The following is a 72,089-nucleotide window of genomic DNA, read 5'->3' as shown; positions in this document are numbered from 1 at the left end:
TTTCTGTCTCTCTGCTTGTGAAGACACATTGCAGAGTAGCCTATATCTCCAGAGTTTTTAAACATCCCAATCAGAAAATTAAGATGGTAGAAAGGCGAGATGAGTGAGGACGTCTTTTTTTCCTGAATGTCATGAGCCTGTTTAGTGGAGCTTACTCCCCTCCAGTTCTCGTCTGCTCAGGAAGCCACACTATCGTTCCCGCCTTGCCTAAGGAGCCCTCTCCTTTAAATGTGCCCAAATCTTTAAAGTGATTTGGAACATTTTGGTAAGTAGCCGCTTTTCATTATCAGCCTCGGCAGTTCACAGTGGCACATTATCCAAGCACGTCCCCACTCGCAACGTCTCCTCCAACCCCTCCACTAATCTGCTTATCAACCGCTGATAGCATGAGCTTGAACAGGCTCCATTAATAGCAGCTACTCACATAATGGTCTTTTCTAAACAGTCGCACTCAGAAATACGTCATAGCAAATGGAGCATTTGCTGCGTATGCGCCTGTCTTTTGGATCGGAAATGAAATAATCTACAAATGGCATACATTTTAATTTCATAACATTTCTATTAACATTGTTATGCTTGGCCTTACAATTTTATGTGTGATTTTAAATGAATTCAGTGTTGTTATTGTGGGTCAATGTAATAATAAACCTTGCTTGGTCAGTGGGAGGCAAAAGCCAAGAATTCAAAATATCAAAATGAGGCTTATCACTCTTCCTTGTTTGATAAATTGTACTGAACCAGCAAACCAGCATTGTTTGAACATTGCAGCTTAAAATAGAAATACAGTTTTAATAACACACTGTGGTGCAACAACAAAACCATATTATAATTAAGCGACTTTGAGTTTTCTGAAAAGCGTTATTTATACACAATATATTTCATTGTTATTCCACCTGAACACTAGCCTGGAAATCCAGACCCTGATATCTTGAACGATAGAGGGTCTGGCCACGATCAATAGTAATTTACAATTCAAGGGGCAGCTCCTACTCGTGCATTTCAAATGCCACTACACGCAGTTGGATAGAAATACAACCAATCAGAGCGATGCACAAGGTGACGTATTAAGCCCCGTTTGTTTAGCGAACAGCTGTTAAACTGTTAAATTAAACTTTTGCTGTGGTCGGTCGGCAAAACAGAACATTCCACTTACTTGCTAATGAAAGATTTGAGTGTCGTCTTCCAAATCGTAAAGGGTCGAGGCCAAAGCAGTCTCAAACTCACACAACATATCCGCAGCCATCTCTGATGTTTACTATCACGGCTTCGACGTCGCATGCACGTCACTGTCGTCATCCGGTTACGTCCGCCCCCGGAGCACCATACAAAGGGCTCTGGCGCGCCCATATTAGATAGAACCAATTGAAACGTGATTCGGGATTTCTCGACTTTTTGAAAAAGCTTCAATGGAGAGTGTCCAGACCAACAGGTGCAGCAAATTGTATTTGCCAGCGCCTAGTGGCAGGTCTGGGAATGCCAGGCTACCTAAACACTGTTCACCATATGGCAAGCATGACAGCCATGCATCATTTCCACCCATATAGACTGACAGTCTTGTCTTTTTGGAAGATTTATTCAGTGTCTTAATATATAAATGTTATAGAGATGGCATCAGCGGGAGATGCAGTAATTGGTACAGATGTGCTGGAATATTTTGTACTCTTCTCTTTGTCAATACATCCCAGAAAAAAACTCAATAGTCCTCTGTGCCATAGAGCTTTGCTGTTATCCAAAAACAAAGTTTAAAATACATCAATGAGCCAAATATGTGACATGTTTCTCGATTATATGTTAATGTAGTGTATTTTGAGTCAGTCCTAAATCGTTATGCAACCGCATTTTCAGGTGTATTCGTCCACTGCTGAAAATAGTTCCAAATAAATAAAACACTGTGCTCCTTTCTGAGTAAAGTTTGCCAAAACATATAGAGCACTGCTGTTTGAGAACATTACTGAGCTCTTTTTTAATTCATTTTTTTTATTACTAAAACTATGTAGGCCTATTTGTGACATGTTTTGAAAGATTATACGTCATGTCAAGTAGAAACTAAGGGGCATGAGTACCACAGGCAGCTTTGGGAAGTCACAAAGTGTGGACTGTATCGTTGTTGATTTTGGTTTGTTGGATTTGTGAAAGTGTTCTAAGATGTTGAATTTTAGCCATTATGTTAAGTCATTGGGAATCGAGGAAGCCCTTTACTGAAAGAAAAGTTGTTGAAATTCACAGGCATATTTGTAGAATGTATTATGTATGAATCCATAAACAAATTTTAGACATTTTTTAAATTTCTGTCATTCTGATGCATGCTGAAAAGCTGGAAAGCTGTAGCAAATCCTGAGCTTTTTTCTGTTTTTGAAATAAGCACAATACACTTCTAAGGTTTAACACTGGCTCTGTAGTTGGATAGGAGTCATTAAATAGGGATCAACCGGCAACTTTCTCTACACTTGATTTACGATGGCCTATCTCTGTTTGTAGAATTTGCCTACATGATAGTGCTGTCAGATATAACCAAGATAAAGTGTTGGTGCTGTGTCGGGCATATCTGCAGGGATTCTCTCAGTGTAATTACGGCTAAATCTTGTTTCCTTATATACACAGCTGCTGGTTTTATCTTCCACAAATCTCCTCTCTATGGGAACATAACCGAATTTGGGTTTTGATTAGGAACTAATGAGAGATATGAGGAAAGCTAAAACACATGAATCATTGAATCAAGTCTTGGGTGACTGCAATTCCTCTTTTTCATTGTTTGCTATTGTGAAGCATGTACAGTATAAGACGATATATTCTCTGAATATCCAAAGCATTGTATTTCTCAAGGAAATAATGTCAACATAAAGTCTTTGGAGACATCACTCCGGTCAATAGATGGACAATTGGCTTAATTACTAACAGGTTTTTTACAAATTTAGAATTGGGTTTAGTTGTTGGATAATTTGTAATATATTTACTGCATGATTTAGAGATGTGTTCTATTCCAACCATCTTGCCCTGCACAGCGTGTGACCTGATTATTCCTACAGTATGGCTTTGCAGCTGCCACAGTAAGGCCAAGTTATTTTCTGGTTCATGCTAGAAAAAGTAAATAGTGTATGGGAAAAAATGTTGAGATGCAAAGGTAAATATGTAAGTAAAATATAATGAGCGATGAGCCACCATGCTTGTGTAGACCTGTGGGAATCCGACTGACCTAGACTTACCCACTACTTTGCTACTGCTATTTACGTATATGCATAGGCCTACCTTTGAACACCCAGACAAGGCTTCCGCTTCTGCATTAGCCAGGGATTTTAAACTAATCAACGTCAAGATCATTATTTAATGTATGAATATTTAAAAAGCTGAGTCTTCCGTTGAGCTGGTACCCACATCTGTGTGTTATATTCTGAACCACCAGTCTGACATCCACAACTTTACTTTTTCGCTGAATTGTATAAATATTAGAGCAGTCCCTTCACTAACGCTGCACACTGATATTAGACGCAAACGGTATGATGCAGGATCGCACAGTATGAAAATCAATCCTGGGTAGACTAAATAGCTTATTATTTTTCTTATGTTTCACGTATGTCTTTATCTTTAGTTATATCTGTAATCTAGAGTTAACTGAATTGTTTTATCTGGAAAAAGAAGCCAATCCTGAAGAAGACTGAATCACTGACAGGAGTGATAAAGCCAGCAAGTGTTTACCGGCATCAAGCTGTATCAAGAAAAAGAGTGACACTTTCATTAGAGAAACAGGAGGTTGTCTTAAGTGGAGTATCTGTTGAGGGTTCTGTGTGTGTGTGTGTGTGTGTGTGTGTGTGTGTGTGTGTGTGTGTTATTAACATATGACTTATTTATCTCACTTAACTTTCTCAATTGTCCTTTTCCGTGTATACAATACCCAGAGAAGACCATTTGTGAATACATTGTTATTACACTGCCATTTTGATCTCTAAATGTACACGTGGCATTTAAATGTTAAACACCACCACTATAAAACGCAATTAAACCGGAAGCAGAGACCATTACTATATAACACTGACTGATAATGAGGCCACATAAAGGGAAGGATTTCGAAACACAAATATCACATAATGGTTTCAATAGTGGTGCATGCCAAGGTTTACCTTACTTATCAAAATGAGCTGCGACGGGCTACTATAGGTATCTGAATTTTTTTGGGGGGCCTTTTTACTTTATTAGACAGATTTGGGGAGACAAAGATGACATGGGGCAAAAAGGGGAAGACATGCAGATAACTGACCCGTCTCGGATTCAAAACCTCTTAACACTACAACACGAGCATTAATTTAATTAAGTATTGCATTACTCTTCTATTTATTTTTAATAATTACCACGCACCAAAGGACATTGTGTATGGACATGAGAATGTTTTCCGGTGTGGTGTTATTTTAAGCTGCTCTACAGGAGGCCTAAAATCCACGCTAATCATCTAATTACTGTGAGACGCATGTTCCATCAGACAAATAGATAATTAGACCAAATGTAAACAGCCACAGTGTCCATCAATCCACAAGTTTAATTTATAAGGTCAGCTCTGAATTTTTTTTTTCGAAGCTTAATGGGAAGTGATACAGAAAACACATAAATAGTATGTGAGTCGTAAGATGCCTTTTCACAGGACATGCAATTCAATGTCAGATCTCTTAGATAAAACTATTACCATCCATGCTTCCGACTCTTGCTGTTCATCGTACTCCCATCTCATTTCAACTGAAATGGGTACATGCCGAAATAAATGTGTGTGTGCGTTGTGGGCTACTTCCACTTTGTAAATTAAAGGAGACAGGCTTTCACAGCGCTGCCTCAAAAATGTGCATCCCTCCATGGATTCAATTTGAAGGACTTTGGAAAGCGTTTATCCCTAGACGTATTTCTTCACGTTGTCATACTGATAGCGTGCATGGGGTTGACAGAGTTTGACCACATCTTAGGAAGCCCATTTTGTCCATGAAAGAGCTACAAGTTCGACGGCTATATTCATCTGGAGAGGTGTCAGGGCAAGACGGCTAGAGCGTTTTTTTCTTCTTCTCTCCTACACTGTTAACACCTCACTCACGTTTGATTGAATGTGAAGGAAATTGCTCCACTAGCCTCTTGATCATTCAACCACGAGGAAACTGCAACAGGGGGGCAGGAGTAAGTGTGACCCCCTTCTCTAATAATGGGAGTTTGGGTCCGAAGGAAGAATTGGAAATTCTCCAATACTAATTTCAGCCGGTGCATGACCCATGTCTTCTGGGACTTTATTTCATCAAGGGTTTCGAGTCGGGGGCAATTATTCCTGCTGATCTCAGTTCTGCAGCACCGCATTGGGAATTATTTTATTTCCACTGTAAACTGCAAATTGAGCTCACCTGACAGGTCAATAATCCTGGATAGGCAGACACACGGTAACTGCTGATACGTTGCAACAGCCCCCCTAATACTTCACTTGTGCTGTTTCAAAAGATGAAAATATAAGGCAGCTTTAAAATCATAGTGCCATCCTGAATATGTAAGAGAACACAGGAAAAAAGAAACCTACTATATGTTAATTACAAGGCCATCTCAAAAAACTAGAATATATAATGACTCTATTGTTTACGTTGCCATAAAGAATAAACACTCACCGTGTGTACAGTTGATTAAACATACAGGTTTAAATCCTGGTAATTGCTGTCTGTCTATTAGTTTTCAAAGAATACAACAGTTAAGTAACAAAAATGGCATTGAAATTAACAAAAAATATATTGAATGTAGCTTTTATGTTACTGTCACCATCATCCTTATATATCACTTTATATGAATAATGGATAAGGTGATCCCTGTCACATTCATTACACACCAGACTGCCTAGTTTAAATTCCATCGTATGAATAAATAAGCCGAAGGAGAAGAAAAGATCAAACAATGCTTTGTTTATTGGGCAATGCAACAATCATGTTAAAGTGATTTCACACCGTTATGCCTTGGAGCTTATCCAAGCCATTAAAAGAGGGATGAAGCTTTCACATGCACCAACTCCTAAACAAAGCACTTGAGTATCAGAAAATATTCTTGTGTCACATGTCTTTAAAATCTAAAAATAAATATGAATACCCCCCTCTGTGTCTGTCTGGTGTGACTTATCTTGGAACCCTAGCTAATTTTAATACAGATGACTGCAGTTGTCCTTTCTGAAAAGCTTTAGATAAACTGAAAGGCAAACACATCAGCTTCACCAGTGCAGCGTGCGCTTCCTTCCCCCTAATTTCATCTCCCCTCCTGTCAACATGTTCAATGCCGTGCCTATTTTACTGACGTGAGGGTGCCACCTGCTGATCTGAAGCATGTCCCGCATCCATCTCTAGAACAATGGCCGCTATGTTTCAATATGAAAACACGCCCAACCCCTTGTAGGTAAACAAAAGCTCATTATGCTAATGCTCACTGTTTTTCAAAGGCACTTTAATCAGCAGGGGAAGGGAAACTGTGATGTTAGGGGCGTAAGAGTGTGTAATTGCCAGTGTCTGTCATGCAGCCTGTTAATGATGAAAGAGTTGAGGAGATGTTCCAATTTAATAAAATTGGAAAATTGGTACAGCAGACATGGATGTAGGGCTAGCAGCAGCCATGAATACACTCAGGAAAACCTACATAGAAAAGGAAAGCACAGGAAGAAAACTGATTTTAAAGGAAAGGGAAAAAACAAGTTGTTTGTTTTTCAGTGCAGATAGCCTACTGTATTTTTTCACACCACGGGTAGGCGAACAAACAAACAGAAAATCCCAAGGTGCTATGATGATCTTGACAATGATAAAATGGAAGATACTCTTGATGTCTGTATCCTCTTTAACACACACACACACTTTTATGTGAATTTTTAGGATGCCCTTATTTACATGTAGCCTATTGCTCAATACCCCTCCACATATTCCCCACCACGGGGTGTGGAACAGGCAGATAAAATAATGATTCACAGTAAATTATTATTCAATATGTTAGCTAATTGCATCCGGTATAATGCAATTATTGTTTGTATTGGCTATCCTTTTGCTCATGTTTAATAGTGTCTGTAATATAAAATAGTCTTTTGTTTTCACACAGAGAGAATGGATGGTTGCTTGGCAACACAGCAAGTTAACAAACAAAGCGGCTAATAATACTAATAGGCTATAGGCAGTTTTTTTCTATAATTCTTATAATAAAATTCAAGGATTTTTTAGATTGTTTTTCTAACATAAAATACATCCGGGGATATGTTATTGGACATTTGTGAGCAAGTATAGTGATTTTCACTGGCAAATCCATTTAGCATGACAGTCATGAACATGTTAATAGCCTATAAAAGTGCTATCAAAATGCAACCTTCTCCACCACTTGAAAAATAAACATGGTGAATTAGCTTTTGGTGAATTGGCTATTTGCTTGAAAGCAAAACTCACAATGGCTGATCAGCTCAGATCCTCCCATTTTAACGTGACACTCCTCTGCAGATTGTTCCTCCCGGGCTTGTATCAATGTGGGCTTTAGTTTGTGATCTAATGGCTTGCCACTGAAATAGAGAAGGGTCATTAATAATGTTGCAGTCCCATTTGCATTTTTGCTTTGCTGTCATTTTCATATTGCCCCAGGTTATTCGCTCTGTTTATGACACTACAATGAGTCCCCTTCTGTGTTGATATTCCTGGTTGCAGTATTAGAAAGGCATAGGGTGACTCTTCCCACTGCTGCGAACAGTGTAGGTCTATGCCATCAGGGAGAGAGTCAGCTCATCAATGTGCACCATCTCCCTCCATCTGTTTCTTATGAAGTTTCTCATGACATTCACTTTGCGTTTACATCATTTCAGATATGATACAGTAGGTAGCAACATTTCCTTAGGAATGTTACAACTCCTCGGCCTATCATGAAGCCACAAACCAATTTAAATCTGTGTAGGAGGGTGAAGCGGTACATAGGGATATTTGTTTAGCTGCTTTTCAATTTTACAATATAGCTTAGTACAGCTCATATGGAACCAGCTACCATTGACTCTGGTCGTAAGTGAATGTTTGTGGAGTTGCCCAGTTAGGCTACTTCTCAAGAGGTGGGAATACACATGGACGATGTTACATTGTAAAAGCTAGCTATTTAAAATGAATGGGTTTCATGCTATTCGGCTGTGAAATGTTACTGTTTTAAATGCTGGTATAAAATGGCATTTATAATAGCCTACATTAAAAGGTAGGCATATAGCCTACAGTAAAAAAGATTCCTAGGTTGCCTGGCAACCGCATGGTGATGACACAACATGACCTTTAAGCAGAGCCAGTATGTTTCCCCCTGTTTCCTGTCTTTTACATGTAGCTGATGCTGGTGCATTAATGTACATACAATATTAGTGCTCTGATAAATAACACTATTTTCCGAAATGACAAACTATTCCTAATGCTATTATATTGTCTTAATAGCATAGGACTTGACAACGTATTGGAACAAAGGGACACTTTTAAGAACCTCTATCTTTGGCAGGTCTCTTTTTGACATGAATAGGGCAAGACAGATATGTAAACTGGGGTGGCAGTGGAACTGAAAGTGTAAATGTGTGGTGCAATGTACAGGAGATGATGCCCAGGCTCCTCTCATGCACATAATAGCTGTTGAGTGACTTAAGGGGGACGCTAATCCACAGGATTTATCACATGATGGATGGGGGCTGATGTGTTAAGAGACCTGTGAGGGCCCTAGACAGCAGTCATAAATCTTGGTCCATGCATGAAACCACAAACATATTTGCATCTCTCATTTCACCACATGGAATTAGCTTTAAAATGCGATAGAACAGACCAAAGCCCATTCCACGGATCACTTGAGGAGGGTAGAGCCATTTTCAAAACCAATTTCTGCATCTAATTTAAGCAACGACCTGGACTTTGAAGTGCAGCGGTGATATTGAAGCATTACTCACACGGAAATGCACTGTCACATCAGTTTGGCGCTGTCTTGGTCTGCATGTACAGAAAAAAATCATTAATAAATAAAGATCTGGAGTGTGTGTGTGTGTGTGTGTGTGTGTGTGTGCGTGCGTGCGTGCGTGCGTGCGTGCGTGCGTGTGTGTCTATGTGTCTGTGTCTGTGTGAGTGCACCTTTTTGTTGTTGCCGTTTTAATGACCTGCACACAGAATTTTGTAAGAGTGACGTGTCAAAGAAGAGTATCCTGAGATTAATCAAAGATGAAAAAGAATGGGACACCTGTTGAGGTCATTTCTGAGCTCAAAACAGTCGACTGAATTTGGTTGTACAATGTGACATTCTATTTAGCAAACAGTTGGCTGAGATGATTTCAGTAGATGTACAAAATGTTATAATTGCCTTTGGAAACAGACTGGACTATCCTCCCAACATGTGTAATTACCCAAGAAAAATATAGATTATAGATTTGCCCATTTGTGATGCCTTAGTGCATTTCAAAATGTCTTCAGCATGATTAGTATTTTCTTTATTCAAATGTCACTTGGCTGTCTACTTTGTTCACATTGAATATTCTGTAAATAACTTTGATAAATTACCGGTGGGTTTCAAGGTCACGATAAGGCTTGGAGTGATAGAACAGCAGTAGTTTGCATTGTCTTCAGCATTTATTGGGATTTTTCTGGGAAAATAATGTTTTTGAAATCTCTCATTGTGGACTGAATCTATGTCATTGTTACTGTTCTTGATCATATCATTTCGTGTGTGTGTGTGTGTGTGTGTGTGTGTGTTTACCAAGAGTGTAATTGGAGATAATCAATATTTTACATCCTTTGGCCTATTTTCAGACACATCTTTCCCAAACAGGAAACTGAAATGAAATCCATGCTAAACTAAGTAAGAACAAGGCATTTGCTACACAGTATAAGTCTCATATATAGCCTTACATTCACTGTGTAAATTATGAATAACCCACTCGCTGAACATACTGTAGGCCTATACCTGAGCCTGGGGTTCACATTCAGATTAATAGGCAATTTCAAATTTCAATATTATCTCTGGCCTTTGAATGGGCTTGTAATTGACACGGTTGGTGCTCACGTAAAGCTGCGGGTGTAATTTTGCACAGCCCTCTAAATGTACTCATGTATGTAGTGGTTACCCTATATCCGATCTCACTATAACTACACTCCCTGTACACATTTCTATTCCTCACTTCGCGGCTCTCTCATTACTTTATGCTCCAACAGCTTTCCCATTCGCCCGGCCTATATCCATCACTTATCCCTGTGCAAGTGTTGAAGTTGTGTGTTAAATAGCGTGCCAGCAGAACGCGGCACATTCATCTGTCTTTACTGCACCAAAGGCTTCTCTAAAATAAACACCTGGCCCGTAAACTGCGGGATAGTTAATGTTAAACCCCATTTCATTTTTCATGCTGTTGTATAGATGTTAATTACTTTGGTCTTCATGGGGATTCACCTCAGATTTGAGGAACTTCGCAATTATATTAGCTGGTTTTAAAAAGTTTCACAAGCACTTGCTGAAGTTTTTTATTACCTGAGGGTGTAAGGACAGAGAGTGTCCTGGTATGAAAGTGAAGCCCCTGATCGAGAATTGACTGTAGGTTATTTTGGGTTATATCAATAAAACGGACTTGACTCTTTTGTTTATCTTATTTCTGATGCTCCCAAAGTTTGACTGATTATGTAACCGACTCCATAATGTGGGCTGAAATCCATCAGTGTTTGAGATGATGACTCAATCCAAACATGCAAAAAAAACTGGTCAAAATCAGTGTGTTGTATAGGATATAGGACTCTGTTGACCATTGAGCGTTGTAAGTTAACCCATAAGAACCCGGACCCATTTCTACTTATAGGAAAAAAGATGAGGGACACTACACAGAGTAATAAGTGGACCACATAGAAGACATTTCTGATGTTTTCTGATTTTTTTTTGGGGGGGGGGGGATTTAAACCCTACTATTAGAATGTGTTGTCATTAATTTTTGTTTAAATTTATTCAAATGTACTTTGAATTTAGCAAAAGAACATAGCCTATATTAATTCAAAATTATTGAAACAGTAAAATTAATTAATTAGCTTATTACCATTTTTGTTATTGTGACAAATATGTCACACCAGGATTTCCATGACTATTTTGAGGCTAACGGCCCGATGCAGCTTATACGTCACAGCGATATGTTCCTCACTTTTATATCACTATATAAATTTGTTCATAAAATATGGTCAGACTATAGGTTAAATGTATTACAGGAACCCTTATTAAAGCATTATAATTGTTAAATGGGTTTTAACTCACCTTTAAAGGCCTACTTCACCGGTTTGAATATGAAGGTGTATTGAATTCTGATTCTTTTTAACCCTATATTTCTCTTTCTGTGATGTCACGAGAAAGAGAAATATAGGGTTAAAAAAAACACTCTTTCTGCCTTTTCTCAGGCTAGGATGAACCGATTTCAATTTTTTTTGCACATTTATACTACATAGGATCTCAGAATTCAATACACCTTCATATACAAACCGGTGAAGTAGGCCTTTAATAACAAAAAAACAAGCTTTTAAAATGAGCTAATTCCTCCACTGCACTGGTACAATGCAATTTTTGGGAAGTGACTTCCTGTCACAGTCACACTGATTCCAGTTGAAATGACCTGTTGTATTGCTTGAAGGACCATTTTCCCAATTACCACAATTTGTTGTGCTGGTGATGTACAAATCATCCAGTGATTTGTTATATATTGTATCATTTTTGTTTATTCCTCCACTTGTGTACTTTTACAGTGTGTTGTAAATTAACCGTCTCACTCAATTCTGTTTTAATATTATTTTCTATTTATTTAATCATGAGTACATAAGGAGGAAACAATAGAAGGGTTGCACAACAAGGACATAATTAACAACAATAAATGCTCTGCCAAACCAGCCACAGTATCTGCAGTCTGCCAAAGGGAAGGATAAAGCATATGCTAAGTTCCAGTGCCTGAAGTAGTAATCACTAAACAGCATGCACCAAGACCAGCCACATCTGCACCATGCAGTAACACCACTAAGATGTGCCTCTGTATATGATATGAGCATCAATAATAAAAACCACAGCAGATCAAAACCACCACAGGACATACACACATCACAGAAGCATTGTCACACTACAACACATCTGTAGGCTATTCAATACAACAAAACATTATTTATCTTACATTCCTGCAAACTGCACATTGTCTGTTAATTTCACCCTAAAGCTGCATTAACAAATATTTTTATATTAACATTGAAACAATAATATGTTCATGAAAGCTCTCGCTTTAAGAGAGGAACCCAATCAGTTCCAATACAAATCTGCAGGTGTAAAGGAAAGTCTCTTTGCACCTTTTACTTCATGGTTTGGTCTTTGAACGCAGATCAATCTTGGGTCTGTTTCATAGATAGTGTATAATCATATAATAATAATTGTTTCAATACCCATTCTTCTATGCTATTGCTATATGCTATGTGCCAGAAAGAAAGATTTAGGATGACCCAATACATACACGAATGAGCCTCCTAGAGAGAGAACAGCCATTGACTTCTTCGGATATAAGTTCAAGGCGCAATGTTGTGACAATACTATGTCCCAATTGTATGCATACTGTTGCAAACTTAATTATTTTTAGTAGTATGTAGGGAAAAAAGTACTCGATTAGGAACACATGGCTTGTTTCCAGCAACAGATTTCAGCCTTTTCTAGCAATATCTCTGACAAAATTACTGAGTGCACACTACCCACTCAGTACAAAAAGGGAAAATAAATTAATTGACAACTACAGTAGGGGAGAACGGGGTAATCTGAGACACTTTTTACCTTTGCTCCCCTCTTACCCCAGCTGTGGGGTAAACTGAGACAGACCAGAAAAATCAAGGGGGTAAACTGAACCACTTACCTTTTCCACTCTGAAACTACCATAACAACACACATTGTAACAGTTAGAATCCTGACAGCTAGCTCGAAAACCAAATATTACAAAACTAATCGGACTAGTAACAGAATCATGGGGTTTGGTCAATTAAGCAAAACATTTTTCTAAACACTTGAAAGTAACTCTGATCAAATACAACATATAATTTATATTCAATAATTAACATTCAAATGACAGATAGAACCAGTTAGATTAAAACACTGTCTGAGGGTCAGAACACAGGACCCTTAGAGCCAGCTAGTGTCTGGGGGTCAGAGCAAAGGACAATCAGAACCAGAACAGTCTGGTACTCAGAACAGGACTAGACCCAGCTGTCATTTTCCATCTTTTCTTTTTTCTGCATTTGTTTTATTGGGATCATTCATTGAATAAAGACATATTTTTTTTTTTTTTTTTTTTTTTTTTTTGGCATTCTTATGCTTTATTGATAGTGTAGAGACAGAGTTGAAATGGGGCAGAGAGGGGAGTGACATGCAGAGAACGACCGCGGGCTGGAATCGAACCCGGGTCTGCTGCTGGCCGAGGCCCATGGGGGGGACGCCCTACCAACTGAGCTAAGGGCGCCCCCCAAAGACATATTTCTTAGAGTCTATTGATGTTAAAGGTCACTCTCCTGTCCCCCACATACATTCATGTCAAACCATGACCTTGCTGACACCCCTTCAACCATCAACCCCCACCTCCAGCCCACATTGTCTTTTGTCTTTTCAAACTAGTCTCCTTGCTACCTTAAATATAATGAATTGATTAAAAGAGGGCACATCATTTGTCTCACTTTACCCCACTGCCACAATTTGAGAAAAAACTACCTCTCTCAGCAATTCAGGCTAATCTTCAGTTATCATCATCACATGGTTTCATATGTTGGTAGTTCATCAACATCTGTGATAGAAGTGTTTCTACCTGAATCAATTTGATTAGGCATAACAATTGATTAAGTTGACAGCAAGAAAATGTACTTTTACATGCAAAAAAAAAATGTTTGTGAAAAAAACATGCTTACAACATCACTATGAGGTCCTCTCTTTCATGGCCAAGGGGAAATCAGAGGGGCTTGAAAACATATATCTCACATGACCAAAAATGTGTTCTGTGTCCTAGATACAGGGGGTGTCTCACATTACCCGATGTCTCACTTTCCCCATCCTCCCCTATATTTAAAACATTAAGTTATCTGTGTTTTGGTTCCCTGGACTCTGGTCCCTTTCTGAGTTGCAACTGAGCACATGCAAATCAAAGGAAATATTGTAGCCTAGAATGACTGTAACTTTGGAAGATATCCACTTTATTTTTCTGACTCAGACTGTCAAAGCTCAATAATTGCTTAATGATTAACTTTCAAATGCAGTGTGTGCACAGAAGGAGGACTGCGCAATTGTGTCCCCAATCTGACTGGAACTGTTTCAAGAAGGGTTCTCAGCACAAGTAGGCTAGTGACAGTGAGCAACCAATAACACTTTGTTTAGGTGTTCATATGGGCATTTTTTTGTAAACACTAATAAGAGGTTTCAACTATTGAGTTGGGTGCTCTTATACAACAGCATTTGATTGGATGCTTTGATAAATTATTTCTATCATTTTTACCAGTTTGATCGTTCGTGCTTTTATTTTGAAGCAGCTGCGCCTCTGGATGACGTCACCAGGATGGCGGGATGGATCATGGACCTATAAAGAAAGGGATGGATGATTCAAATGACTGTTATTTTCCTCCTTTGAACAGAACTCGCAGAGCAATGGCAAAAGCTTTTGTCAGTTATGCCGTTTTATTTATGATACACAATCAGTCGCTGAGATTGTAAACTGCTGGCTCCCATGACTGCGTCTGACAGGGCTGTTCAGCTTTTTATAACGGCCGGTTGTCTTCTTACAGTCCTTATGGCACTGACTCTGTGTGCAATTTTTTTAGGCCTTTCGGTCGGTTCTGTTCATTCTGGTGAGTACCATAGTGGACTATACAGTCCGCTTGGATGTGTTTCTGCCCTAATTTTTACCTGCCCAGCACACACCATGTCAGAGCCAAGCTCCTAATTTTTCATAGCCTGTTCATGCTTTATTATATTGGGATATTTATTCTAAATAGCCTAATAATAACACCTTTTAAAATAATTATTTCAAGTGGTGGAATAACTTGCTAGCCCCCAATTACTCAAGTAGCGTTCTGTACTTAACACTTTAACGCATAGTATGGCAACAACGTATCTTTATCTCAATTGTAGCCTACTTTAAAGCTGTGTAGACTAATAGGCTAACATTCTGTTTACTGTTTAGTTGTGGAAAGGGCGTTCACTCCGGAGAACAACTAATTGATGACATCAGATCACGAGGAAATCCTTGTCATCCCAGTCATACTTATTAACATAACTGCGTAGTGGGTGAAACATTTAAAAAAGTATGAGTTGGATTTGTTTATTCTTGTTTTCAATTACTCTCTTGTTTCTTATGGTACTTCACGATTGCCCATATACCAGTTACCCCACTTTAAGCATTTTCTTAAAATTATTTAAATTATTTCGAATACTTTTATGAGGCAATTCTACGTAACACATTACATTTTTTTAATCATATTTAATTAATAATAAATGCAATAGAAGGTTAAGCACAAATTCAAATAACTTTACTTGAGTATTTCCATTGTATGCAATTAAAGCATATACAAATACTGTACATCTACAGCAGTAAAATACAGTAAAACACATCAATTCAGCAGAAATATTAATCAAGAAACATTGTATAACAAAGTCAAACACTGGCAGGGAAGATTACTGCATAATGAGTACCTTTACTTTTGTTACCTTATGTACATTTCGCTAATAGTACATTACATTCTAAAGTACGGTTTTGGGAGTACAATCTCGTTTTTACTTTTGCCTTTCATAAAATATTTCTCCCACCCACCACTGATTATGCCTCCTCTTTGCATTTTATAGAAACACAAAGGAATTTGTCAAATGGTTTGTGTGTGTACAGATGGGAACCTGCGCTTTGCCTCGTACTATGGAGACCACATGGTGCTGCAGAAGTCTCCAGAGAGAGCTGTGCTGTGGGGCTACTGCCCTGAGGGGGCTCAGGTCACTGTCTTCTTGTCCGGACCCACTAAACAGAAAAGCCCACCAACGGTCAATGTGACAAAAGGTAAAGTACAGCCGCTTGTTGTCGGGTGAGAGGGTTTTTCGCTGACATCCACAGGGTAATGAATGGAGGCAGAGGTCAAAGTGAGTGATATGGCATTGACCCCACTTTGGTATCAGAGCATTTGCTATGTGACCACTGTTTGTACAGCAAGCATGTGGCCTGGAAAAATAAGCATTTTTTTTTGTATTTATAATTTTTTCATAGTTTTTTTTCAGGTACATGTTTCAGTGATGGAAGATCTAACCATTTTAATTTAGCTTATACATATCAGGATTGATTTTGTCATACTGACCAACCAACCAAATCTAAGTGCATGTCTCAAGTGTCTAAAGGCCAGGACACACCGGTCCGATAATCGGCCATCGGAGAGTCTGGAGGGGGCGGGGACACAAATCTGTTTGGTGTGTTTGGTGACGTCGGCCGTCGTAGATGTTGTCGGACTTCTTTTCAGCCGATGTCCAATCGGCGTCGGGCAGTCTTTCACTTGGAGCAATTTGATTGGTGGAGGGCTATCGAATCAGTGAAGCCCGGAAGTGAGCGGGTAGCACAAACAGCTGAGAACAGTATCGCATCGCTAGCCATTGTTTTAATGTGTTTGTTTGTTACGTTCAGCGAGTACTCACATGCATCAACCCTTCTTGACTTCTCAACACCATGCTCGATACTCTCTGCTAAAAATGGTGCTTTTTATGGTCCATAGATATAATACGTAGTTATATCTATGTTTATGGTCTAGAGAGCTGTCCCATAATTTCCGGCTTCTGTATTTTTTTGGGCCACAATACAGAGTAGCGTCGCCTGCTGTTATGGAGACATTACGTCCCGCGCAAGCGCAGGAGCGTACGGAAAGTCAGTAGTCGGCCCGGTGTGTTCTTGGCACTTTTTTGGCCGCGACGGGCAAACTGGAGCTGCCTGAATCGGCAGACTCCATTTTCGGGCGACGGTCGGTAGTCAGACCGGTGTGTCCTGGCCTTAAAGGATAGAAATCTTCCTTCAATGTGTCTCCACTCCGTATTCCAAAATTAAATCAAACCCTTTGTGCATACATTACAATACAACTTTGTCAGGATTATTTCCTCTTTATGCATGGGGAAAAAAAGAACATCATTTTCAAAAAAAGATTTTTTCAAAAAAAGAAAATATATGTTTAAAGAGGACCTATTATACTACTTTTCTGGTCTTAATTTCTTGTTTTACACTGCTATAGAGCAACCTGACACGAATCACATCACAAAAAACTATGTATATTTTCGGGAAGCTCTTTCTCTTATTTTGGCGATCCAGCATGCACTGTAAACACTTTGCTTTTGACATTTCCGCCCCCTCCCCCCCCTTCCTGAAAACCCAACTTTGTTGTGATTGGTTACCTTCCTTCCGGAACACTTTCAGTGGCGGGAGGTGCGAGCATGGACCTATAAGGGCGCGAGGCAGACGCGGGTAGGAAACGGTAGGAAAGTGGCAGCATTACCATACATGGAAACATCCGCGTGGTGACGACACCAAGTTACATGCGACGTCACGAAGTTACAAAGCGTCAAGCCGCTTTGAACACGTGACTTCTCGACTGGCTAGAATAGTGTCTCGTGCTCTGCACAGACACCCCAGACGGTAAGCAGGGAATACGTCGAAATGCATGTACATCATTATTTGATAATCTAGTATGGTTAAACATGACTATAAATCATCATAACAATGTTTATAGGTCATAAAAGTCAAAAAGTATCATAGGTCCGCTTTAACAAACATTTGGAAAAAATGACATAGCTACATATGTGAAAATTATTTTAAAAAATCACACATATAACAATAATGCTAATAATAAGATGACATCCAAGGTAGGGGCTTATGTGATGTGCAAATTAACCATCAAAACCCATGCTTATACAGGAAAAAACAGCTTTCAAAATATTGTCCACTGTGGGGACTATTATGCAAGGTTAAAATGAGTTGAAAGTCAGGTCAAATTTATTAATATCACAAATCACAGAATTGGCTCAGTGGGGCTTTGCAATCTATAAACTATTTTGTGTTGGGACCCATTGAGAGTTACATAGTTGGAGCTTTCACATTTTCACTACTTGTTCACAGTTCACGTAACTATGTTTTCCAGGGGCGCCCGTGTTGAAGTGGTTAGAGAGACCCGGGTTCAAGTCCGGCCCTGGTCGTTCTCTAGATGTCAGCCCCCTTTCTACCCCATTTCATCTCATCTCTCTCTCCTAATTGTCTAATACAATCAAAGATGCAAAAAAGAATCCTTAAAGTGGACCTATTATACTTTTTGACTTTTATGACCCATAAACGTTGTTATAATGATTTATAGTCATGTTTAACCATACTAGCGTATCAAATAATTACGTACATGCATTAAGACGTATTCCCTGCTGACCGTCTGGGGTGTCTGTGCAGAGCACTAAACACTAGGGCAGCCGGACGAAAAGTCACGTGTTCAAAGCGGTTCAGAATTTCCGGACATTCTTTTCGTCACACAAGCGGATGTTTACATTTATGGTAATGCTGCCACCTTCCTGCTCAAGTCTGCCTCGCGCTACTGAAAGTGTTCCGGAAGGAAGGTAACCAATCACAACGGAGTGGGGTTTGCAGGAGGGGGGGAGGGAGCGGAGAAGCACAAAGCTGAGTGTTGAGAGAGACTGCAGTGCGCGCTAGGGTGAGAGGAAGAGTGTCCCGAAAATCTACATGTTTTTTTGTGATGTGATTCGTGTCAGGTTGCTCTATAGCAGTTTTTAACAAGAAATTAAGACCAGAAAAGTAGTATAATAGGAGATCTTTAGAAAAATAAACTATGAGTGTTTTCCCAGTTATCTGGAGAGTCACCCTTGACCCTGTAGAAGCCGGCGGTCCCTACAATGTGACGGTAGCCGCTCAGAAAAGCACAGCCACTCTGACGGATGTGCTGTTTGGAGATGTTTGGCTGTGTGGAGGACAGAGCAACATGTACTTTAAAATGTCTCAGGTAGGGCAGAGCCTGGTCAACACCTGTCCCAACTTTCTGATGAGCCCTTTAACTAATATCACACACCCTATGTAGGACTAAAATTCAATTTATTTTCTATCTGGTTTGGTGCAATAGAATTTGCTTCGAAAGAACTATGTCACAAAAGATGACCGACGACATCTCTGACTTACAGAGAAACCTAAAATGTCCAACTTTAACTGTAATTAGTCTTTAACATAGTGTGTTAGTTAAAAGTTACTTCCATTAGTGGAACGCAATGTTCTGGGCAAAAATAACCCTTCATTTATGTGTTTATTCATCTTTAACTGTTTATTGAACTCACTCGAATCTGTTCTTGTTTTTTTCATTCATCCTCCAATAGATTTTCAATGCATCTCAGGAGATTGCCCTTGCTGAAAAGTATCCTCATGTGAGGACTTTTATGGCAGCTTTGAACCAGAGTGAGAGTGAGCTGACTGATTTGATTCAAGTGGAGCTTCCCTGGTCTGTGCCCTCAGCAAGTACGCACATATTCTAACTGTCTATTTATTCATAGAATTGTTTGCAGACAACAGGTTTCGGTTTGTGGGTACTGAACTGCAACTTAGCCAGTAGTTAATGATGTGTAATATATACTGTATAAAAACATGCAAAATATCGCCAATGTTCGTAAATCCAAACTACTGTTTTCTTAAGATTACAGCACTGGGCAGTAGGGGTGTGAACGTTTACAAAAATGTCTAACCGTGTACACGACGGAATTTTTTTCGTGTACACGGTTAACCGTGACGTCATTGTCCTCGTGCGCCCGCCGTCCTGTAGGCGAGCGCACACACACACACATACGCGTTCGCCTGTCATGTGCGCCGTCATTATCGCGCTTCATTAATTTCCTGATTAATATAGCCTATCGCTTTCTACATGTCCACGTTTATGCAGGTTGAACAGGTGTTATAAAGTTCGGGCTACTTACGCGCGTAGTTCACGTCAACCGGGTAACTTTAATCTTTAGGTTATTTTTCATCACTCTTCCGTGGCTGAGTCGAGCCCGAGAACGGCGCCTCCCAGTGTGTGTGTGCGTGTGTTTGCGATTATACACACACTCACACACACGCCGAGGGACAGACAGATTGGGCAGACTAGCTTTTATCCTCCCCAAGTAGTTTATTAGTGATGTAAAATCAATAAATGCGTGTCTCCAGAACATATTTAAAAACTTTGAAAAAAAGAACATTTCAAATTTGAAGATTTTTTTTTAAACGGTTTTCGTTTATTGATTTTTCCTAAACGGTTATGATTTACTAAACGGTTACTCATGCACACGTGCACACCCCTACTGGGCAGTATAGCACTGTATAATCACATATCATGAAATAAAAAACACATTCCACCTATATATCCTTCTGCTGGTTGATTGATTAACCGTCAGATGTATTTCCAGTAGATGTGGCCCAGTTCTCTGCAGTGTGCTGGCTCTTTGGGCGTTACATGTATGAGAACCTGAAGTACCCTATAGGACTGGTGGAGTCCTGTTGGGGAGGCACACCCGTGGAAGCCTGGTCATCTTCAAGAGCCCTGCAGAGGTGTGGACTAGAGCAAACTAATGACAGGTAAAGATATGAGAAAACAGTATGGCTGAGCTTTAGTTAAGGTGGTAAAATTACGCTTATGTCATTTAAAGGTTATGTCAGTGATTCTAGAGAAAGCCTGTTGTCGAAAATCAGTGAATATCTCCTCACGATCCACTGTACTGGGAGTGAGCTGGAAAAATAAATCTGGTGTTAATAATACACAGCCTAGGCTCTGTCAACTTTCATTTTCCTTTATTTAACCTCGAAGATCAATTGAGGGGTGACCCTCTTTTACAATGACGTCGAGTTTGTACATATACACAATATACAATGAGAATACATAACAAAGTTTACACACACACACACACACACACAGACAACAACAATTTAAAACATTCAGATCAATTGAATGAGAGACATAATAGCCTAATTAAAACAGTTACAAGTGTAGAGGGGCTGATTCAAAATAATAATTTTAAATTGGTTAACAGTTATGAGTGTATTTATTTTAATTGTATGTTGTAGGCTGTTCCAGGAGTCAGGGGCACTATGGCTAAAAGCGGTTTTACCAAGCTCAGACCGGGCATAGGGGACATATAACATGAGCATGTCAGTTGAGCGGGTTTGATAAAGCCCATCTGAAATAAGCAGCATTTCTGTCAAATATAGTGGTAGCTTTCCAGTCAGAGCTTTATATATAAAAATATGCCAATGTGCATCACGTCTCTCCTTAAGGGAGGACCACCCAACCTTTTCATATAAAACACAATGGTGTGTATCATAAGCATCTCCTGTAATGAATCTCAAAGCAGAGTGAAATACAGAGTCTAGGAGTTTAAGGCATGAACGAGATGCATGCCGATAAACCACATCACCGTAATCAAGGACAGACATAAAAACTGCCTCAATAATCCTTTTCCTACTGAACAACGGGAAGGTGGCTTTATTCCTATAAAAATAGCCAATCTTTTGTCGGAGACGACAGACAAGATTTTTTATGTGAAATGTAAAAGAGAGTTTTTCATCTATCCAGATGCCAAGATATTTATATTCAGTGACTCTTTCAATATGAGATCCATTATTTGTGTGAATAATAAGATCATTAAAATGTGTAATTCTTGCTCTGGAAAAGCACATATATTTTGTTTTTTCTATATTAAGGACAAGCCTGAGATCCACTAGACAGTTCTGCAGGGTGTTAAAAGAGCTCTGTAGGTTCTGAACAGATTGTTGCACTGAATCAGAAATGCAATACAGTACAGTGTCGTCAGCATACAAATGGGCATGGCAGTTTTGTAGTGATGAAACAATGTTATTGATGTAAATTGTGAATAGGACTGGACCTAAAATTGAGCCCTGCGGAACACCATTTGTAACTGTTAAAAACTCAGTTTGGTAGCTTCCCAGCTTAACTGACTGCTGTCTATCAGAGAGATAGTCCCTAAACCAGCTACATGTAGAATAATCAAAACCAATTTCATGCAGCCTCTCTAAAAGCAAATGGTGATCTAAAGTATCAAAAGCTTTTGACAGATCAACAAAAAGTGCTGCACAGTGCATTTTTTTATCGATAGCTGTAACAATGTTGTCTAAGACCAAAGTGACAGCAGATATAGTACTGTGGCCTGCCCTAAAACCAGATTGAAATGGACTCAAAATGGAAGCACTGGATAAAAAGGATTTCAACTGAGTATTAATGACTGATTCTAGAATTTTTGCCAGGCATGGGAGTTTGGAAATTGGCCTGTAATTGTTAAGATCACTTTTGTCACCCCCTTTATGTAATGGAATGACGTGAGCTTTTTTCCAGACTTTAGGAACAATACCAGAAGAGATGGAAAGATTAAAAATATGGGTTATTTGTTTTGATATGATAAGTGCAGAGAGATTTATTGAAAATGGGTCCAAATTGTCCTCTCCCATGTACTTCCTGGGGTTGATGGCAAGAAGCGCATCTACAACAATACTTGTTGGGACTTGAACAAGGCTGAAAAGAGGAGTTTTAGAGACAGGTGGTATGCTATTTTTATTTCTCGTGGTGGTAGGCGTAGAAGGCGTAGATACTCCATTGTGAAAGAGTTTACCAGCAGCTATAAAGTGTTTATTGAAAGCTAAACCAATTTCTTTCTGATCATTTAAAATATGATCATTTATTTTTAACTGACTGGGAACAGTGCTAGAATTGTTTTTGTTATAATTCACAGCCTTCCAAAATAGTGCAGGGTTGGAGTAGCAGTTTGAAATTAGTTCGAGGTAGTAGTCTGATTTAGCTTTCCTAACCATGGATATGCACCTATTTCTGATTTGTCTGAAAGCAGTCCACTTGGAGTTTTCACCAGAGCGTCTAGCTAGGGACCATGCTTTATTTCTCTCTGCAAATATATCGGACAATTCATTTGTGAACCAGGGGTTTGATCTATTTTTTACTCTGTGCTTTTTAAGGGGTGCATGCTTGTTCAAAATGGAGGAGAAAGTATTGGTGAAAAATTCTAAGGCCAATTCCACATCAGATATTTCACTTGTGAGATGAATGTCACTTTGATAGAGTTCATTTAAAAATGCTTGCTCGTTAAAACCTTTAAAATTACGCTTAATGATGATTTTGGGTTGAGATTTTTTAAGATGAATACTTCTGATACAGGCCACCGGGCAGTGATCACTGATTCCAAGCTCAAAGACACCAGCAGAAACTATTTTATTGCTTTGATTTGATAATATTAAATCGATCAAAGTTGATTTTGCTGGGTTTTTTAGATTTGGTCTTGTGGGCTCAGTTATTATTTGTGTAAGATTTAGGTTGCTACATATTTCTTTAAAAGGTTCAGAGGCACCAGAAAGCCAGTCAATGTTAAAATCACCCATCATAATGACCTCTCTATTTACATATGGAGAGATTAAATGTGCTAGCTCACTCAAGGAGCTATTTACTGCTGAAGGGGGCCTGTACACACCAATTACAACAAAACAATCATTGGATGATAAAGACAATTCCAAAGCAATAAATTCAAAGCAGCTTCGAACAGAGACAGCATGTAGTAATGATACAGAATAATGTGATTTAACATAGACAGCCACTCCCCCACCCCGTGTGGTCCTGTCTATTCTGAATAAACTATAATCATTTATTGCCACCATAGAGTCATGTGTACTGCTCTTCAACCATGATTCAGTCAGAACCAAGACATCTGGGTCAGCCTGAGATACTAAGATGTTAACATGGTCTAGTTTATTGTGCTGAAGCAAACTTCTTATGTTTAAGTGAAGAAAACCCAAACCCTTTCTTGTTTTGAGGATGTTTGGTGAGTTTAGCTTTGATATGCTCATGTCCAGGTTATCAACAGCGGGGTGGTCCAACACAATTGACCTATTACACATAATAGGTACATTTTTCAAGTTACTTGTAATCCCAAGTGGTCTGTGGCGTGACCTGTAAAATCTATGAGGAGGGATTAATGATGATCTGACAGACTGACATACAGGGATTGGGTGAGTTTTTATAGTAATGGATGTTCCAGGCCTGGAGGGGGCGCTAGATGCATGGGGACTAGTGGTCATGGAGGCTGTGTCACGTGAGCTAACTACCTCTTGACTGACCAGGTGTGGAGATAGTCAATCATGCTGGACAGAGTTTGCAAGAGGAGTGACGCTAGGAACCGATTTTATTGTTAAGAGCATATTGCTGGCCAGAAGATGTTTCCCTTGTTTGTTTAAATGCAAACCATCGCTGGCAAAGAAAGACGGTCTGTTCCAGAAAACGTTAAAATTGTCGACAAAGGGAATGCCCATGGAGAGACAATACTGTTTGAGCCAAACATGAAGTTGGCGTGCGCGGCTGAATTTGATGTCACCAAATCGAGGGGAAGGCATGGGACCAGAGACGATACATTGTTTCCCAGCGGTCAAGACGGAATCGATTAGGGCTTTAAAATCAGTTTTAAGACTTTCTGACTTTTCTGACTTAAGGTCATTTGAGCCGATATGTGTCACGACCATAGATGCAGCGGGATTACTGTGGATAATGTGTGGTAGCACTGAGTTGATGTGGGATACCTGGGCACCGGGATAGCAGAAGGTCTCCGCCCTCGGCAGGAGAACTTGTCGGACCATGGATGAGCCAATGAGGAGGCACTGGAGCTCCGCTGCTCGGCCCTGCTGCGCTGCAGAGCAACCAGGTGAAGGCCGGGCTGGATCATTAGCCTGCAGTGTTGATGCCCGCGGTCCAGAGCGGCAAAGTTGCGTAGGTTGAGCCGGGCGTCTGGTGGATCCTTCTGATCGTCTGATGATGGCATCCTGCAGCATCCTGCGTCGGTTCTCTCCCGTGTTGGAACGACGAGACGTCTGGGAAACACCGGCCACAGGTGGAGAGGAGACAGCGGCGGCGTAGGAAGCGGCGGCGGGCAGCGAAGTGACAGCGGAGGAAGAGGAGGCGGCGGGTATCGGAACAGCGGAGGGGTAGGACGTGGTGGCGCGTGCCAGGGCAGTGGTGGTATCCCTGTCCACAGGTGAACCGTGGCCAACTGGACGTGGCTGGAACCGGGGAGGAGAGCTAGAGCCATTTGCCATTGATGGAAACTCCTGTAGGCTCATAACTTCGAATCTGTTGCCAAGCTCCAGGCGCTGCGGTGTTGGGGGAGTCCGCGGACGACCACAATGTTTACCCTTGCGGGCTGTTAACCAATTTATCGGTTTAACAGGGGTCGAGCTCAGCGGGAATTGTCCATCCCCTTTGTTGACAGTCGCTGCCAGCTTAGGTTTTGCACCAAGTAGACTCCACTGATCGTTGGGTATGGCTAACACGGGCCCGGGCACAGTGACAGGAGAAGAGGATCCCACAATGGCGGAGCCGGGCCACGGGAGAGTAGGATCATCGCCTGCCATGCAGAGGGAGCCGCAGCCAGAGGATCTTAGGGCGACAAGGTGCTTCATTTGAGTGGAAGCAACAGAGGATAGCTCCATGATGATGTCGTTTTTACCCCTGAGTTCAGCTTGCAGACCAGAGATCCTCTCCTTCAGTCGACCTAAGGTAAGATTGCATTCACACGTTTGTAGCATAGTGGTAGCTGGTGCTAGCTTGCTGTATGGAGCTGCTGCGTTCAGTGCAGGGTTGGTGATATCCCGTGTAGATGGTAGAGCCTTGGCCCAGCCTGGCCTGGTGGGGATGGTGAAGCCTGTGCTGTTGCTCAGGTGAGCGTGCTACTGCTGTTGCTCAGGTGAGCGTGCTACTGCTGTTGCTCAGGTGAGCGTGTGCTGCGTGTGCTGCGTGTGCTGCGTGTGAAACATACACTTGTATGTAAAACAAAGGGTATGTAAACAAAGGGGCCCATCATAGCTAGCAACATACTAGGTTACAGAGCCTAGGCTGTGTGTTAACTAGAGGTGGGCATAGATTATTTTTTTTAATCTAGATTAATCTAGATTAATTTTGGAATTAATCTAGATTAATCTAGATTAAAATGGCTCATTTGAATTCATTCATAATATGTGTGTGCTCCCTAAATAATGACTCAAAGTAAGTCTCTGAGAACGTGTTTCTCAAGCCAGGTGGCGCATCAGACCAGGGGCTCATCTCCTGTGCAGGTGCACACCTAATGCATCAAGTTAACTTGCGTGCAGAAAGAGGATGTAACGGAACTCATGTCCGTTAGCTTTTCAATATAAGACTGTCAAAATAAAAGTCCCGCAAAACAATCGTTATTTTGGGGATTAACTTCTCCGCGTGAGAAATTTGAGTTGTAGGCTAGCGTGTGAGAGTGTGAGCTGGTTGATATGAGTGTGTCTCACGGCCAAAAGGGTGAGACTTGGCAGCTCTGTCAGTTGTCAAACAAAGCGGACGGACGTGGTCTCTATAGCAACGAGATCAGCTGAGCTATCACTGATAAAAAAAAATATTGTTTCCATAATGATTTCCATAGCCTTAAGCCATAGGCTAGCCTACATGTTGTGTAATTCAGTGATTTTCAACCTTTAATGAGTCGAGGCTATGCAGAGCCGGCCCAAGCCTTCAGGGGGCCCTAAGCGAAATATGATTAGGGGGCCCCTCTCCAATGTTAGCGTTGCTGAAACTATAGACCTTTGTTAAATATCATTCACACACTGAGTTTTTTTCGCTAGTGCCTCCACTGTGCAGCTGTGCGCAAATATTAGACATCCGAGATTCAGGCCCTCCTAGAGGGGTCCGGGGGTATGCCCCCCCGGGAGATTTTTTTTAACCTTTTTAAAGTGAAATGCATGAATCTGGTGCACTTTGAGAGGAAAATTAAGAGGCTAAATCTGAGAAATTGTGTGAACAAATAATTTGGAGACACTGGGTCAGATGAATTAGAAGCTATTGAAGAAAGACACATGGATTTTCCATAAAAATATTAATATAAAATAAAATATTATGGAGGGTCCTCTGGGTTGGGCTTGGAGCTCTTTTTCTTTTACGGGACATATTTCTCTGTAATATAATGAATGCATTTAAATGTGAGAGGAACGAAGCAGAAGAACTCTGTTGTCCAGCTACTGTATCTTTTTTTTCCACAGACGAGGCTGAAATAGGCTATAGACTATACACAGTGCATGGGCAACTGAGGGCAGCCCCATTTCCAATAGTTTTTAAATAAACTCAATACACACTGTGCATGGATGTGAACGTGACATGATCAGATAATTTCGGATTACCTCCCAGATGAACTGATTACATTTTTAGGCTATTAATTATCTAGACCAAAACATTTTATTCCTTTTTTTGTATGATTACTACATTTGCATAATATGATGTTGACATCAAACACACAAACCAAAAAAAAAAAAAAAAAGATTTTTTTTTTTTTTGAGGGGGCCCCCCTGGCGGTCGGGGGCCCTAAGCGACCGCTTAGTTCGCTTATGCCTCCGGCCGGCTCTGAGGCTATGCATTGGCTTTGGCGATTTCCCTTGCCTCTTTTTTTTCTCTCCACACAAAGCTCTCCCATTGCACACACGCATGCCCCGGCCGCTTCCGAGAGCACAGACTGTTAGAACTCCTACAGTAAACCAATTCCGCATTGCACAAGGTGCAAACAACCTTGGTCTTGTCGAGGTTTCCATTGGGAAGCTTCTTAAAAATACATTTTCCCTGAAGCAAACCCGGCGGCTTCCTAGCTGCATCCATGTCAGCACGTTACGTTTGATGTGGTAGGCTACACAGGTGCGAAGTCGGACTCGTTCTGACTCGTGCACTACAGTGCAATTCGGCCAGGTATACATCCGCGCTAAAATAAGAGGAACAAGAGATTAACGGCGATATTTTTTTTATCGCCGATAAGAGTCTGGCGTTAACGCAGCACGTTAACGCCGTTATCGGCCCACCACTAGTGTTAACACCTGATTTATTTGCAGTGCACACACAGTAAGGACAGGTAGCGGATTGGGAGGAGATATTCACTGATTTTGACAAAAAAATATTCTGACCACATGCATTCTCCAAAATCGCTGACTCAACCGTTAACCATGTGACACTGTTTTAATGCAAGTGTTATAACTTTTCTTGTGCTCTCAATGGTTCTGTCTTTGTACTAACTAAGAGCAGCACTGTTGCTGCTTTTTTTTTTAACAGTTCCTATCTGATCAGCCCTAAGGACAGAAATTCTGTCTTGTGGAACGCAATGATCCATCCACTGCTCAACATGACTGTCAAAGGAGCCATCTGGTATCAAGGTAGGGGCTGCCTGCACAGCTACATGTCCACAATAGTCACATACATATGCAACCAGAAGGCATTTTTGTCTTTCAGGTGAGGCAAACGTAGACTACCATCAAGAGCAGTACAACTGTTCTTTCCCCGCTATGATCAACGACTGGCGGATGGCCTTTCACCAGGGCTCAGGGGGGGAAACAGCTCTCGACTTCCCCTTTGGGTTTGTCCAGGTATAGTACCTCGGTTTGAATAAACAAAGCATTAAAGGGGCGCCCTTAATTCAGTTGGTAGGGTGTCCCCCCCGGGCCGGGCCCAGCAGCAAACCCGGGTTCGAATTCCGCCCGGGTCAGTTCTCTGCATGTCTTCCCCTCTTCGCCCGGGTCAGTTCTCTGCATGTCTTCCCCTCTTTGCCCCATTTCAACTCTGTCTCTACAAGTCTGTCTAATAAAGCAAAAACGCCAGAAAAATGAAATAACAAGACCTTTAAAATTCAAACAATCAAAATAGTCCAGGTTTTTTAGGGTGAACATTTTTAGAAAACACTACATTAGATAGGTCAAATCAACCATATCATGCTTTTGCATTGACGATCAAATCCCTGATTATTATTTTTTTGTACTTGCAGCTGTCCACCTACAGAAAAGGTTCTACAGACGACGGCTTCCCGAACATCCGCTGGCACCAGACAGCAGACACTGGCTTTGTGCCCAACCACCACATGCAGAAAACCTTTATGGCTGTGGCTGTGGATTTACCAGATGCAACCTCACCCTATGGCACGTAAGGGATCATGTTCATACTCTTTGAAATCTTCTAAGGAACCTCCCACTTTGCTTATGCAGGGATTATTTACATGTCAACTGTAGAGAAAGTCTTCATCACTTGACTTGTGAGAAACCTGGCCGAAGGTAACGGTGTCAATTCACATTAATGAAGTATGTTTAAGATATACCCAGGCATACTAACTGGGGCTATACTCACTCTTTAGTACAACACGTATAACTTAGAGTGAGATAGCGCGTAAAATAAACAGTTTCACCGCTGCCGTGCAACTCTTAGCAAGATTTGATCAAGGATTTTAACACGTCAGAATTCTATGCAAAACTATCTTCAAAGTTGATGTAGAAGGTCAGTGCAATTTTTTAAGTATAACATTTAAAAACAGTTTTAATTGGGCCAAAGAGCTCGGATCACATCTGTTCACATGTTTGTGCTCTGGCTTCCAGTTAGTCTTTGGATAGATTTTAAGATCCTTGTAAACATCTATAAAACCGTTCATAGACTTGCCTTCTGATATGCTGCCAAGACACAGTAAGTCCCTGGCATTAATTCTCATACCTCCAGACTGCCTTACCGCCAGGGGCGGTTCTACAGGGGGGCAAGAGGGGGCAGCGGCCCCCCCACTGAAGAGCCTTGACAGTGCTAGCTAGGAGATCGATAATTTTTGTTTGAATAGCCAAACATAGCCTACTAAAAACTCTCACATATCACAGCAAACGAGCTGCACAAATTAAACCAGGTTACATAATCATATGTTAAAGACATGAATAAATAAGTGAAGGAAAAGAGGAAAAAGAAGAAATAAATGTGAGGGATGAAGAGGAGGTTTTATAGTCAGACAGAGGGACAGAGGCAGGTGGTGATCAGTAGGCAGAGGGTCTGACTGCAGTCCCAGCCTAAACTACTGTAGCCTACTGTTATTCTCCTTCCATATAAATTTCACTAGACTAGAATGATGTCATGTCACTCAAAATAACATGTTTCAATGATGTGTTAAGCTATGTAGGCTTAAGATATAGGCTACAAATGTCTTATTTTATCAGAAATGATGATCAATATAATATATATGGGGGATTCCCGCTACCGTCCTCCCATGCCCCCCTGCCAAGACCTCTTGCCCCCCCTTCACCACCCCATGTAAAATTTTCCAGATCCTCCACTGCTTACCGTACTGCTTTCTGCTGTCTTTTGTCTTTCTTGAAAGTATGACCTGCATTTTTGGAAGTAATTAGAAGGAAAAGCTGCTTTTTTATTACTAAAATGACTTTCAAACTCCCTAGTCAGGCTCACCAAATGCCAAATGGTCCCATACGTGATGTTTGTTCAATTTATTGGTGATGGGTTTTTTTTCGTTCCGTTTCAGGATCCACCCCAGAGACAAGCAGGATGTAGCCTACAGACTGACATTGGGAGCAAGGGCGGTGGCTTATAATGAGAAGGACGTTCCCTTCAAAGGACCTTTCCCCAAGCAAATCCTGGCCACCCAAACTTACATCAACCTTACCTACGACCAAGACGTTTCTGTCACACCATCTAAAGATATCTTTCATGTACGGTGAGATGTGGTGTATGCGAGTTGTGTCCCATATTCACCCACGTGCTTTGTTAACAATGCTATCACAAAATCCCTAAGTGAATGTAAGCTGCAGTTGGTGTTCACACATTTCTTAATTCTAAATAAAGTTCATATCAATGATTTTTCTTCTTAACTAGATCTGTTGCTCTGGGATTCGGGCTCCATGTGGACCTAAGTCTCGCTGGGTTCCAGCTCCCATCATGCACTGGGGTTCCACCACTGTCCGGTTGTATTCCAATTTGTGTCCGCCCACTGAAGAGGTAGCAGCCCTGCGATATGCATGGAGAGACTGGCCCTGTGACTTTAAAGCCTGTCCAATCTACGGCACCAGTGGGATTCTACCTGCACCTCCTTTCATCAGCAACCGCTATCTGGCCAAAGGAAACATTTGGAAAATCTACTGAACCTGAAACTGCAGGGGTTTCTACTGAGTAAGGAAAGTGGATTGAAACCAACTAAGGCTTTTTTTTGGCTTTAATCAATATAATGCCTTTAAGTCTCTTTGAGGATCTGTAGAAGTCAAAGTGATAGAAAAAAACATGCTGTTGCTGTCTTTATATCAAAATGAGCTGTTTGGATTTGTGTAGCTAGATTTACCTCAACAAGACAATCGAAGATGCTGGAGAAATGTCAAGCTGACGACAAAATGACAGACTAGATTGTAACCATACAGAGAGGAAGCCTAAAGTAGCTAAAATGTATTCACTTTTTCAGAAATATACAAGGCACTAATAAAATAATAATGTGCCATAAAATTAGAGGGAGGAACAATTTTTTTTTTTGGCTTTAAGTTTATTTAACTTTTTATCATAGCAGTAAGGGTTTTCCTACAGCATCAATCTGTTTACAAATTCATCTAAATGGAAGATGGTCTTATCTAGGCTAAGGTTGCTATGTGATAGTCTTAGGTTGGAAAGTTTGACAGTCCTTTCTTATTTTTCTTTCTCTTTTAAATATTTTTTGGAAAGCACTTTGAATGACCTCCATGTACCAAAAGTGCCATAATAAACGTGCCTTGCCTCACCCATCAGTCTGCCAGGACTCTTAGCATCACATTATAGATTTTTTCGAGAAATAAAAAATCCGTCTTTAAAGTAAAACACTGAGGTTGATCTTTGTGGCAGATATATATTATTATGTAAAGGTATATACTATTTTGGTTGCTTTGTTTATCATGTGTAGAGTGTCTATGCTGTTTCAACCACTGCCAATAATTGCTGGACTGTATGAAGCATGAGAAATATGTATTTATAATTTTTTTACAAAATAGATTTTGAAGTTTACAACACAAATTAGTATTCATGACTGAATGCTATTTAAACAAATAAATGACAAATCAAGAACCAAGTTTATGATGGTGGAAATGCAATTCAATTATTAATGAATCAAACATGATCTACTGTTGCTTCAACTGGAAAGCAAGTTTGCATCAATGTTTCCTAACTGTACCTTTGAGTACATTATCAACCGTTCAATACCAATGCAACAGTGCGCCATGTAGTATACTAATAACATTTCAAACATTATGTCCACTGGAACTGACTTGATAAATCCAGCACAGAGGTTTATAAACAAACAGTATGAAGAATGCAATTATTATCATCTAGTTTAGTATTTAGGATCAACCATGCTAGCACATATTTCCAGTAGTAGGGTACTGTCTTGCCAGAAGATGACACAGATTAAATAACATAGGATTGAGATACTATATGCGTTTGTTTATCAAATGACTAAACTAGAAAGTCAAAATGAAAAAGAAAAACACTGTAGGTTCTGTACATGAGAATGAATGTTCATATGGATCACAATAATGTATGACCTTCATTCCAGCTTCACCTTGGGAATCAGGAGCTGAAATATGAGGTGGAGGGCTTCATGGTGGGGGAGGTCAGGCGGTGCGGATGAGAGGAGCTAGGAGACTGCGGGGTCTGTCCTGATGGAAAGACAATATGGATGAAGAGAGAGAAAAAAAAGTCACGGTCAATTCTGAGTGATCATCAGGATCGGAGATAACAAAAAACTGCAGTGAAATGTTTCTTTTTTTTTGTCCTAATTTTATTTTGAAACCCTAATACCTACATACTGCGGCTCCTGCGAGGGAGTATATACTTTTATTAAATCACATACAGTAGTGCAGACAGCCAGTGGTTAATTCAACTGTATGTTAAGTCATGTTTTGTCAACCTGGTATGTGTTCCGTCTTGATGTTCTCATCAAAGCATCGGTGTCTCTGGTAGGCCTCGAAGTTGACTGAGGCATCGTCCTCCGATAGGCTGTGAGGAATCTGGCCGTCCCCAGAGCGACACACCTCGAAACGTATCCATCGGTAGCTAAAAAACAAAACGACAATCATTTATTAAGAAACCAATGTTTTCCTTCTAGAAAAGTTTTAAATTATTGAATATCACGGTTAACATGTCATTCCAATGATCATCCTATTATTGTTGTAATTAAATGATCCACCTGGAAAATTCCCCTATAGTCATTGTCTAGGAGGCACTTTACCACAGTTGTCCTGTCAACAGTCCAGCCATTAATACACAAAACAAGTCTGCTTATTTTCCAACCAGATGGTAGGAGTTAAACAGTGGACGCTGTGAAGTGCATGTAGGGTATTGTAGTTGATAATCCATATTCAGAGAGAAGGAAGAACTCACTTGCAACACTTGCGTGCTCCAGGACAACTCTGGATGAGGTTCTGGATGGTGGGGTGTGAGAAGCCGAAGAAGTCAGCTCCTGATGGCACGATAGGCGCCACTGCCTTTGAGCTAAGAGAAGGACGTGTTGAGAGAGTTCATAATTATATTAAAAAGTGAAGGAAAAAATAAAGTTTACTTTAGATGAAAACATTTGTATTGTACAAATAAATGAAAAATATTTTTGTTGTATGCTCATTTATTCCAATTATCCAAATGATCCACCACCAAATCCCAGCATCTGTGGTGAACTTTGGTACCTGACAGATGCGATGGTCTTCAGTAGATTGGCGTGGCACGTCAGGGCAGAGGAGGCCACAATGGCATTCTGAGGGTCTTCTTCAGGCACAATCTCAAACTGGGGACATCATAAGATTGCATATGTCAGTTAATTATTCAAAAAACATTTAATATCCACATTTAAAACTGGTCAAACATAGCACAAAAAAAAAACTAAGTTTACATGGCAGTTCCATTGTGTTCACTGATGTAAATAGACACAAAGTTTGTTAATTTTATTTATTTTTTAATACAAAAACACTTTTGGAGATTTGGTAAAGCTGACTTCACAGACAACCATCTCTGACCCTGTTTCCACCTGGCATTAATATGTGGTTTTTAGGATCCGATCGCGCTAACTACAGGTGGAAACACGCTCAATGCGCATTGAATGCGAATTGAAATTATCCACATTCGGAGGTGGTTTGAGACCACTTATCCACATACCCATTAACAGTGGAAACGCGTATGCGCATCTCATACACATTAGGCCCCGCCCACTCAACTGCGGCGAGTGACTGGGCGGAAACGCGTACTCATTCACGCGACAATTCACGTCATAAAAGCGCACCGTTGCAGGTAAACAGACAACAGAAAACAGAAAACATTGAAGATGGAGTGTATAAGCGGAAATGATGTACGAGCTGATTTCCATACAGCGCGGGGAATTCGAATCCGGATCGCAAACGCGCATAGAAGACGCATTGTTAAGGCCAGGTGTGAACAAGCATATTACATTTACATATAACGATCGGATTCCTCAGAACCACATATTAATGCCAGGTGGAAACAGGGTCTTTGTGTACCTGTGGTCCATTTCCTCTATCCTTGATCTGGCAGGTGTAGAGGCACTGCAGCTCGGGGCTCTTCATGCTGGCAAAGACTCGTGTGCTGCAGAAGCCCACTGGGTAGATGGCACACTCATCGTGGAACAACATTCGGTCTGTGATGATCTGGGAGGAGGGCAGTCCAATGTTTGCATCGGTTAAAAAGCATTCAGTGGATAGTGTCAGCTTTAGGAGGCTTTCACTTTATCCAAATGTTTGACATTGCAAGTCAAGGCAGAGACACACTGACCTCTCCCAGACTGTAGACTGTCAAACCTCCCAGTACAATGGGAAAGACGGGACGACCGGAAGAGTCCAAAGCGATGGGCCGCACCAGCTTCCGAGACCCGTCTGCAAGCTTCCTCTTTTTGGACATCTTCTTTGGGACTGTAGAGGGTAAAATAATGGGCAAACTGTCATATAGAAAGGAAAATGTTAACATTGTCGACATACATCTACTTTAATACGCATCTGCATTAAAGCTAGTCCACAGAACTCACACTCCTCCTTTCCATTTTCCCTGCCTCGTTCTTTCCTTTCCTTCTTGGGTTTCCTAAGAGGTCCGTCTTCACCGGTTGAGGCCACTGAAGCCAGGTTATGCCCCCCCGACAGGCCTGAAGCCCCAGTAGGACCTGGGTTTAAGGCCACAGGCGGTGCAGTCGGATGAGAGCTTGAGCTGGGCGTGGGCAGTAGGTCGCCCTCTGACAAAGTCTGGTACTGCAACAACGACTTCAGTAAAAACCTGGTAATCAAAATGTGAGTGAATTTAATTGAGTCATTGTTTTTTTTTTATCTCAAATTTTCTCAACAATAAAAAATTAATAGAAAAATAAATAAAGTCAATTAAAGAAAAGAAAAGCCCTTGCCCGAAAACACCACTTTATCCACAATAATTTTTTTTAGAAAATTAGGAGAATTATAAGTGTAGCTGAAACATATCCTTTCACCTCCGCTCCTCTTTTGCTCTCAGGAACTTCTCTTCCAAGTGGGCAACTTCGTCACAGAGAGCTGCATTCTCCTGTTATGTAGGCAAAACAGTTTTAAACTTATTATTAAAGTCCTGCATAATTACCAATAATAATTCGAGAAATGTAACCACTCCCTCTTTACAATATCATACCAAATGTGAAAGAAAAACATTTTCTTTTAAGAATTAAACAGTTTATTACTCACAAATATCATGGCACGGGCAGTTTTGCGCAGCCTGAGGTACTTGAGTCTGTACTTTTGGCTCTGGTTTTTCCTTGGCCCCCTCTTGGTCTTGGTCTTGTGCTCTGAGGAGCTGCTGGGGGACGGGAAGGCGGGCGCAGAGGCAGCGGAGCCGGAGCTGGAGAGAGTGTTCTGCTGAGGAGAGCCCAGGAAGGACTGGGACGTGAAGGCTTGAAGGGCCTGCTGCCTCTCCTCGTCGGTCTGTCAGGAAACACAGGGCGCAAGAAAGTAGCATGTAGGAGGGGTTTTTTTTCAGACTAACGTGTGTTGCCGGTGGAATGTTGAATGAAAACACAAGACCGAATTGCAGATGATAAAAAAAAAATAACACTGATATAGCTTGAACTTAAAACTGCTGCATGACAAACAATGGAAGTTGTCGCAAAAACAAAAATGTGCACAAGATCTTCAAAACTAAAGAAATGTAGATAACAAAATTGTTCTACTCTGAATTATATCAGAACTCCTCCCATAACATATTGTTTTTTTTTTTGTTTTTTTTGTGAAATTGTTGCACCGTTTAACTCACCAGCAGGGCAAAGACTCCATTTCTGTTCTCAATCCTCTTGAATCTCCTGCTGCCTTTTTGTGTCTGAAACGTAATATGTGAGACTGAGGCCAATGCATTGGGCTGGAAAAGCCAAATTTTCATTGCCAGAAGCTGGGGATTGCAATTTCGATTCATCCCATGATTTTTAGATAGATACAGCAGCTTCAAGGGTCCTATGAGCCCAAAGCTTCCTTTGGTTCGGATAACAGTGTAGAAATGTCTGCCTCTTTTGGTAAAAAAATTAAATAAGGTCAAAGAAGCAGGATGGGAAAAAACACAGAGAAAGAAAGAAAAAGTAACAGAAACACAGATGATGCATGCCATGTACTGTGTCAGCTGGATGCACACAAATGCTCAATGGAGGTGCAAGTGATTATTCTCAACAGCAGAGGTTGCTGTCAGACTGAGTCCTAAACATCCTCCTTACCTCTCGGTACATGACGGCCTCTAGGCTGGATTTTGCACTGCAAGGGAAAAAACAACAAGTAAAGAAACAGAGGCTAAATGTAGATAAGGAACAAGTTTGCGGTCCACTTAAATGAAGAAAATCATTCATCTTAAATGAACAAAAAAGTGATCTTGGCTCGTGCGTGATTTTGGCTGAACATGTAATCACAAACGCAATAAGATGGGGAGTAAATCGAGAGGTGTGTTGTACTTGGATTGAACAAGTCCCCGGTCGATGATTCTTTGTTTGATCTCCTTTATGTGCATGGGACGACCGGCCTCTTCCAACACAATCTACAGGATAAAAATAACACATCAAATCAAAACATTTTTTAAAACAAAAAGCAGCAGTTTATTGTGGCAAATGTTATTGAAATCTGAAGCATACATGTGCAGGTACCTGTGCAGCATCGAGCCATGTGAGGTTTGGCTTCTCTGCAGTTTCACTAGGAGGCTCGCTGCAAAACGTTTAAAAGGTGCAACATTTTTGGTTGATTTATTGGCACCTTGAAAATCATCAGTTACTAATACATAAGCATTTTAAGAGTGCATATTCGTCCTTATTCTGGTAAATAGTAGAAATGCACAAGGATACTACTATTATTATGTTGGCAACTGCAAAGGTGCAGAGGGAGGTGAATTAACATTGAACAAAAACTCAAATAAAAGAGTTCAGAACAGATAGCTTAAGATCCAATTTGACAACATTCAGTTTCAGTAGTATTGTTGACGGGATGCACTTCTTTGTAGAAATCCCATTGGCTAATCTAAAGGATGATTCAATATCGGAAAGATGGTGGTTCTATTCAAGCCTTCACTTTAAAGTATGACACTATAGTGAAATGTTTTTTATATCACAGTATTGTCAACCAACCTCTCCAGAGTCTCAGCGGTCCCAGACAGACTTGCGATGCTGTCCAGAGCAGGAAACAGAGAGTAGTTCCCCTGTCCGTCAGCCTCCATCTCAGATTCGAAAGAGTTGAGAGACTCCATAAGAGACAGGGACCTGTAGAGATACATTTTACCATTAGACATATTGTATTTTTCTGTCCACAGGTGTCCAACTAGACTCGAGGAACAAAACACAACACACAAGCAAATAAACAGACAGAGAAAAACGGCATATTCTGTTACAGTACAGTTTCAGCTCAGACTTGCTAATTGCTAATAGCTTCTAATAACATTATACACAAGAGTAACGGATAACAAGAAGCAAACTAACACACACACCTCGGTTAAACTGCAGGAAACCCCACTTATTTCACTTCGTGCTCCGGATTGTTTGTGTCCGTGTGTCAGCCGGAACCTTTAGTCGTCTTCATGGCGTTGTTTACATACGGAGCGGCTAAAAGCTAGCTAGCTAAACGTTACCCACCGAGCAACGGCCTCCAGCGAGATAGCGCTATACTATGTGGCTGAGTACCCGAGAAATATCTCAGTTAAATGTATAAAAACGTGAGTAACTACGGTAAATAAATTAATAAAAATATGTATGTCAATGAGAGAGGTCGATGGAGGAACTAAAGTCTGTGTCCCACATCGGAAATTAGTATTGAGAGCACTTCTCCCGGATATCCGGTTTGAAAAAAAGTACAAATTCTGAGAAAAGCATAGGAGAAAAAAAGATGAAGGTGAACAATGCCAAAGGAGTGGTGTGCGTGAACCCTTTATATTTGTAAAATATTAAAGTATTAATAATATTTTTTTAAATACTTAAAATAGGCCAAAATTAAATAGCCTACTGTTTTGAGTATTTCTTTATAGGTCCATGGTATTGACCCATGGAAAGGTTATGTTAGCCCGGCCACAGATAGAACATTACACTATGCAACCACCAAAAGGACTACCCACAGTTAACAAAAAGTATAGTGTGACTGAAATGAGGTCAAATTGAGAATATTTGCTGAGTTCAGTGAAATCTGCATCGCTAAACTAAATTACAGTAGGATAGCCTATTAGGCCTACTGGAATTATGTCATGGTACAACTAAATGTCTAGATATCCCTTATTTCCCAATTCTACTTAGCCAAACATGCCTAGTGTCTTCTTGTATTGGTTTGATCTGCTGAGGTTTTGACATAGCCTACATGTTTTTTCTTAGCTTTTCATCACCTCTCCAATATGATGGTGGAAAAATGTCCTGTTCTTAATAGTCCACAGACCACCTCACTGTGGACAGTTAAGAATGGAACTGTAACTGGGGTTATAGTCCAAATAAATGTTGACAGAGCATTCTGTGAATTGTTTAGACTAGTTTGGGGACACATTTTACTGTTGTGTAATGCCCAGAGGATGGCAAAAACAGAAATGTTCTTCTGTTTGTTGGAGTGGAAGTAGACATTTCAGTTATGGAACCTTCAACCTTGTCAAATAAAACAGAAAGATGTTCACGAATGGATAACATTTTATTCAAAATACTTTATATTCTGTTGTGTAATTCGGTAGAAACAAACTTTTAAAGTTCCCTTATTGTTGATTGAGTCGTCTGCACTTGATTGCCTCATTGGCTTGTTCTGTGTACAAATGCAATAATAAAACTATAAAATCCTTTATTTATCCATGTCTATGAAAACAGCAGTGACTCAGTGTGTTTCTTTATTGGATCTTCTCTTATGTGGCTTAAGTTGAGCTTAACAAGCCAAGTGGTCCTAATTCTAAAATTGCAACATCCAGGCGGTTGCCAATTGACACATTGACAATTTCACAAGATCACAATTTAGACATGATAAAGAACCAATAATGGCTTACATGGTTTGCTTAGCTAGTATTGTGTAACACAAGTACACATCTGAAAATAAGAATGCTCTGCAGGTTGGTCCCTGCCAGAGGGGATTGACAAATTATTCGGGAGCCCTTTTTAATTGTTCTATTTAATTGTTAGCCTGAGATTTGTAATGCCATTTGGTTGAAAGGGGAAAAAACAGTATATAAAGCAGTTCAAAGATTGTTTACAGAATTGATCGAGTGATAATGGTTCACTGACCCTTGCCTCAGTTTGACACTGGTATTTGCCGTTTTCAGAAGGTAGTGAGATAATAACACAACCTCTGTCTCTGAGAATGGTTCCTCACATAATACAAATATGCAATACTGTTATTCACGTGGATTGTTTTCATAGCATGCTGACAGCAGTAACATAGGCAGTGCTGTTGTCGTGTCAGTGAGCTCTCAGTAACAGTTGAGCCAGCCGTAGTTGAGCAGCACACGCATCACTCTTCTTTGTGGCAGGTAGTACTCACTCTGTCTGGGGCCACTGGAGAAATATAGATATCCTGTAGGGGGAGATTATTTAATTGGTGAGCAATTGAACCGAATTGACGGATTTTCTCGACATAAAACCAAAATGCTGTGCTGAGGACCTTTTCGACTCAGCAAGAAAGCAAATAAGCAAAAGTCTCAATCTATTCTTAAATAAGAATCAGGTAAATTAAGGACATCTCTCACCATAATTCTCAAAGACTGCATCTACTTTGGAGCCTATGCCAGGGAAATCTCGAGTGATGGATCGTGGATATCCAGAGTCCATTTGGTTTCTGCCCTCATCGTAGCTGCAAGAGAGAAAACAGAGACCATTACAAATACTCTGTAAATATTTAGCTGTACCCAAGGAATATCTCAATGATCTGTGTTCATCACTCACCTCCAATACTGGTTACGCACAAAAATTAGCGTTTTCCTAGTACTCGCCACATAAACAGCTGCGCCCACTTCAGTGATTGAGGAGGGGAGGCCGATGGAGGTGAGAGGCTTTGGATAGCCTGGCAGTATTGCCTTTGTATAGGCTTTAATGCCCCAGACTTGTTTGCCTGTAGTGAAAGATTTAGAGCTCATTATGTTTATCATATTATAACTTCACAGTATTCATTTAATTGCATACATTCAACATTCAAACCTTAAAAAAAACTATGACCATTACCATCAAAAAGGTATGCCACATCCTTGTATGGGACCTCATAGGCTGCATCAACAGAGTGGATTCCAGACCATTTTGTGTTCACTTTAATTAAACGGATCCCTTGGAAACTGGAACTTTTCCTCCAATAGTATCTAGGAAGGGTTTTAAAATTGAAATGTAAAGGGTTAAAGTATGTTTAAGTATGTCTCACATAAACAAGATGATGATCTCATTTTGACTCGACATCATTGCAAATGAAGGTCACCCCTCGATTGATATCTCAAGTATAAATAAAGGTTAAATTAAATGAAATTAAAATATTCAACACGTACCCACTTTTGAAGAAGTACAAGTCTCCCCTGATGGAGGTAGCAGCGTCAAACACCAGGCTGCGGCTGCACTGGTCATCTTTGGGGTTCTCTATTGGATCCTCTGGCTCTGGTTCAGGCTCTGGACGTTGAGTTGGGTCAGGTCTTGGAGCTGGTTTTGGGTCTGGTGTTCGGCTGCCTGAAAGATGGGGTAGCAAAATCAAAAGTGAAAAAACTATGAAACATAAACAATTATATAAATACACCATGAAGTGCATCCAGTTTAATTTAATGCAGTTCATTGTTCCAAAATTGCAAACGGCAACACAAAGGTCATCTGTTTACTGGTTCACTGGAAAGATAGTAATGTTGCTCAGATAAAGCCTAATTTGAAGTTCAGAAATTCAGCTTTTGCTTTAATTTTTGCATTAACTGGACTGATGGGTTTAATGGAAGATGGTCTCATCTTAATAAAAAATGGCTTACCGTAAAGGGCTTGAACCCCACGCCTGTCATCATCTGGCAGCCTGTATCGATATGTGTTGACGTATTGGTAAGTGGGGAACATGAGTGCACCTCTGTTCCTGGAGTGATCCAGGCCCAGAGCATGGCCAAATTCATGGGCCGCCACCAGCAGCAGATGCACACCTCAACACAGCAATTGCAATCAAATCAGTCAGACATCTTTTATTTTTCATATATCACATTGGCTTCTTCATGAAGACATTATTTTTTATCGATGGGCAAATTCAAGTGATTTGCAAAGACACTGTCCTCTAAGGAAAGACTGTTCACTGTTTGTCCACAGTGGCCAGGAAACGTCTCATTTACTTAACTTTGAGTTTATTTACCTCTTTGGGTGAGAGTCCAGGTTTCATCATCATCAAAGTGTGTGTCCCCTCCCTGATTCTGTCCAGGAGAGTTAGCATGAGCCAAGACTCCACCTCGACCATCAAAGGGGTAAAAGTCCCCATGATCTGCAATGGGACAAAAAAGAAACTCAAATGTATGGTTTCAGGGTGTTTGTCTATAATTGCATGCAGAGAAAATAATTCCCAAGTTGATCAGTTGGTATCACTGATGTAACCATATTTGAGAAAATAAAAGTACTTTTAATATCTGACAAACAAAATTAAGCAAAACAATAATTTGTTGTATACTTTCACCCACACTACAAACATGGCTATATGGCTATTAAAGTCAGCACAACAGCTTAATGCTCAGAAACCTTGTCTTTTTTGATCAAGATAGGACAATGCCGGTCTGTTTTTCAGCCAATCCACTACTTTGCCACACTGAGCCACTAGCATGGCTGTCGACCCTTGTCTATTCCAGAACAAAATCCTTGTTTCCATCAGACTCACATCCGCCCTTGAAGATGATCATGATGTCTGCAGTACCACTGCGGATCTGTTTAAAGTCCAGTGGGATGACATCGCTGTATACCTGGAAGGCCTGAGCAATGGTTGCATCCACCTGTTGCTGGCTCAGATCTGGAGTGTATTGGGTGATCCTGTTCAAATCATGATAAACGGTGTGTTGTTATCATCAGCAGCAGCTTATTTGCTTGATGTTCCTATATTAAAGTGCAAGAAATGTGTGACAATATTAACATACTCCTACAGTATGTGACTGCCATTAACCTGTATGAGATGAGCCTTTTCGTCCACTTGGGTTTCCCAGGGAAGTGTCCATATCGACTGATGTCTGACACACCACACCGGGGCGCCTTCATTGTCTCTAGGGTCTCGTTATTCAAGGTGCCGGTCACCTGGTTGTAACAAAAGAGGTTACTTTTCTTTCTATTTGCCATATAATTCTTAGTATGTGTGTCGCAGTTATTAGCAGTCATCATCTTTAGTGTTATTACCTCCAAGCCAAAGAAAGCCTGCATGGACTCTAGATCATCGCTAAATGTGTCCTTTTTGAGAGTTCGCGTAGTGGTGTTTGCCGTCCCAACATCACCGTAGAACTGAGAAAGGTATCCCTGATACCAGGAGAGTGAAATGTGTTTTTAATACAAGGGATTCAGAATTTAATTTCATTTGTCTTTTTACACATTCACTAGTAGCTTTAAATGCAAGCTGTTTTCCCATTTTAACCTGATTAGCCTCGACAGTTTCTATTGTCTATAATATGTATGCAGAATATACTGTATTCTGTGTATTACCTCAGCCATGTCTGCTTCCTCTGGTGAAACTGTTGGAGCAACAGTAGGCGCTGAGTGACACAGGGCTAAACAACCCAGCAGCACAATCCAAAAATCAGCCAGAGACATCGTGTTAAAATGTATTTTCCTCCTTTCCTCTTCTAAAGGCAGCTGTGACAGCCTGAGGTATCGTTCTGATGAAAGCTGAACAAGATGCAGACTCCTGTTGTTCATTCCAGTGTGTTATGACAGGCCTCTTTGCCACAGGGGGAAGGGGAGTAAACAGGGGCCCCCTCTCCCTCTGATAACACTTTTGGAGGAGATGTTATGAGTAAGCGATTCTGGAGAACACTTGTTGTCAAAATCACTTTTTGTCAATATCAGTAAATATCTCCTCACGATATGCTATCTGTACGTTACTGTGTGAGCACAAAAAATAGATCTGGTCTTAAAACACAGCCTAGGCTCTGTAAACTGGTATGTAAACAAAGGGCCCACAGTTGCTCACAACATTAACACTGGATTTATTTTCATTGCAAAAACATAACGTACAGGTAGTGGATCATGTGGAGATCTTCACTGATTTTGGCAAAAATTATTTTTGTAAAACGAGTGTTGCAACCTGTTTCTAAATTCATGTGGTAAAACAACAGGGGCAACTTGCAAACCGTCTCTCCTCCAACTTTGATAAGCCTTTATGTACAGTGAAAACAGTTTGGTGGGTAAACATCAATGGATGTGTGCTGTTGAATCAAGTCACATGAGTTCATTTCTAGGCACCGAAGTCCAATGAGTACTGCCTGTCTACCTACAGATATGTTTGTTTGAGTTAAGTATGACCCCCGAGCAGTGGTGGGTGGTACGTGGCTTACTCAAGTAATGTGCTTACTGTGGTACAATTCTTAGAAACATTTACTATATTGAGCATTTCCATTTTCCATATTTTCAGTATTTTGTTACATTTCAGGGTGAAATATTCTATTTATACTCTATAACATGTATGTGAGAGCTATATTTATTGGTTAATTTGCAGATTAAGAAGATTTTCAAAAGTTATAATGAGAATCTAAAAATCATATTGATAGGATTTTGTCACACTGAAGAGAAAGATGCTACCTGACACAGACCACGATACAAACAGTGTGTGGTCTCCTCGTGCTATTTTGAGCCAACTTGCTGAAATGTGATCAACAAAGTTTAGGTGTAATCAGAGGATTTCCAAATAAATACTATGTTGTTCTTAAACTGGGGTGAAAGTTGTTATGTTTTGTGTTTTCTAAAATGCACACCTCATTCATGCTGTATGATGTTCCAGTTCAGTTGTTTAAAATCATTTTTACACAGTAGCATTAATTTGAAGTTTGGGCACACACAGCATAAACATAGCTTAAACTTTTTTTCTGATCAAATCTCTTGTATTTTAGTAGCCATATAAAGTGATTACCTGCCTTTGAATGGACATTAGGGCCATATTGGTAGTTATGATAATGCATTTACAAATTAATTTTGAGGGGCAATGTTTTTTCTGTAAAAATTCATGATTAAAACAGAATCATTTCAAATGTGAGTTAGCATTAACGAATAATGTTTTCTTATAGTCACTGACATGCAAAGCAGCGTCAACCTTCTCTGGAGGAGAAGCCACACTGGAGCGGGCATGACTTTTCATCTTAAGCTCTTGCACCACCCAGTACTTATGATCTATAGAAAAAAACACAGCCTTGTCACTGCATTTTGGGACACTTTGAAATGCAGCAACATACCACAAGCTCCGCCAAACTCAATGTGCCTCTTGCATTGACTGCAACACTTGAGTTGCAAAAGGCTGTAATTTGGGCGCAACGTTGTATTCCTCGGCTGGAAATCCAGCCTTGTCATGCTGACAAGACCTAAGCTATGCTTTGCAGACTGCCCATTATTATACCAGTGAATAAGCACGCCACACCTTTGGCAGAGATGTCGTAGGCAGCATCGAAGGGAGAACTGATGCTGGGTAAATATGTGCTGCTGGGGTTCACTCTCAGGCGATTCCAATAAGTCGCCTGTGTTTTTATCATGTACCTAGAGTGAAACAATAAGCAGGCTCAGTCACAGCTCAAACAAACTGAAGCTCTCTTGTAATGATAGTTTAAAAATATAATGCATGTGATTTTAAAGATATTTATAGAAATTATAACATTTCCAATCATTACTGCCTCATCGAAAAAATAGTTTTGCTCACATTTTTTGGGGACTGGTTGTGTTTCCACTTTTCTTGTTGGTTTTCCTAAGAGGTAATGGAACAAATTAAATATTGATTCAATGTGTCAGTAATAATGTACTGTATTATGGTGCACTACCATCCCCTGATAATTGTATTTCCATGTCCTGCGAACAATCTTTTTGTATACTTAATTTGTAGTTCACTGTACTTGTTTCATGAACACATTGTCTTTGGATAGTACTGTGTACTGCTCTGATTCCTGTAATTAGGGTACATGACAGTCTTTTGAGTTAGTCAAACCGATTGAGCTCATGAGCTGCAACAGCGAACAGGCAGTAACCTGAAATACAAGCACAAGACAAGTCCTATTAGTATATCTGAAAACTAAATTGAAACAGACTCCCACTGAAACGTTCAGGAATGCTGCACTTTTGTCCACACCACTGTGATGATGTTACTGACTGGGTGTTGCCTGAAGTGTAAGATGTTTATAAGTTCAATTTACAAACAGCAACATCTGTTTACTACCACTTGTGGTTTAGAGTTGACATTTGTGAAAGTAAAAGTAGAAACACTAAAACTATATTGCAAGTTAAGGTCCTGCAGCCATATTGGTATACTTGAGTGAAAGTATCAACCGGAAGATGTACCTCATATTTAAAGCAGGGGAGAGTGGGGTAAAGTGAGACACTTTTTACATTTGCTCCCCTCTAAGCGAGCTAAAGTGATTTATCAGTCAAATTTACATATGTAATTTAATGGGACATTTACATATGTCCCATTAAATCATTGTTTCCTTGCAATGGAAAGTATCAGATTTTATTCAGGACGAAGGGCAGTGAAAATATGACTGTTTAAAGAAAAGTTGTCTTGTGTCTCACTTTACCCCAGCTTGGGGGTAAACTGAGACAGACCAGAGAAATCAAGGGGGTAAACTGATCCACTTACTTTTTCCACTCTGAAACTACCATATCAACACATGTTGTAACAGTTAGAATCCTGACTGCTAGCTTGAAACCAACATATTCCAGGACTAATGTCGGAATAGTAACAGAAACATGGGGTTTGGTCAATTGAGCATTTTTTTTTTTCTAAACACTTGAAAGTAACTCTGATACGATATACTGTATAATTCATAATATTTTGATTAACATTCAAATGACAGATAGAACCAGTTAGATTAAAACACAGACTGGGGGTCAGAACACAGGACAATCAGAACCAGCTAGAACAGCCTGGGAATCAGAACACAGGAGAAAGCATGATAAAAACCATCAAAACAGACATTGGGAAGGATTTTTACCTGCTTCGCCATTGTAGGCGCATAAACATTCACCCATCTATTGCTCTGGCGTGCACCGGCAGTGAGACCATGAGTGAGACGGTGTCGGTTTGTAGCGTTCTCTCTTGTGATTGGATAACAATTTTGGGATCCTCCAATAAGTTTATTTGCTGATTACATGCAGAGCAGCTGACTGAGAGATCGGCTTTATGAAACGTTTATATTATGAAAGTGATCACTGTATGAATAAAGAGCGATTTAACACTTATATTAACATAAATAAACCGCTTACTTCACCTTTAACATAACCATATTGTTTCAACTTGGATATTATATGTTTTCCATTCATTTCCATCTGAAATGTAAGGAAAATGAACCACATGTGAGAAAAGTGAACTAAATAATCAAAGTATATCACTTAGAAAAATGTAAGCAAATTGTTGCATTTCTCACCCCACACACCACAGTGATATTCATATGCAAATTTTAAAATAAAGAATTTCACATACGACAGATCAAACACACACAATATCAGCTTTAAATTATTATTCTTTATTATTTACAGAGTACAGCTAGTGATAAATAAAACTCCACTCCAAAGTGACGCAGCACAGTGTTTTCATCTTTTCGTTGTATAACTCAAACACGGTTCTTCAGGTAATTTCCATGTTCATGGATTTACAGATCTTCAACATCCAAGCCAAGATTGTGCACTCTCAACCGCGACAACATGTTTCAGAGTGTAGTCATATTTGTAGACTTGTGGTCCAACAAAGAAGAAGATGAAACCTGGAATGACAAAAGAAAGACCAATTGATCATGTTGTATTGTGTCGAGTATGTTTTTGCTGTTCGTCATTTTTGCTGCTGCTGATGATAGTGCTGCTTATTTTTAACATCTTCCTGAACTTATATATCCATCTGTGCTCACAGCTTAAATGGCATTTTATCATAGGAAGGGCTCTAATTGGTAAAGTTAGTGAATGATACACTCTAAATCACAGAGGGGAACCCTGTGCTCTGTAAAAATGTCACTGCACTTGGCTGAGGTATATGATGTATGTGAATTAGCATTCCTGTTACTAATAACAATACAGCTTGCAGAAACCCCCTCAAGCTAAAGACAGAAGTGTATCCCTGCTGAAATATCTACACAAGATGATTGCACTTTCAAACAGAACATCCCCCTCTCTACCCACTGTTATGATGTAGTATACAGTATATACAGTATATGATATTTGTGGTTTGGTTAGGATTGGGGTAAGTACACAGAACATGGTAATAATGAATACTTTGGCTCACCCTCTCTATAAACAGCTGCGTTCACTGTTGTGTTGACTCCAGGAAAGTCCTCGCTGATGTACTTTGGGTAACCAAAATCCATAACCCTTCGATTTTCATTGTAACTGAAAGAGACACGATATGAACAAGGTTGGACTCATGTTCATCTGGGCATCTTTCAACCATGGGACAAAGCATTTATACAATGGTTGCTACAAGTATCGTCCCATCATCAAACCTCAAGAGTTGAAATGGAGCCACTGTGTGTGGTCCAAAAAAACAAATGAAATATTTCAGTAGAATCTGGGTCATCTAAAATGTGTAACACCCCCTACACCCTAAGAAGAAGTACTATATAAACTAAATGCATCTTCACTCATCAAATGATATTGTGGAAAGAGTTGAGGATGTGGTGGATGATGCCATCTTTAGTAGCTAGCTTGTCTTGCTCTTGTCCTTGAAGGCCACCGTAGCTTCTGTATATTCTCAGAAAGGGAAGGGATAGCAACGGAGCATTGCAAAATACTCCATTATCACCTTTTATATACTATCTATGATTATTACACACTGTACCTTTAAGTAAAATGCTCCCTAGTGAGGTGCATGCAAAGAAAAGCAGGAATTGTCCTTAAAGTAAGTACAATCCCTTTAATGGCTATACAAGACTAGAAATATTAACATGTATAAAAGAGGTAGAGTTTCTTCAACTGATAGTTATTGGTGTCCTGAGTTCTGTTGCCTTACCTCCAGTAAATATCATGCATAAAGAAGAGGGTGCGCCCTGTTTTCACTATGTGCACTGCTGCGTCAACGTCCTGCACCCAAGTTGGAAATCCAAAGTGGCTGAGAGCTCGAGGCTTTCCCTTCACAAGAGAGCCCTTCACCGTCCAGAACATGGCCTCTGTCAGTATACAGGAAAAACAACCGCAATATGTCTTGACAATTGTGACATTGTTTTATGGGGATGATCATGTATATAAATTGGGGTTCGATTTAATAAGTTAGGCATGTTGCAGTTTGCTTGCAACCCTAAAATATTAAACACCGTTACCATGAATGAGATAAGCAGTGTTTCTGCGAGGCACAGAGAAGGCAGCGTCGATGCCGGTCTCAATCTTGGGCATGAAGTTGGTGATGGGACCTTCTTTGATGTCATATTGCTCAATATGTTTAATCCAGAGATATCTTGTGTGGGGGAAAAAACATGGTTTGTGAGGCCAAAACATTGATCACAAATGATAAGTGATATTAATTACAACCAGGAATGGAAAGGACTATACTGAATATGGAATTCAGATCTGATTAAACTTCATGAATGTATGGATACCACTATATGAGGGAAACAAGATAACATGAATTACAGATTGAATGGTAAGTGATTTAACATGGTAAACCATTAGTTTTGAATACTGAATCATTGAAAGATACAAAAGGACCACCTTTGATATTTCTCACTTTTAAAGGATAAAACATATATTATGAATAATAGTTGACAATTCACAGAACAACAGAAATCCTTGACAGAACTCAACAGACCTTTCTTTGAAAAAGAAGGTGGCATCCCCAAGAGTGGACACTGCATCGAAGGTCAGGTCTGCAGCACATCTGTTCTGCATTAGTCGAGGGATAGGCAATCCTGACAGCCGGGGGTTTTGCTGAGAGCTCCAACCGTACCTCGAAAGGTAACTTGAGCGACCTCTAACTGGACCTGACACGCACAAGAACACATAAGAACTAAATGGCACTTAACTGAAAACACTCAGGAGCCTAAAATGGAATTATACCCCATCAATTTACCTTATTAGAAAGAGATATTAATGATTCACCGTAAAGTGCGTTGATATTTGCTACATCTTCTCTGGATAATATATTGGCTGGACGGGAGGATTTATATGTCGGATACATCAACGACTCTGGGTTCCTGGAGTGCTTCAGGCCTAAGGCATGACCAAATTCATGTGCAGCTACAACAAACAGATTGAATCCTGCAGTAGAACAAAGAAACCACATATTTTATTACAACAATGCTTACGATATTTCTGAGCCACTTTGATACAGCTCAGCTCAGCACCTGTTTCTCCTGCCGTCCAGTGCTCGTCGTCATCAAAGTGTGTATCCCCTCCAACTCCCGACCCGGGGCCGAAAGCGTGAGCCAGTGTGCCTCTGGGTCCGTCAAATGGATACAAGTCGCCATGTGCTTCATTGTGTGATCCAAGCCAAATGTAAAACGGAAACCACAATCAGAAACTATTTTGCCAAATGAAAACAACAGGCATGTTCACATCATCCTGACGAGTCAGTGGAGTTAAGCATGATGTAGCTGCTGGAGCTCCCCATGTGTATACCAATAGGATAGTGTTTTGAACATAATACATATATCACTGAATTATGTGAGCATGACTCCAGCTGTTGCGATCTACTTCCAAATATTGTGTTACTCATGTGTCATGTGTGAGACAAAACACTAAAAGACCCACCATTGGTCACAAACTCCACCATGATGTCAGCGTTGCGGGTGTGCGTCCTGACAAACGTCAGACTGCTGGCTCTGGCCCAGACGCTCAAAGCTGACTCAACCAGAAAGTCCACCGTGTTGCGAGGCAAATCTCTAGTGTACCTGCCGATTCTGAGACAGCAATGATGATAGAAATGATCGATAGCTCTAGTATAATGGTGTCAGCATTATACCAGCTTGTGATACCTTTTGAAGAATATCTTCCAAATGTCCATAGATGACAAAACACATACATTTAGAGTCTTTTGAAAATGTACTTATTTTTTTAATAACAGTGGGAATTTCCCTTTTATTATACATTTGTCGTGCAGCTAATGCAGCAGACCTTGCTCAACCAGAACTCACAAATAAAGGGATAAGGATGTTCCAAATAGTGTTACATAAGTTCAAGCCTGTATGGTGAACTTGGCACTTCAACAAGCCCACAGTAACTCTCAGTGGCCGGAGTCGCAAAACCCAACAATCTGTTAACCATAATGTTTGTGACAGACGCTATGTCCTATTCCTGCCGAAGGTTTTATTGGCTGCTGGCTCATAATGGTTCCCACGTATTGGTAGGATTTTAAGTTCAACCAAACTTATTTTATTTTTGTTCAAGTTTAGTCTCGGTCAGACATGCCTATATACTGTAGCTTTCTTATACAGATATATATATATATATATATATATATATATATATATATATATATATATATATATATATATATATATCTTTCATGCTGTAATTCTACTGCACTAAAAAATGAATAACAGCTAAAGCGTCCTGATTAGGGTTGCAAAGGGGTGGAAAGTTTCCGGTAAATTTACGGAAACTTTCCAGAAACTTTCCACGGGAACTTTCGCTTGGGAATTTTGGGAATATTCAAAATTTGAAATGATAGGAATTAACTAAATGGCGGTAATTTAAATTTTTTTTTTTCATATCCCAACATAAATCAAAACATTTAAACACTATGTTTGGTCATAGGCAGACATCCATGCAAAATAATACAATTAAAAAAACATTACATTTGAACAGATTTATTTGTAAGAAGAACTTTATCAAGTTTTGATTATTTTATGAACAATCAATAATTTCACTGAACAACAAAAAGATGAATGTTGAGTAAAATATTACTCATCTGTCTGACCCCACCCATTCAATAAATAAAGTAAAATGCTATGTGCAATTTGCCAAGTGTACTTGCATAAAATCTGGTTGTTTTAGTCAAGATTATGCTAACATATATTTCCCCCAACTATATTTAAAATCACAGTTTAAGCCTCTGTAAAGTCTCAATAAACTTAAAAAAAAATCTGATTTGAAATTAAATGTTCATAAATATATTAAAAGTTGAAAAAACTGCTTTTTACTGTCTAGAACGTTTGCCTGGACTGAAATAACATAGGTAGGAGAATTTAGTGCATTTGGGTTGCTTTGAATTTATTAAATTCCTGTTTACTCTCGTTAATTCCCAAAATTCCCGTTAATTCCCATATATTCCTGTTAATTCCCATGGAAAGTTTCCAACTTTGAAAATTCCTGGAATTTTGTAACCCTAGTCCTGATAGACAATCATCATCAAAGTCAACATACTGTAGATACCTGTAGCTGATGACATTCTTGTTCCACCGTGTCCCCTGGATGAGGCTGTATTCCTCCACATCCGGAACGCCACACCGAGGCCTCCTCATCAGCTCCAGGGTGTCTGCGTCCAGCGCACCTGTTGCATTGAGCCCAAAGAATATCTGCATGTCCCTCAACGTGGAGGTGAAGGTGGCCCCGCTCCGCTTCATGCGCCCCATAGGCTCTTCTTGCAGGTTGTAGTACTGCTCAAGGTATCCCTATGAGGAGATACGAGATCCACCATCAGATATCGTTTTGCACTGCAGAGGCATGTAAAGTGACTGGTCCTGCACAACTCAATTAATGCCAAGGTAGACAGTCCTGTTTTGCAGCATGCATGCATAGTAGAATCACATTATTTTGCATTCATCCAATTGTACATTGTATTCCGTTTTGACTTCTAAACCTTGAGTGATCTGATATACAGCATTAACAGTCAACCACAGCTTCTTGAATTACAAGTAAAATCAGTCACATCAATACACTGAATAAAGACTTTCCAAGCAACATTGGTGAACAGTTCCCATGCTGATTGTCTACATTGACTACATTTCTGAAAGTCAATTTGAGAGAGAGAAAATAAACGATTTTCTGAAACAATCTGCAATCTGCAAAAGCATGCAGGATAGCAGCTGCAAGGATTCCGAGGGCAGTGCGGCTACTTACCATCCGCCCCCCACCCACACAAAAAAACACAATAAAACTAAAACAACATTTTCACAAAATCCCACACACAGGCAAGAAGGTATCCTTGCAATGTCCCTCCTTCATCAGAAACATACGCAAATTGGCATGTTTTCTTAGCATTGCAGAAGAGAATAAGTTGCACGCAGTCCGGTCTTGAACATTTGTAATGCATCTGAGGCAATTATGCACTTACAGTGGCCAGCTTCAAGTCAACCTGTGGTTCAGCAGAAGGAGAGCTCTCTCGCCTCGGCATAAATGTGGGCGCTGCAAAACATGGAGCGGCCAAAAACAAGAGCAGGACACAGCAAGAGAGCGGCATGACATGCATGTCACAGGCGATGTGAATTGTAGTGACCTAGTTCAAACACATGGATATGGGAGTTCTGGTTAATGAGAAAGCCTTTTAAATGGTTATTGTGACTCATACCCCTTGCAAATCCAAGGGTAGCCTCAGACAGTACCATGGAATTAGGGAGGGGTTTGCATAGAGCCACGGACAGGAGAAAACGAACAACCAGACATTTTTAAAAAAAATGTCACGTGACATGTTTGCTCCAATGATGATTTAATTGGATAGCTGGATCAGTGTGGTTTCAATTATACTATCTCTTTCACATTCATTGCAAATATAAGACTGGAATTATGTTGCTTCCATAATGATAAAAGTGATGTTAATAAGACAATGACATAAAACCTACACTCGGAGGTGTCAGTGTGCACTGGCGCTGACTCAAAGATAATGGTGGTGATTCTAATTCTAATTCTAATTTTTCATAACTGTGTGAGTATGTTCAACATAATCATGTTGATACTTCGACCCTCAGAAACCTCTGATATTGAGTAAATATTTCCTCACAGTGAACTGGGTAGGCACTGCTCAGTCCCACGCATTCTGAGAGGTCCCCCGAAATAACACCACCGAAGCCTGTTCTTGTCTCGTTTTAGCAGCAAATACTTGGAAGACCTTTCAATGACAGAGTCCACCGAGAGGGAGCTGAAATTGCAGGGGTGGATTTAAGGCCGTTTCGAAAAAGAAAAATGGCCGTCAGCCAGGCCGCCTAGACTGGCAGGGGTGGTGCCGCGGTGAGTTCAGGCTACAATTACAGTGGATGGGTCATTGTGAACCTTTATGGGACCAGGCAGCATTCTTCCCTGGGGCAACACCAGCTGAGTTTCTAGATTACACCGTTATTCCTGAGACTTGAAGAATGCGTGTCGCTCTGGTTTTACGGTCAGAGTACAGACGAGGTAATGAAGTCATTTTAAGCAGGAGTGATGAGTGGGAGCATACTTTGGAGCTGCAAGGTTACAAGCTTGGAGAGACCACTATGGCAATTAAACCAGTAGAAACATCCCCTGTTTTGCCCCCAAACATACACTTAGACATTGGCATGGTGCCAAAGAGGTTCCATATCAAAACAAGCAGTTGCGAAGAGAAACATTTGCCTTGGAAAGCCTCTTTTGTTTTTCTCCATAATGATGGTGTTGCAGTACTTCGAGACAATGTTCATCATTAAAGTACAAAAAGGACTAAAGGTCAGAGTGACACGACAGGGTGTTTAAGGTCTGACAGATTAAGTTTATTGATATTGTTTCAGTTTCTTCAACAACACTCAAAGTAGTCAACTCCAGTAATAGATCCACTTCGATTCATGGTTCTATTTTTCTTCACTAAAAGTCAATCCCAACGCACCAAACATGAAAAATCATTATTTCATGTTGTGTAATGTCTCCCTGTCTCACAGAAGCATACGAAATTCTTAAAATGCTCCAAATGTTTCTCTGCTTCTGATATCGATCATTCTCTTAAAAAGTATTACTTAATTTTACTTTTTTCATTCAAATGCAGTTTTATTTTAAAATGGCATATGCACTTTATGAAACAAATACTCTTAAAAAGCAATTGAGTGCACAAAATTTAAACAAAGGATGACACTTTTAAAGCCGCAATGTGTAGAATTGGAAAATGACTGCCTTTGACTCCCCCTAGTGCAGCCTCCATACGCTGCCCTTGCACTTCCAAATTGAGTTGGATTGGTAAAGGAACCCTTTCACTAGAGGAGTGTATCATTTTAAAAATCTAGCACAATAAATCAAAGTAATTCATAATCACATAAATATTCTACCCTCAGTGACTTTAAAAACTGTACTTCTACATATAAAATGTTGGAAGTAAAAAATACAGTGACAGAGCTACAGTTTGTTGATGACCACAGGCTAATGTTTGGTTCCTCCATATGAGCTGCCTTTCACAATATATGGCTAGAGGGCATATAAGACTTTGCTAATGTACCTGTGGCAAAGCCAACTAACATTTCATTGACGCCAACAACTAAATGTGCTTACGTAACATGAATACAATCTAGCTGATCTAAAAAGAACAACAAATAACACTAGGCCGAAAACTATTTTGTAGTGATACTGATGTGAATGTCTTGTACCAGAAAAACATGTACAATTCATGTTAAAGGCTTTTTTGATGATGGAGCAAATCTGGCATCAAAAACTGTATATTTGTGTTCTATTTATTTCAATTTAAACTTGGGCAGAATAAGAGAGGTCCCCCTTGCGTGATGTCCAGACCATGAGCTGGTGAGAATCTCTGCCGCCCTCCTGTGGAATCCCTCGGTACATGTAGTTTATTCATTTAGCTGACTTGGCCTGGCTTGGCCTACACCACAGCAGTCATTGTGGTCTGAAGCGGTTACTCAGCATTTTAATTGCAGCCCCCTTTTGGTACTTCCAATGTGCCTAAATTATATAAGAGTTTCAATTTTGTACTGTATCATTTTTTGTGATTTTGCTGTCCTAAATGTAATTTAAATCCATGCTTAACTGTAGGCTGTAGCTGATTCATGTTGTGGCTCCCTACAATATATTATGTGACATTTATTTTGGCAAAAGCTTGACTCCAAAGAGACTTAAAATAAATGTGCCAGACTTTTGCTAGCCATAATACTAGCATGGTTGTATAATCATGTCAAGTGACAAGCTCTGTAGTCAGTAAACTTCAGTATATAAATAATGGTTCCTCAGTCTGTTGCCAATGAGTGCTTTGGAACAATCTGTTCATTCAATACTTAAATGCTCTATGCTCACACAATTAAGTGCACTGTACGTTGCTCTTCCATAATAGAAAAACTGATAAAAGGTGATAAGGTTTCATCTAGGCCTCTACACGGTTAAATTAGTATTAGTGAATCATTAGTCCCTGTATTTATTTTTTATTACAGAGATGTAAAAAGTTATGCTTATTATCTGAGTCACAAAATAACCATTTTAATCTTGACCAGCTGATGTCCTTTTTTAGTTTTCCACCACTAGAAACAACAATTCAATATAATACAGAGTTTGGCCTCTCTGGTTCATTTAGCAAAATACTTTCATATGCAACAGTTTTTCAGTAACAAATTAAACATTGGATTAGCCACATTGTACATACTTGAAGTTTCCATTTGGCATTACAGTAATTAAACATGTTTGCAAACTAATTAAATTGCTAAGAAGCGAACATATTATTCTTACAAAATAAGCAGTCTTTACATTTATTTACAAAGGTTCTGTCAGCGGAAGAATTTGCTTTACAAAGCTGGGGAAAACTATGGTGCATCATTCCTTCAGAGCAGAGGTAGCATTATTCTTTCTTTGCAAGGGCAGAATGTAGCAGCATGTATACTACTTCCTGAATCATTTGAGTGTAACTCTTTCAGATAGATGACGGGGACTGGTTCACAAAATGAGCAACACGTGCATATACAGAAACAACTGATGTATTAACTCTCGCATTGGAAAGGACACTACTAAAACTGCTGTGAACACTGTTTTCCCCTCACAATTTCCAAGAAACCAAGACTGAAATACAAAATCATTTTCAATTCTGACACAGCAGGGAAGTGGTTGATTTCATCACACTTAATATCATCCCTGCAGCTGTGCTGCATGATGAGTGCAATTCTTGCTAAATCGCTAAAGATATACAACAGTTCCAAGCACCGGAATCAACACATAACCAAACTGAAAAAGCTTTGGGTCAGATGTTGACCATTTCCTGTTGTGTCAGAGGAAGGTTGATGTAGGATGAAGAGGGAGAGGATGAAAGGATGAACAAGATAAACTTTATTTCAACAGGCAACTCTTCTTTCCTTGTCTCTCATAATGACCAATCAGTGTTATGGGTCAATCTCTGGATAATGCCCCAGGGTGTGAAGTAAGGCAGAACTGCATACTTTTCTACAAAAATCCAGAATAGTTTTAAATGTATTTACAACCAAATATGATATGATATTCAACAGCTGGAAGATAGTTCAACACATCCATCCAGGTGTGAGCATACAATTTGATGCATGCTGGAAAAGTAGAGCCGAGGCTGATAGGGACAGCAAGCAAGTCTGTTTACTTATACAGGTCGATTGTAGAGACAAGTGAGAGCATCTGTTGTTCAGAAAGATTAACAGACTGACTGACGGTGTACTTTGGCAACCTGAAATATCTCAGCTCTGCGATATAGGGCATACAACATGACTGTTTAGAGCTTGGAACTGTAACTATCTTTATACCCTACAGATTGGTCATAACATACAGTAGCTCAGTATACTGCCTCTGTGTGTGTGTGTGTGTGTGTGTGTGTGTGTGTGTGTGTGTGTGTGTGTGTGTGTGTGTGTGTGTGTGTGTGTGTGTGTGTGTGTGTGTGTGTGTGTGTGTGTGTGTGTGTGTGTGTGTGTGTGTGTGTGTGTGTGTGTGTGTGTGTGTGTGTGTGTGTGTCGGTGTCGGTGTGTCAGTGACATTTTAAAATAACAGCAAAAATCCCCCTAGCTATCAACTTCCCCAAGCATGAGTCAGGAGCACTCCGTTAACCACCGTCTAAGCAGTGATGTTATTCCACAAATATTTGTCTCCACAGGATGCTGAAGGGTACTTTGGACACAATTTGTAACGCAAATTATATCACTTGTAGGATACGGATGAACATGACTTTTTCTGTGGTATATAGCATCCAAAATTCTAGAAAAAATGTAGCATTAGAGCATCTGAGCAGCACAAACGCTTGATACTTACCTTGACTGTAACACCTGAGGCACAGAGTCATCCTTTGCAAAATACTGTCATTACAAGACATTTTTCAAAAGTATGTTGATAATGACCGGAATTGTGGCATCTCCCCTCATTGTTGTTGAACCCTTTTTTGAATGCTTAACCCCTTAAAGTAGCAGTGCTTTGGTAACCAAATACGAATTGATCACATAGTAAAAGAGGCCACTGTGTGGTTGATTTGATTCAGGAAAGAGTTAACTCAAATGGAGTTCACCAATTTAGTGGTCATTTATTTATCAACCCTGTTCCAGTATGTAGACGATGAGGAATTCCACTGTTGTGCCAGGAGCAAATAATGACATAGCTTTTGTTGTCTCACACAGACAGTGATGTGGTAGACACAGTGGACTATCAGGCAACAAGTCTTCACCTGTCTAGACTCCAGGGAGCTACAGGTTACTGTACCACAGTTCTGTTGTTTTAATTTTTAAATTTTCTAAAGTCTGGAACAATTCTCTCAAGGTATTTTATAGCCAAATGTTGTATTGAACACTTAAGAGTGACTTAAACCTGTCAGAAAGTAACTTAAGGTTTTTCTCATTTTCTGTGACGGAATGTCATTAGTTTTGCATTAGATGGACAAATTAAAGATTGCCAAAGTGATGGACCATCCTTCCAACTTCTCTCTGCTTGTACGCATGTAGAACAATGAGCTGTATTAAAACATATTTCATTGTGTTTGTTGTAGATCAAGAGGGGTTTGTGTGCTGTGATCAGATATTTTACACACTCCAGTTCATCCTAATTGAGAACACTCCATCATCATACGTTATCGTGACCATCAGATCGTTTAGGTGTTAAATTTGTCATTCATGCTCTGTGTATTCCTGGTAACTCTGAATCATAACAACACTGTAAAGGACTTATTAGGAAAAAAGCCTAGTCAGGAAGATCTGATCTAATTAGTGCCAGACAAAAACCCACGCGAAAAATGTGCACCCTACCAACTAATTGTTTGTTTGTCAAGATGAGAACGCTTGCATTATATGGTAATAAAGGCATACAAAATATTTTGATTAATGTTTTCGCCATTTCTTTATTTTGATGCACATTTGTGAGTCACATATCCTAGACATCTTTACCTAAAATAACAAGACACAGAGTGACTATTATGAGACCAGCAGCATGAATAAATTCCCTCCCTCTTTTTTATAAAAAGGAATTTTTATTATTTTTTATTTTTATATTTTCATCCCAAAAAAATATGTGTAGATAAAACCAAATGATGTGACATCTTAACATAGTATTTTCTGCCCTGTTATGGTTATCAATGTTTATCAAATGTTTTGAATCATTATATTTGGTAACTCGTTGAGGCAATCCGGGAAATGTTAAATCAAAACATTTCAAAAGAGTTCAAAGGAGTGCACTAAACCCACAGTCACTGTAGTTTTACAGATTCAAGCACATTCTCAACAGACATGGGGAGGAAGTGGCTAGGTGCTTTTTACATGAATCACTGGCACCCGTTGAAGAAAATCATGGAACCAAGACACTATAAATACCCTACAGTGCTCCTTGACACCAATGAGTGGTTTGGAAAAAACACAGTGACAACAACAATGCTAGCTTTGCTGCTGCTGTCGCTGGCCGCTCACTCCTTTGCTCTGCCTCTGCCATATGGGGACAAAGACAACAGGCTTTTAGCGGAGGTAAGATCCAAAGTTTTTTAATTCAGACAGAATTTAGGTTTAGGATTTTAGTTTTTTTTTGCCATGTATTGCCATTACCTTTTTGCCATAATGCAAAATGATTCCACACAGTCACAGAATAGAGTTATCCATGCCATGTTTTTCATTGCCACTATGAATGAATGTCACTCAGATTTTCTTGTCTGTCAATAAACAGAAGTACCTCCGTCAGTTCTATGGCCTTCCAGCTGGTCTCCGAGGTAGACAGAGGTCATCAGGTGACTTTCAGGCCAAGATCGAGGAGATGCAGAGATTTTTCAAACTCGAGGTGAGCAGACCTTGAAAGTAGCTATTTAACGGTGCCGGTAATGTCAATGAGCATGGTATTGCTGTTTTTGTAAATTTTTCTGATTATGGTGTGTAGTTAAAGAAGGTTTAATTCAATGTTTAAAAATAGACATTCATTTTGGCTAACATTAAGACTGAATTTTGTGGAAAGCTAATTTTTTTAAGAAATAAATTGATTTGGCTTGTTCTGAGTTACCTTTATTGCCAATTACAACAACCGTAGAAACACACCCCATTGAACTTGTAGTTAAGGACAACTGCGGAAATAATAAAGATGACCTTAGCACTAAATATTTATTAAAATGCAGTAAGTTCACAATTTAAGATAAATTACCTGAAAATATCAAAATAAACAATACCATCAATAATCCCCCCCCCCCCAAAAAAAAGCCATACAATTTAAGAAAATATACCTGGATTCAGGGAATGTTCCTCTTTTGAACTGCTCAGAAGGGGTGAAGTAAAAATGTCCTGCCTGTGAAGGTGACGGGGAATCTGGATGAGGAGACATTGGAGCTGATGAAGCAGGCCAGATGCGGCGTACCAGACATTGGGGAGTACAACCACTTCCCTCGACACCTCAAATGGCAGAATAACAATGTCACATTCAGGTATGCATTTGATTGATGCCATAAATCCAATGAAGAAGACAAAAAAATCGATCACCATACATTTTATGATTTTTTTCTTCATTTCTTCTTTTGCATGAATTTGAGCTAATCAAAAAGTGAACGAACTGTATCATTTATCATTCATTTTCAGGATATTGAATTACACACCAGACCTGAAGAAGTCGGATGTAGACAGCGCTATCCGCAAAGCGCTGAACGTGTGGGCAGATGTCACCCCTCTGACCTTTAAAAAGCTGTTCGAGGGGAACGCTGACATCATGATCAGCTTTGGAAAACAAGGTACCAATGAACATTAATGCTGATATTTCTTCTGAAGAAGAAAAAAGCACAAACATACTCGATGCTGGTTTTTCTGCACTGCTACTCATTGGCTCTAAGGAATGGAAATTATACTGCATCTTCTGCTCAACATCTTTTACAAAATATCTGTGCTTCACTCTGTAGAGCACGGAGACTATAACCCTTTCGATGGGCCCAATGGATTGCTGGCTCACGCCTATCCACCCGGCCAAGGCATCGGAGGAGACACTCACTTTGATGAGGATGAAGACTGGTCCAAAGATTCATCAGGTAGGAGTTATGCACAAAACAAAGAGTCACTAAACTGAATCATAGAACACAATATAATAGAAACAAACTCTGTCTTGACCCAGTTTCTTTTGTTTACAGATTATAACCTGTTTATAGTGGCTGCTCACGAGTTGGGCCACGCCCTCGGAATGTCCCATTCCTCAGACCCGGGCGCCCTGATGTACCCGGTCTACTCCTATGACACAGGCTTCCCTCTGGCTGAGGATGACATTGAAGGAATTCAAGCGCTCTACGGTAGGGAAATACATGACCTTTCTTCACACTTCAACTTATAATACAACTTCTTATGTATATACTTTTTATTTATTTATCATAAACCCAACAAGCTAAATCCTGGAGTCAAATCAAACTTGTTAACATGCTTTATATTGCTTAAGCCTTCTATTTACATGGAAATACTATGTGTACAGTGCTTTAATGTTAGATGTTGTTCATTTATAGGCCCAAACCAAAAACACAGGAAAGTGAAGCCAAAGCCCGGCCCACCAATCAGATGTGACCCAATGTTAAGTTTGGATGCTGTCACAGAGCTCAGAGGGGAAACTATCATATTCAAAGACAGGTACAGTAAAAGCTGCTGTATAAGATATTACAAGGCTATTTTTTTTTTTACTTTTGTAACTCATTCAAAATGCTTAATTCTTATGTCACAAATCAATGTCAGTAAAGTTACCATGTATGGTTCCTCACCTGTTTAGGGGGGGAAAAAAATCCAAAAGTGTATATAAGGGTTGATTATTTTGTGACCCAAACAATAAGTCTATAAATGTATAGTCTGCACATGTATTTTATTATGAACTGCCTGTTGTAGTGATCAGTTTATTTTTATTTTTTAACATGCCTAACATTGTTGCAGATTCTACTGGCGCATCCACCCTCAGATGCCCGAGCCTGAGCAGACACTGATCCAGTCCACATGGCCCTCCTTACCCAAAAAGGTGGACGCAGCATACGAGTATGCAGAGAAGGATATAGTCATCATATTCAGCGGTGCGTTATTCTAACTTACTTTGTTAAATGTTATATGTTTCCATTCTTTTTTTAGCCAACTGGACACTGTGCAAATTGACTTTAACTCACTTTGCCCTGTGAATCAACAGGGATCCGAATGTGGGCTTTGAACGGATACACTCTTGTGGACGGTTACCCAAAGTACATACACAAACTCGGACTTCCCAAGGAAATAAGGAAAATAGATGCAGCCGTGCACATCGGAGACACCGGGAAAACTCTACTCTTCACCGAAGAGAAGTATTGGAGGTGTGTGGTGACGAGTAGTACATGATGTCTGGTCTTCAAATCTGCACAGAACAATATCAGAACTAGAAAAAAGGCAGACTGAATCATTTTAGCCAAAAACAGAATTCTGTATTTCATCAACACCATGAATTTGTCACCCACAGCTATGATGAAGCAACAGCTACCATGGACAGCGGCTACCCACGATCCATTGAGGCAGATTTCCCTGGGATGGAAGAAGAATTTGATGCTGTTTCTTATCATTATGGTACTATAACGCTTCAAATATCACATATTTTCAGTACAGACTGAGTATATAAAAGGCAGGATTTCCCCCCCCCCCCAGCACTGCCTCTCTACCATATCCTAACCGTTATCCCTCTTTTCTTTCAGGATTTTTGTATTTCTTCCATGAGCACTTGCAGTACGAGTACAGTCTTTCCTCAAGGAAGGTCATTCGAATCATGAGGACCAACTCCATCCTAAACTGCTGAGCAACGACTAAGCAACACTGCAATGTGGCGGCTGCATGGCACTCAACACATTTTCACATAAACAAAGTGCACACAAACTTACAGGTTTTATTTGTCAAGTTAAGAAAAAGTATTTATTTTTGACATGTGCTGGACACCTGTAAGTCAAACAATTTGTCAGACACAGAATGCTGGTAAATTCCTCAGAAGTATATTTCCTTAGATTATTGCTATTTATTTTATGTGGATGTGTTTGTACTACAAGTCTCACCATGAACCAGCGTTAGTGTTGCAATAAAGAGTTAAGAAGTTGTTAAATATTTTTTAATTGTCCTTGTTTCTTTGTTTTTGTTTTTGTTTTCAATTACAAAAGTTGAGAAATCAAAGCTGGATTAATGGTCAGAGCAGAGCAAAGGGTAATCAATGCATGCAATACGGGTTTACCACTTGAAATGTGACTATGTCTGAAAGAATCCCTGCTCAAACCAGATTCCTTGGCATACTGCTTTCACCAAATGTCATCCCTTAGCACTGACACATTCTTGGACATCTGTTACAGTTATTCAAAAAACGTTCGGCTAATTATCATTAAATAAAGCGTAAGTGAACAAAGGCAATCAATGTGGTCTTTGATCAAGACATGGAAGTCATCAGCTTAAATCAGCTTGACTCTTGTTGCCACTCAAAGGTTTATTTTAACACACTGGCCACCAGAAGTGATATTCTTCAAACCCACTAACGACTCAAGCCTTCAATTTAGGCATTGATTTTATTCATAAATGTTATTAGTTATTTAATGCATCAATATCCAGCAAACTCAATGCTTCGCTCAATGTAATATACATTTAAGGAGTGAGACACTAACTCACTAATACTACTTGTTGTTTGGTAGTATTAGTATGACATGTGCATTGTCTGTCAAGAAACTCTGGGTCGGTTACTTGTAGTACTTTAGTTTTCCCACTAGAGAGCAGTCCTATCAACACTTTGAGTCTCTGAGGGTCCTGCTTTAACCAGAGAGTCCTGACAGTAGAGAGATACGGTAGAAGAAAAACAAGATTTAGTTATATAGCAGTATGGTATAAAAAGTAAAGATATATGTTACATCTTGACAATATTCCACAGCTATAGGTGTTGGGTCTCTACACCACAAAGAGTAGAGAGACCCTCAACTCCTGAAAATGAATGGGGGGGGGGGGGGGGAATCAGTGTATGTTTCATTAGCACAACAAATGTTGGGGAAAATCTTTTGGCCGTATTAGAACTGAACATACCACAACAGACTAATGCCTAATCATATTAATAAAGGGTCATTACACGCAGTATCTCCATCCCGCAGCGCACTCTAACAACCCAACAGCCAATTATCTGATGACGAAAGCTTAGGAATTTGCGAAGATTTTTAATGAACATTAAGATTTGATGTTGTGTGGGGAAGTCCAGTTGAGAAAGGTCAGTGAAGTATCCATTGCCGACATTTAGGAAACAGTGAAGTTTGAGCCAAACAGGATAATCCAAAGGCCCAATCATGTGGATGTAATTACAGTGCAGCGAAGCAGTCACCTCATTTGTTCGTTTCCTACGTATTTCGTGGTGTATGGCTCACAAATCCTGTGTGTTCATCACGGATGTTGGCTTTGAAAGTCTAAGCTCCAGTGTATAGAAACAGAGATGGTTTGTCTGAAATTGATATGTCTTCTATGTTAGCCTCTATCATAAATAATGGCCTTTAGCTTGCCTCGTAAGAGTTTGTTAGTTTTGAAAAGGATTGTAGTTTTTGCAGTGGGAAATGCAAAACAAAATGGGACAGATAGGGAAAGATAAAGTGACAAAGGCACTATTTAAACAAGAGAGCTCATTGTGTTTGGCAAACAACACAGGCCGAGAGAGACTCAGTAACCACTGATACTGTTACAGCTGACTCCAGGCCTGTGCTGAAAATGGGCTCAAATCCTTTTCCTGGAACTTTACACTGATGATGATAAGAGGTGTAATGCTTGCTACGGAAGAGGATTAGGGCCACACATGAAAAAAAAAAAAAAAGGTTAAAAAAAAAAGTTCTGACCTTATTCTGCCATCTATGGGCGAACAACTTTTTTTTTCCATTAAATTCTGACTTTTTTTTTATTCATGGAATTCTGACTTTTTTTTTTGTTCATGAAATTCTGACTTTTTTTTTTGTTTGTTCATGAAAAAAAAAAATCTGAATTCTGACATTTTCTTTTGTTCATGAAAAAAAAAGTCAGAATTCTGACTTTAAAGTCAGAACTACGGGTACTTGTAAGGACCAACCTCTGTGGGAGAGACACTTTGCTTTATGCAGTAGGAGGAAACCACATGCAGAGTAGCCGTCCATGAGAGTAGCCAGTAGCCCTAGCCTACTTGTGCTAAAATGGCTTCCATTAGCGACTTCTTGCGGGTTCGAGCATAGACATTATAAAGGATAGACGCCGCATTGGGCGTTGAGCGCGAGAAATGCGGGCGCCATCTTGGACCGGTCACACGTTCCACTCAGTGTAGTCTGTTTGGCAGGTGGAATGAACTGTCAGCGTATGTAATTAATTATATCTCATTAAATACCAAACTGATTTTCACGCGGTTTTCTTTGCTGCAAAGATCATACATGTAGCTAAGATACAGGGCACAATTTTCGACTTGTTTTATTATTCATAGTGGGCTTAACAGTCATAGAAGATTCTGATATGATATAAGTAACCAGACGTCCGATTACATGCGCTGACAGTTCATTGCACCTGCCAAACAGACTATCATGGACGGCTACTCTACATGTGGTTTCCTCCTACTGCATAAAGCAAAGTGTCTCTCCCACGGAGGTTGGTCCTTACAAGTACCCGTAGTTCTGACTTTAAAGTCAGAATTCTGACTTTTTTTTTTCATGAACAAAAAAAAATGTCAGAATTCAGATTTTTTTTTTCATGAACAAACAAAAAAAAAGTCAGAATTCCATGAATTAAAAAAAAAGTCAGAATTTAATGAAAAAAAAAAGTTGTTCGCCCATAGATGGCAGAATAAGGTCAGAACTTTTTTTTTTAACCTTTTTTTTTTTTTTCATGTGTGGCCCTAATCCTCTTCCGTAGCTTGCGGACTCAGAAATAGAAAGATTAAATCCAGTCTTGCAAAAGATAGAAGACGCGCTCACAGTTAAAACACTGCGGTCAAGCCAGCCGACCCAAGTTTTTGCTGTACCTGTTTGTACTAGCCATTACGGTAATAGCGCCACATAACTAGTTTCAAAATAAAAGCATAGTTTGTGCATTTGTCTGGTACATAACAGAAGACAGTAAATAAAAGCAAATACTATCAAAGGAAATGTACAGACGTTGTGATATGTACTTTCAAAATAAAAGCCCAACTAATTGACAAATGTAAGCTTATGTCCATATTTTTTTTTAATGTATATTTAAAAGGAAACGCCTTGTTATCGCAGACTAATTCCAAATCAGGTTTATAGTACACAACCCCAAAGTGTGACCCAGTAAGTTTCAAGACCTTCTCATGTGTAGTTTCAAAATAAAAGCCCACTAGAAATTGAAAATATGAGACAAATTAGATATGATTTTGGATTACATTTTTTAAAAAATGCCCTGTTATGCCAGAGTCATTCCACTGCAGGGTCATAGTTCACAACCCCATGAGGTCACACAAGAAGTTTCAGGACATTCTAATGTGTACTTTCAGAATAAAAGCCCACTAGATATTGAAAATATGAGAGAAATTAGATATGATTTTGGATTCAATTTAAAAAAAAAAGCCCTGTTATGCCAGAGTCATTCCACTGCAGGGTCATAGTTCACGACCCCATGAGGCCACACAAGAAGTTTCAGGACATTCTGATGTGTACTTTCAGAATAAAAGCCCACTAGATATTGAAAATATGAGACAAATTAGATATGATTTTGGATTCAATTAAAAAAAAATGCCCTGTTATGCCAGAGTCATTCCACTGCAGGGTCATAGTTCACGACCCCATGAGGCCACACAAGAAGTTTCAGGACATTCTGATGTGTACTTTCAGAATAAAAGCCCACTAGATATTGAAAATATGAGACAAATTAGATATGATTTTGGATTCAATTTAAAAAAAAATGCCCTGTTATGCCAGAGTCATTCCACTGCAGGGTCATAGTTCACAACCACATGAGGTCACACAAGAAGTTTCAGGACATTCTGATGTGTAGTTTCAGAATAAAAGCCCACTAGATATTGAAAATATGAGACAAATTAGATATGATTTTGGATTCAATTTTAAAAAAATGCCCTGTTATGCCAGAGTCATTCCACTGCAGGGTCATAGTTCACGACCCCATGAGGCCACACAAGAAGTTTCAGGACATTCTGATGTGTACTTTCAGAATAAAAGCCCACTAGATATTGAAAATATGAGAGAAATTAGATATGATTTTGGATTCAATTTTTAAAAAAATGCCCTGTTATGCCAGAGTCATTCCACTGCAGGGTCATAGTTCACAACCACATGAGGTCACACAAGAAGTTTCAGGACATTCTGATGTGTAGTTTCAGAATAAAAGCCCACTAGATATTGAAAATATGAGACAAATTAGATATGATTTTGGATTCAATTTTAAAAAAAATGCCCTGTTATTCCAGAGTCATTCCACTGCAGGGTCATAGTTCACAACCCCATGAGGTCACACAAGAGGTTTCAGGACATTCTGATGTGTACTTTCAGAATAAAAGCCCACTAGATATTGAAAATATGAGACAAATTAGATATGATTTTGGATTCAATTTTTAAAAAAATGCCCTGTTGTGCCAGAGTCATTCCACTGCAGGGTGATAGTTCACAACCCCATGAGGTCACACAAGAAGTTTCAGGACATTCTGATGTGTACTTTCAGAATAAAAGCCCACTAGATATTGAAAATATGAGAGAAATTAGATATGATTTTGGATTCAATTTTTAAAAAAATGCCCTGTTATGCCAGAGTCATTCCACTGCAGGGTCATAGTTCACAACCACATGAGGTCACACAAGAAGTTTCAGGACATTCTGATGTGTAGTTTCAGAATAAAAGCCCACTAGATATTGAAAATATGAGACAAATTAGATATGATTTTGGATTAAATTTGAAAAAAATGCCCTGTTATTCCAGAGTCATTCCACTGCAGGGTCATAGTTCACAACCCCATGAGGTCACACAAGAAGTTTCAGGACATTCTGATGTGTACTTTCAGAATAAAAGCCCACTAGATATTGAAAATATGAGACAAATTAGATATGATTTTGGATTCAATTTAAAAAAATGCCCTGTTATGCCAGAGTCATTCCACTGCAGGGTCATAGTTCACGACCCCATGAGGCCACACAAGAAGTTTCAGGACATTCTGATGTGTACTTTCAGAATAAAAGCCCACTAGATATTGAAAATATGAGACAAATTAGATATGATTTTGGATTCAATTTTTAAAAAAAACGCCCTGTTATGCCAGAGTCATTCCACTGCAGGGTCATAGTTCACGACCCCATGAGCCCACACAAAAAGTTTCAGGACATTCTGATGTGTAGTTTCAAAATAAAAGCCCACTAGATATTGAAAATATGAGACAAATTAGATATGATTTTGGATTCAATTTAAAAAAAAATGCCCTGTTATGCCAGAGTCATTCCACTGCAGGGTCATAGTTCACAACCACATGAGGTCACACAAGAAGTTTCAGGACATTCTGATGTGTACTTTCAGAATAAAAGCCCACTAGATATTGAAAATATGAGACACATTAGATATGATTTTGGATTCAATTTAAAAATAAATGCCCTGTTATTCCAGAGTCATTCCACTGCAGGGTCATAGTTCACAACCCCATGAGGTCACACAAGAAGTTTCAGGACATTCTGAAGTGTACTTTCAGAATAAAAGCCCACTAGATATTGAAAATATGAGACAAATTAGATATGATTTTGGATTCAATTAAAAAAAAATGCCCTGTTATGCCAGAGTCATTCCACTGCAGGGTCATAGTTCACAACCACATGAGGTCACACAAGAAGTTTCAGGACATTCTGATGTGTAGTTTCAGAATAAAAGCCCACTAGATATTGAAAATATGAGACAAATTAGATATGATTTTGGATTCAATTTAAAAAAAATGCCCTGTTATGCCAGAGTCATTCCACTGCAGGGTCATAGTTCACGACCCCATGAGGCCACACAAGAAGTTTCAGGACATTCTGATGTGTACTTTCAGAATAAAAGCCCACTAGATATTGAAAATATGACAGAAATTAGGTATTATTTTGGATTCAATTTAAAAGAAAATTCAGGACATTCTGATGTGTAGAATTTAAAAACCTCTCCATGTAAATTTTTCTGATGTCCAATATTTTCAATATATTGTTAAATTTTTTTTAGTTGTGACATCAAAGTGTACATACTTCTCTTATGCATTACTTTATAATCAATTTCAAAAAGATATCACTATCATTAAAATGAGTTATTCCTGTTTGATTTCCCATGTTTCATTTTGGACCTTTTCCTCCAGCACATGTTTTTCCTCAATTAAATATTTTCACTATATTTTGATTTACATTTAAAGTTATTCTTCTCTCTTTGTAGGATCACAGTGGATGAGAATGATATGGTCTTGCAAATACAGGAATCCTAATGTTCATGAGTAAGACAAAGTTAAAGAGTGTGATGATCAACTGTCAAATGTTCAGAGGGTCAACCGAGCTCCATTACTGAGAAGATTTCCACCACTGAACCTCTAAGGAGCGGTATAGGGTCTTCATCCATCAACTTTGCTACACCACTTTATTGTTCTACCGCGATGGATACTGAAATATTTTCTCATTCATTAAACTTTATACATTTTTTATACATTTTTTAATAAATAAAAATGCTATTAGTGGCTCAAACAAGAGTAAACTTTTTCGCTATTTTTAAAGTGCAAATACATACTTTAAAGATAGAAAGTAAAATATATTCTTCTATTTAAATATGAAGTTTAACTGTAACATATCAAGATTTTTTGACATCAAGTGTGTGTGTGTTATTCAGATCAGCTGTCATACACTTTTTGAAGCAAGTTTCGAATATGTGGATGTCAGACAGTAAGTGGGTGTGCAGTAATCACGGCTTGTAAGAGCCTATAATGTTACCTTATTACAATTGGTTCACTTATTACATTACAGTTTATTTAGCTCCATAAGGTAATAGTGAACCCAAATGTAATACATTTTTATATTATGGCAAACAATGAATATGTTATGGGCCAGTATTTTCTGTATATGTAGTCATGTTCCATGACTACATATTAGGATTGTCAAAAGATCAATTATTGTTTTCACAACTGGACTGACTGAATTTTAGTAGATAGATTTATTAATACTTTTTTCAAATGCCTAGTTTGTTTTTTTAATTTTAATTTTATATTTATATAATGCTTAATTGTTAAAATAAAGTTTTTCAAAAGGATTTTATAAGATGTTGTTATTCAGTTGTGTCTTCAAATTGTGGACGGATACATTTATATCCTATACATTATGGTTTTATATTATTAAACACGGTCTGCCTGCTGGCGCTGCTCACAAGACAGTGCCTATCTCAGACAGAACATGCACGCAAGAAATACAAAATAAAATCATAAGCCTCATTTGAGCAGGAGCTGTCTTGCTCAGACCTTCGCAATTATGACGCGCGTCTTGCTGAGCGTGCACAGCATTTTTGCAGTCACTTTTTATCCCTGTTTAGATTTAGAGGTTGAGTAAGTTTGCTCTTTTTAATCTCATTCAAGTCACTGTCTGTGGAACCTCAGCTTGTTCCTGCCCCAGTCAAAAGTCATTACAATATCTTACTCTTTTAACCCTTTAAAAAATGCAGCATAGAGGATTTGAACCAGAGTTACATGAAAAGATCATAAACCCTGAATTGTAATGTAGGCCTATGTCCCTTGGTTATAAGCAAGGTTGAGTTAATGCTGAGTTTGCTAATGCCCTGCCAGTCTTTAGCCTTGTTACAGAGCATTCTTCACTGCAAACAGATGACTTAGCCCATCTGATTATTCTGTCTGCAGCCAAGAATCCAAGACTCAAGATGTGAGCGGTTGGAATAAGCTCCCTAAAGCTAGACAATAACCTTCATTTCCCCCATTGCATAATGTTGATATTATACTATTTAACCAGTTTTTATTCATTTGTAATTCATTGGTAAAGAGCACGTTTTCAAACAACCAAATGTGAACAAAGTGCTTAACAATTAGAAGTAATCAAACAATGACAATGTAGACTCACAGACAGTTAAAAGACCACAAGCAACACAAACTGAAAGCCTGAATTGTGCAACATAAGTGAGGTAAAAATGATAGATTATTAAAGCTTAAAATAGAAGAGGGACCAAGATTGACATAATTAAAGGGGGACTAAAACCTAATGGGCACGCACATGCTTATTAGAACATGTGTGTTTTGAGTCTAGTCTTGTGAGTGTCAAAAGAGGGGGAACATTTACATTAAGTACATAGATTGTTCCAAAGTTTTGGGGCAGCCAGTGAAACAGCTCAATCACTTTTTCTCTCTCTGCACAGGGAGGGGTCTGCTGGTCAGAAGAACAGAGCGTTCTAGGGTTTGAAAGAGGGCAGATGAGTTTCGATATGTACTCAGTTGCAAGGACACGAAGAACTTTAATAACGAACAATAAAACCTTACAATCAAACCTGTAATTGACTGTATGCCAATGTAGAGAAACCATTATAGGAGTGATTCTCTCCCTCTTCCTGATACCATACCATATCAATCTTCTGGACCAGCCTTTTATGTGGATATTTATATTATATGCCTTTGTTTAATATTAACAACACTTTAGAGTTGATATAAATGTAGAGCCAGGATAGAGAGAGAGATAGTTAAAAAAAAAAGGTCACACACAAAAAAAGGTGGTATCCTTTGAGGAAACCTTTTACACAGTCCAGTCCAGCAGCTCCTGATGGAAAGCAGATGTTGTAGAATGACGGAGAGAGGGCAGCAGCAGTCTCAGGATATATCCCTTTTCCTCTGGGAAACTCCCTGCTCAGACCACCAGTATATGAGCAGGGTGATGATGCAAGAGTCCTGCCTAGCCAACACTGAGCTGATTAGTCACAGTGAGTGTGAGCAGCCCGTGGGGTTATTGGGGCTGATGAAATGTCATTGAGGAAGTTATATTATAACAAAAAAAAACGATTTTCATTTAATACCATTAAAAGTCTCAAGAGAAATCTAGTCTAAAAATCAATATATGATGTCAATGTTGGCTCATTAGGCCTTTACATGAAAATACATGTTAATTCAAATTATAAAACGTAGCTATAAAACAGATTGTTTTACTGTCTAGACTAGACAGGACTGTGTGGGTGTGGTTGTCATCAAACTGTCCCCATGGCAACAGTCCTCAACTGCCACGATTGCTTTCAAAACACTTATGGTGTCATTAAAACCAGAGCATACAGCCCACCTCATCTAAACTGAATTTCTGTAAACGTTTATCAAACTTAAATGACAATGGGATGATAAATATGCCTAAATCTTTTTTAGATGCTCACAATATACCAACTCTCCAAACATAG

General features: G+C 39.5%; 4 protein-coding genes across 5 annotated transcripts; 2 read left to right on the top strand and 2 right to left on the bottom strand.

Annotated features, from left to right (window-relative positions):
* Positions 1 to 14,700: 14,700 nt before the first annotated feature.
* siae (sialic acid acetylesterase) lies at positions 14,701 to 30,974 on the top strand (the record flags this gene model as incomplete). Its single annotated transcript, XM_080024834.1, has 10 exons — positions 14,701 to 14,834; positions 15,869 to 16,033; positions 18,850 to 19,004; positions 19,369 to 19,507; positions 20,431 to 20,596; positions 28,134 to 28,234; positions 28,311 to 28,444; positions 28,840 to 28,994; positions 30,358 to 30,544; positions 30,708 to 30,974. Exons 1-10 carry the CDS (start codon positions 14,714 to 14,716, stop codon positions 30,972 to 30,974), a joined length of 1,590 nt encoding a protein of 529 aa, XP_079880960.1. The 5' UTR covers positions 14,701 to 14,713.
* An 833-nt stretch (positions 30,975 to 31,807) lies between these two features.
* Positions 31,808 to 38,063, bottom strand: tbrg1 (transforming growth factor beta regulator 1). 2 transcript variants are annotated; one of them, XM_080024982.1, is made up of 15 exons: positions 37,809 to 38,063; positions 37,453 to 37,584; positions 36,979 to 37,036; positions 36,748 to 36,872; positions 36,559 to 36,595; positions 36,111 to 36,173; positions 35,546 to 35,782; positions 35,320 to 35,390; positions 34,873 to 35,114; positions 34,623 to 34,759; positions 34,352 to 34,498; positions 33,527 to 33,624; positions 33,228 to 33,338; positions 32,755 to 32,900; positions 31,808 to 32,503 (listed from the first exon to the last, which is right to left on the bottom strand). In XM_080024982.1, the coding sequence occupies exons 2-15, from the start codon at positions 37,569 to 37,571 to the stop codon at positions 32,415 to 32,417; spliced, it is 1,680 nt and encodes a 559-aa protein (XP_079881108.1). In that variant the 5' UTR covers positions 37,572 to 37,584; positions 37,809 to 38,063; the 3' UTR covers positions 31,808 to 32,414. The 2 variants fall into 2 exon arrangements, with proteins under 2 accessions (XP_079881108.1, XP_079881109.1); XM_080024983.1 differs by having other exon boundaries at positions 36,790 to 36,872.
* A 1,683-nt stretch (positions 38,064 to 39,746) lies between these two features.
* LOC307248435 (uncharacterized protein) lies at positions 39,747 to 52,848 on the bottom strand (the record flags this gene model as incomplete). Its single annotated transcript, XM_080024833.1, has 23 exons — positions 52,697 to 52,848; positions 51,796 to 52,034; positions 50,173 to 50,321; positions 49,767 to 49,892; positions 49,522 to 49,680; positions 49,232 to 49,403; positions 48,747 to 48,880; positions 48,440 to 48,596; positions 47,717 to 47,820; positions 47,130 to 47,204; positions 45,434 to 45,473; positions 44,876 to 44,991; positions 44,537 to 44,631; positions 42,652 to 42,768; positions 42,425 to 42,552; positions 42,146 to 42,294; positions 41,633 to 41,758; positions 41,268 to 41,429; positions 40,806 to 40,980; positions 40,495 to 40,625; positions 40,219 to 40,384; positions 40,023 to 40,126; positions 39,747 to 39,850 (listed from the first exon to the last, which is right to left on the bottom strand). The coding sequence occupies exons 1-23, from the start codon at positions 52,829 to 52,831 to the stop codon at positions 39,747 to 39,749; spliced, it is 3,063 nt and encodes a 1,020-aa protein (XP_079880959.1). The 5' UTR covers positions 52,832 to 52,848.
* Positions 52,849 to 59,132: 6,284 nt separating this feature from the next.
* Positions 59,133 to 62,529, top strand: mmp13b (matrix metallopeptidase 13b; the record flags this gene model as incomplete). Its single annotated transcript, XM_080054137.1, has 11 exons — positions 59,133 to 59,246; positions 59,443 to 59,553; positions 60,057 to 60,184; positions 60,336 to 60,484; positions 60,650 to 60,775; positions 60,875 to 61,030; positions 61,238 to 61,358; positions 61,653 to 61,786; positions 61,897 to 62,056; positions 62,200 to 62,303; positions 62,429 to 62,529. The coding sequence occupies exons 1-11, from the start codon at positions 59,157 to 59,159 to the stop codon at positions 62,527 to 62,529; spliced, it is 1,380 nt and encodes a 459-aa protein (XP_079910263.1). The 5' UTR covers positions 59,133 to 59,156.
* Between the last annotated feature and the right edge of the window lie 9,560 nt (positions 62,530 to 72,089).

Source organism: Ammodytes marinus, assembly GCF_949987685.1.
Source record: "Ammodytes marinus genome assembly, chromosome: 3".
Lineage (NCBI taxonomy): Eukaryota > Metazoa > Chordata > Actinopteri > Uranoscopiformes > Ammodytidae > Ammodytes > Ammodytes marinus.
The sequence above is the reverse complement of the archived record's forward strand: the minus strand, read 5'-3'. Positions and strand labels throughout refer to the sequence as shown.

What these genes read in the sequence shown, in the direction of transcription:
- tbrg1 (XM_080024982.1), bottom strand. Translation starts at nt 37,571, where the DNA reads ATGGAGTCTCTCAACTCTTTCGAATCTGAGATGGAGGCTGACGGACAG. An exon ending in AGGCCGTCATGTACCGAGAG is followed by an intron (nt 36,174 to 36,558) that starts GTAAGGAGGATG and finishes ATTACGTTTCAG; the next exon opens with ACACAAAAAGGCAGCAGGAG. An exon ending in CTGCCCGTGCCATGATATTT is followed by an intron (nt 35,391 to 35,545) that starts GTGAGTAATAAA and finishes CCTACATAACAG; the next exon opens with GAGAATGCAGCTCTCTGTGA.